Below are 72,089 nucleotides of genomic sequence, written 5' to 3' on the forward strand. Positions count from 1 at the left end.
GGGAGAAGTAAGGAACTGAAAAACTTGAATTATACTGAGTGGTGTAAAGGAACACTTGATAATACTGTCAGCACACTACAGTCTCTCCCATCGGCCTAGTTTTTATACCGTAAGCAGCATATGTTTCATGCAATGGGTGTTTTAGATTTTGGTAAATTAGCATTGGTGTTTTCTGTTTGGTCAGTATGAAGGAATTGGAAAGGCCAACCTTTGACATGCTATCTTTGACATATCATACATTTGCATTACATGTAAGAGACAACCAAAATGAGCTTTCTGAGACATGTATTTGTTCTATGCAGTGGATCTTCACTATATACTGAATCAGGGCAAATAAGAGCAGCAGCAAAAAATTCTACATATGGGCCTGAATTTGTCCAAGTCGCTATCTGTTGATAAAAAAGTAAGTTAACTGGATAGCCAGACTCTTTCTTTAATTTATCTAGCTATGTCTTTGCATAGTCCGAAGCATTTCAATCAAACCTATACCTAGTTAAGAATACTCATCTGTAATTTGTTTCAGATTGAGAAATAGAAAACTTTAGAAAGTTAATTAAGTTCCTTTTTTCTATCTCTATGGAGACAAATGAATAAGCTTGGACCAAATTAGATATGGAAATCTCTTTCAATCCTTAATGAGTCGGTCTCACATGTGTTGTAAAATAGAGGAACTGCCCCACCCATGACACAGCTCACAATGGCCTAGCATAATCTAGGGACTGATTTCCTGCAGGTAGCTGTCTGTGCTAGTGTTCCATGTTCCCCTCACTTTTAGTCTGCTGCTGAACTGGAGCTTGAAACCCTTTACTGAATTCAGACCTGCTAAAATAATTCTTGACAAATTCCACCCTTTTGTATGTTCCTTTATTTGCTGCATAAGTGAACTCTACATATAGGTTACAGTGTTAGTCAGACCTCGTAAAATGAACTCTTGCTTTCTCTTTTACAGATTCCATCTTATAGTAAATTTGTTTATACAACTGACTTCTGAAGCACTATTTCGGGTTGGCTTCTGAGTGTAAGTTTGTTAAATGCCTTCAAATTCAACACTACTTTTACCCTTTGCTGTTGTTATCTCTTTCTATTGGCTAAGTTAGTATTTCTGTTAAATTGGTTGATAATTTGTATGTGTCCCAAGATTTAGTTTTGCTCCATTAATTAGTCATTGTCTTGCACAGAGAAAACTGGAATAAGAGTAGCTGTAGAACTGAGGTGTTACTTAGTTGTTTTTCCATAAATCACTTTCACTTGAGCATTTACTTGTACTTGAGAAGTGGAACATTTGTTCCACAACAAGCTAGTCACATTTGTTCTAGAAATCTCTAATGGCGTAATGTTCCACTGCAGATTTCTCCTCTCAACTGATTTTTGAACCAATGTGTTATCAAGCACTTATACTTACTGCCTAGTTTTCATAGACCTGATTCCCTAAAAATAGGTAGCACTGTTCTGTTCTCACATGACTTGATATCAGCACATGTTTTTCTAATATTGTTGAGTGGCATTGATGACAAATGGGAATTGTATGATTTTTTTCCTTATGAATGAATAAATATTAAATGAAACAATAAGATTAGCATTTTTAAGACGTCTTCTGTAAGACTGTAATATTGCTTGATGATAAATTTTGTGAGGATTATTTAAAATTAGTGATTTGTTCTGAGTGTATGCTTTGATAGATCTATGGTATAACTACAAGTACACATTGGGATGGACAATTGGTGGTACATTTTTGTTTATGTATGGCTAATTGGCAGTACATATTGAAGGCAAATAATCTCTTTGCTTCCATCTAGAATGTGTTTACCTACTGGCTGTTGTTAGCATCTGTAAGATTACTACTACTACTTGTAGCAATCTAACTAATATTTCTCTTCATATATGTATAGGCCACTGGTTCTTCTAATGTTGGCTCGGAATCGACCAATGATGACAATGCCACATATGGCCAAGATGAAGACAATCTCAATGCCGCATACAGAGCTACATTGGAAACACTGAACCGAAACCATGCATAAAGGTGGGAGTCATCACAAACAGATAATGCCATTTTGTGTTTGTAGAAGCTGTTGGTAGTTGCGACTTCTAACCTTTAGATAGTAAAGGTGCAGCCAACAAGTTGATCCCAGTTTTTAGGAAAGACAATCAACTAGTTAATGTTTTTGTGAAATTATTATTTATGTAGCTGTGGATGCAAGACCTATGGACATCTTAATTATGTAGCTATGGATGCAAGACCTATGGCCATCTTAATTTGTGGCTGTTGATGCCAACCGTGGGCATCTAATCTATATGTATGGCATGTGGATGATGACAAGTTGATGCAATATATTTGTGTTCTAGTTGAAAACCTTATAGAATCAGATGTCATGTTTGTGCCTATACTGTTATCATGAATATCGTATGAAATTATAAATAAATGAGGTGCTTCTGTGGCCTAGTGACAGCAATTATTTCCTATTGGTATGTTATAATTATACTGTCGGGAGAGGAGGACAGGAAAACTGTAATTCTCCTGTCGTGGCTCCATCGACAGAAAAACCAATATTTTCTGTCGGTACAAGTTTATTTTTCTGGCGGTTCAACACCGATAGGAAATTTTATTCCCTGTCAGTACACATATTTTTCCTGTCGTCATTTACCGACAGAAGCAAAATTCTAGACTTGGCGACCCACAATTTTCCTGTCGACGTCCACCGACAAGAAAAATAGTAAACCGACAGTAATATAATATAACCGACAGAAAAAGTTATTTCCCTGTCGCTTTAGTTCTGTCGAAAAATAGTAAACCGACAGGAAAATAGTAAACCGACAGTAAAATAATATAACCGACACAAAATTATTTTTAATTTTCCTTGATGGTTTTTTGCTTTTTTCTGTCGTTTTTTTACCGACAGAAAATTTTTGGTTTCCAGTAGTGGGAGTGATCTTCTTCACGACTGTTGATTACGCATGAGTACTCCCCGGTGACTAGTGAATGACTACATCTCCACAATTAGTGTGAACGACTACTTTCTGGTGGCCGTTCGTAGAACTGCACTTTGAACATCATCTCGCATCAACTATGGTGCACTACTTCAAGTAGTTCACTATGTCAAATAGTGAGAACGGTAGCCGCATGTGTCTATGGCATTGGTCCCGCCTCAGGGTATAATATTGTTGTTGTTTTGTTCATATATCAATATGTTTATTGTCGGAACAACGAGTAGATACCATATGTATATTCTTGTTGTCACAAATCTTTTGTTAATTTTTGGATTAAATCATGCCTAAATTTACCAAATTATCTAATAATCTAAAATTTTGATAAGAGACACTTTTTGGTGTCTAGTTTTGCTGCTAGTCTTAAGCTAAATGTGTTTGATGTAATGAATTACAGGCAGTGGTGTGTTAAGGTGGTCCTATGGTTGACAATTATGAATAGTTATCACGTCGCACAGGGGAAGCCCCAATAATTTCTCCTTAGAAGAGGAGAAAATGTTTGACGCTGCCAATTACCTGTTTTGAGACGTCATAATTAGTTTGATTGGAGCCATACATGGGACAACCACCAGATTAGGATGGTGGTTAGGTTGAGTGAGCACCGGACTATGTTTAGGGGGTTTTAAATCCTAGATCCAATCTGAGCCATCTGATTTGATCCAGATTGATCCGATGGTGCTGGTTCGGTGGGCATCGAACCAATCTAGTGCTTACGCAAACAACCCACCAGGATATTTTCGCACGACTAGTTTTGGTGGAGATTATATTTGTCTTGGACAACTCTTGGTGAGAGCTCTTGGCATTCTAAGCATTCCAGCACTTGTGCGAGCCTCCAAGAACACCTCCCCACTCATCTTCTGACTTCTGGCTTGTGATTGATCCAAAGTGAGATTGAAAGAAATCTAGTGCATTTGCTTTGTTGATTTGCATCTAGTGGTACTAGTTCATTGATTGAGCCTTGAGTTTCTTGTTACTCTTTATGGTTGCCACCACCTAGACGGCTTAGTGATATCGAGATTGTTGAGGGGTTGTTGGTGACTGTTACCACCTCTGATCGAGATTGTGGCAAGGGGCTCTTGTGCTCATCCCCGTGGGTGATTGCGAAGAAAAAATCCAGTGGAATGCTTGTGGCTAGTTGGAGTGCTCCTTGTGCTTGATTCTTGCAGCACCCAAGTCATTAGTCTAGCTTGAGTGGCTAGTTAGCGATCAAATCATCACTTAGAGACTTGCCACAATGTGGACGTAGGTTGCTAGCAAGCAACCGAACCACGGGGATAAATCTTGTGTTCATCTCTTTCCCTTGGTGGTTTTCTACTACTACTAACACTTGTATTTACATTCATATCTTGCTTCTATGTGGTAGTTGTTTGAGTAGATCACTAGAGTAATGCTAGTTGTTTAGTTTAGTAGCTAGTTTTAGTTACTTTGATAGTTTATGTCTCTAGTGTAGCTAGTAGCTCTTGTGTAGTATTGTGATATAGATTAGAACCATTGCTACTAAGATTGTGTTGGGGGTTTGCTTGGGTGTACTAGAGCTAGAGCAATTAGTGTCTATTAGGATCATATTTTCACTGGTAGGGATGTGAACATACATGACGAACAACTTTTTGTCACGGTAGAAGTGCTATTCATCATAAAGATCCCTTTTGTGATGAATTAGTGATGAAATTCAGTTTGTAGAAAATGGAGCGTCATATTGGTCTCATAGGAGTGGCTTGATCTATGACGAAAAATGACTGTCATAGAACTATTTTTGTATGCCTAGTAGGCGGTGGCCACGCAAGCTGATGACGTGGCCGGTGCCATTGGAGATGGACTAACTATAGGATTGGCAGGTGACATGGTAAGTGTCGTGTTTTTATTGGCCCACGTGGCATGACTAGGATATTTCACGTGTCAATTTCTTATTTGAACACGCGTCACGATGTTGTATGCCAATTTGCTAGCTTTTTAGTGGACCACGTGTCACGTTCTAGACCACCCACATGTCATTTTTTAATTTGGCAACATGGCTTGCCATGTTTCTTCCACGTCTCGGATTTTTATTGGCCCCACATCCCACATGTTTTGTCCTGGCTCTTCCACATGTCATGCACTAGTTCGTCTATGTGTTAAATTTTTATTTGACCACGTGGCCTGTGCTGATTCTACCACATGCACAACAATTATTACATAAGAAAAATAATTCCAGATCATCACTCGTCGGTGTTTTGTAAACCGGACTAGTAAATTTATACGATTGCCGTGCTGCTCTAGGAAGACGTTGGTAGCATCCAAAAGACATGAGGATTTATATTGGTTCAGGTCGGAGCCCTACGTCCAATCTTAGAGACGATCGAGTGCGTGTTCCTCGCTTGAATGCTCTGAAGTTCTTATAATAGGGGGGTGCAAGAATGGTGGAAGAGGAAGAAGAGCTAGAGCTAGGAGATGGGCTGCCTGAAGAGAACCTTTAGGAGCCCTACTACAATGAAGAATGAATGAAATAGTAGAGGATGTGAATGTGTCTGGAGAGGGTGCTCTGGTTGCCCTTATATAGAGTTTGGGGCCAGGGCATATACAAAGCAGTAGGTTCTCCTGACCGAAGGGTCGTGAGCCTGAGGGAGGGCCTAGCTAACTTGGCTTGCAAGGTACACTGTCTTGAGGTACACATCCAGGCGTGGTTGTCATCATGGTCTTATGGCCATGTCGTGGCATGGTGTGTCGTGGTGCTACTGTGCTGGCCATGGTAGCACTATAGGCACTTTGGTGGTTCGCTAGTTGTCCTATGCGACGTGGTCTCCTCCGTGGTCTGCATCATCGTCTCCTAGTTTCTTGGGGCATTGTACCAGAGTTGGTAGTCACCCCATGGTCGTCGATTGTCTTGTTGGCTTGAGGAGCTATGGGCCATGATCCCAATTGTTGGGGTCGTGGCTCCCGTCGATCTGGATGGCCTCTGAGTCAAGGCTCTCATCATGGATCCTATCCCGTAGTGGGTGGGATCGTACCCACATCTTATCGGTCCATAGTTGAACGGTGGGTTCCGTACCGGTCGTCACTGCCATGTGCTGCTGTCTTGTCTGTGTAGTGTGGCATAGGGATGGTGTTTGACGAGGACGAGGTGACTGATGTCCCCTCGGTCCTTGCAGGATCAGTGCAACATGCCTGTTCTTATTAGAGCAGGCACGCTTGGCTTGGCTTGACCTCTCCCCGTTCCTTTTGGGGGTCATGATGGGGGAGAGGTCATGCTCCTTTCGAGCGTCATGCGGCTATGGCAGGAGGAAGGGGTCGTGGCTGACCCTGGCCTTAGCACCTAGCCTGGTTTGCTTGGCTTAGCTAGGCCTTGGTCATTTAGGCCTTCGCTAGCTGATATGTTGCGGGCCGCATGGCCTGCTTACTAATCGATGCCTTGAGACACCTCGGGGTTATGACCTCGACAGTAGCCCCCAAGCATTTTGACGATAATGAAGTGATCGTGACAGTAGCCCCCAAGCATTTTGACATAGGGATGAGTTGTGCATGGGTTTGTAGTCATGGCTTATTCGAGCTTCGTTGCTCGACCCATTGTGGGCTTGGTGCATTCAATGTGGTAGGTGGCCATTGTGTTTTGCCCCATCAGGACACCCTGATGATGTGGTACATGACCGTAGAGCTCTGCCGTGTCAGTGGGCTACGTATCGGGGTTCGTGACCTAGGCGGGCTGAGCAGTCTCGTCGATGTCATATTGGTCCTCCCTTTGTGAGAGTCTCAATTTTCCTGACCTCATGCGGGCATCTGACATTAGCTGTGACCTCCCATAGTTCACCGTGTGACGTGGGAGTCTCAGGCTATTCGGTCTACCCTTGGGCCTATAAATATGGGCCTTCCTTTCATTTGAACCACTCATGGCTGTAACATACATCCCTCCGAGGGTCGATTGGGGTGACAGGAGCCAGTGTCGCCCCTTCAACAACTAGTGCTAGAAGGGATTTTGCGAGCATGAGAGGATTGAGGCGATGTTCAGGCCAACCGCAAGCCCTCATGGTTTTGGCGCTTCCCCGAACCCGTAGGTTTCGGGTCGCTAAAACACGAGCACCAAGGGCTACCACCAACTGCTCCCAAAGCCTGCAGGCTACTCCTAGGAGTTGCCCATGGTTTGAGGGAGGCATTGCCATCCCTTGGTGTCCCTATCATGCTTTTCGAAGCATGATGGTGGTGGCCTACGGGCTTGATCCCGCTCTCGTCCTATCCTCCCCGTGCCTTTCTACGCCAGAGGTTATGGTGCTACAAGAAGGGGAGCAAAGCGATTTCTCGTCTTTTGCCTCCCGCACTTGTAGCAGGCATGTCTAGGTACCCCACCACCGCTGCCGCCTAGGCAATAGTGCAGTACTTTTCCAAGCGGCTCAACCGCTCTTGTACTTCCGGGGATTTGAACAAAAAGAATGCTCTTTTTTATGTACTTGGGTTTTCTTTTGTGCCAGTCATGAGCCCTCAAGGCATGGGGTCAGGATCATGGCTTTCAGCTTAGTGCGAGAAAATGTTTTCTCAACCTCTTCGTGCGCGTTCACGAGATTTTCTACAATCGTGAGTTGGCTCGTAGGTTTTGGACCTTTTTGCTTTTTCCACGCGACCAAGCTGTGATCATGTTTAGGGTTTCGCATCACTTCATATGGAAGTTATTGCTGCATTGCCTAGGTCATCTGCTTCATCGATCTCTCCCAGAGAGGTCATGGACCTCTGACGGTTTGTGAGTCTTCAAAGCTAGCCTTGGGTCTTTAGACCTGGAGGTGTCGGGAGGACTCTCGGTCTTGGTTTAGACCCTTTTATGGGGTCGCGGGTGTGGCAGAACCTCCTAAGGAATCGGGCCCACATGCACCTATCGTTGTCTCAACAGACCTCGGATAGCGTACATGAGTTCCCAACAACTCAACAGGTCTGTCGGGTGTCCTCGGGAAACCCGAATCATGCATGATTCTCTTTTCAAACAGGATCCCAATCACAGTCATTGCAGATTACAACAGTTTATTCAAAGATATACCAGAGTAAAAGATAGCGGAAGTCTTAAGATAACATAATTACAAACCAGTTGTTTTCAAACTTACAATACCATAAGTGTTATACAACCATAGTAGCGGGATAATATTACATTAACTTTATTTATCATACAAACTAGTGCCTTGTCCAAAGGCCATTCATCACTCCTCATCGTCATTGACTTCAAACACAGACATGCAGCAGGGACCAAAACAAGCCTGCGCATGCGACTCACCTGCAACAAGGGTTAACAAACCCTGAGTACAAAAGTACTCAACAAGACTAACCCGACGTAACGGGGTGTAAGACTTTAGAGATGCAGGGGTTTGGGGCAAGGTAAGGATGTAGCAAGTTTCAAAAGTTCTTTGCCAAAAGCTTACTATTCTTCATTCTATTTTCAAGTTTTACCACTAAGTCCTTTTTGTTCATTATCTCAACTAAATATACATTTCCCATATTCCATTCCTTCTCATTCCATTCTCTTCTCATATTTTAGTAATTCACCAGTCCTGCATTGCTTCTGTAATGAATCGAGTCTCCATATCCGTGGAGCACCGGCAATTCGAATTGATTCAAGTCCCAGCTGAGGATTCCTTATCACATGACATATGTAGAACTTAATCTTGCATATATCAACCTCGCTACCGGATCCTCCTATACTAAGCTGTCTCCACGCCACCCGAGAGCACAGCACACCTAAAATCCAGCCACATTCCAACCACGAGGGTACACGCTACTCCCGCCATCTCTCCACTCCCAGTGCATGGGCATTCGTCTTAGTATCGGATTAGCCAAAGTAGGCTTACCGGAGTATGTGACCAGTACTACAAAGTGTCTCGTTCAGAAGATCCACAATGAGTGGCCTTTAAGCGACATAGCCGGCAACATTACCCAACATTCAAGATAAGTTATCCGACTAGTCTCTAGTTCATTCTACATTCTTTCTTTCTTTGGCCTGTATGCCATCTTTGATTGTATCGAAACTTTTACTTTGAAAGCCTACCATAAAGCATACTAAGCATTCTACGCCTTTATAAATGAAAACATCTTCAAGGATGGTAAACAATTATCAAGGTAGATAATGCATCAAGTAGGTAACATTTGAATTAAACAACTTAATGCAATAAGTAACATAGGTGATAAACTTTTCAAAGTAAACAAGGTAATGGCTTAATGCATAAACCGGGGCTTGCCTTCGTTGACGATCTCAGGTTCCGGATCAGTACCACAATTATCGAATCCCGTGACAACCGGGGATTCTTCCAGAACTTGCTCAACAAGAATCGTTTCGTTCTCGGGTTCTACATGAAATGATAACATATGCTTTAACATGATGATAATGTAAACATGATGCTTTCACGGTACATGAAATGTAAAAACACCCGCAAATGACTTTATTTCACGGTACAGTTGCAAGCCAACAAAACCAACTTGCAATCCTACCATTAAGAACCATACATGTGACTTGACCAAATGGATCTTGAAACCCTACTAGTCACAAAACATGACCAAAATAAGATCCAACACTAATCAACACTTAGGGTTTCGACAAGTTAACTTGTTAATGACCTTTGTATCACATGAAATGTCATTAAGATTTACTAATTACAATTTAGGTATGAGTTCAAATACTAATTAAGGTACTAAGGATCATTATAAGTTAATGACCCAAGGTCAACAATCAATTCTAAAGTCAAACAAATCCTAATTGATTAAACATTAATTAAATGAATAATTAATTAAATAATTAAGTCTACATTAGGTATAAAATAAACTTTGTCCAATTAAGCTCAAATTTTTATGTAAGCTTCCTCATGACAAATTAGTGTACCAAAACAAATTTCATAATTTTTAGAGTTATATAGTGACTTACAAAAATCATGGAAATTGCATTTATTAATTAATGGACTGAATATTTGAACATTAAAAATTTATTCAAATTTCATGTTTCAAATTTTTAAACCATACTAGATCATGTACAGAAGCTACCCACAAATTTTTAGAATTTTTGGATGTGTAAATAAATTCCTACAAAATTGAAAAATTGCTGCACTATTCAAAAATCAGAAAATAACAATTTTCACTGTTCTTCTCCCTTCGCACTGACAGACTGACCCCACTCGTCAGCGACAGGGAACAAGGACACGGCGGCGTGGCTAGCTTCGGTCAGTAAAACACGCCAGTGGTGACTCTCCGGTGAGACGGACTGCACCTACATGATCTACACTATGTCGCGAATCTATCCCAATCCTCAGAACATCAAAGGGCACACCGGATGGAACTCTACGCCGGCCATGGCGGCTCGGACCCAATGGCGGTCGATGTAGCTAGGGCTACGGTGCAGTAGAGTCAAAAGAAGAGTGAGCATCACGCTCAGGAGCTCACCGTGATCACGATGAAGTACTTGGTGCAGGCGGAGACGTACTGAATCGCCCTGGCCACGGTGAGGTGGGTCGCGGCGGAGCTTCGGCCGGCTCCGAAGAAGACGACGTCGCGCGATGGTGCTGATCGGCTAGAAGCGAGGCGAGCAGGTCGGGAATGAGTGGCAAGGTGAGGCGGAGCTGCTGGCCAATGCAATTGGCCTGAGGTGGTCCGACGAGGATGAATTTGACGATCGCGGCAATGTCACCGGCGACGAACAGTCGATAGGAAACTGCGAAATGATGGCGGCTCGTTCCTATTTATAGAAAGAAGGAAGGTGTGCGGTGTCGACAGCACACAAGCGAGCTCGCCACGGAGATGGCAGCGTGTCACTACACGTGAAAGCGGCGAAATTTGATCGGCGGTGACCCCCGCGTGGCGCCGGCGGCAAGCAGTGAGGTGGAGTTGATTTTTTTTTGAAATAATTACAGAACTGCCACTGCTTCCATTTTTCAAATTACTCCCAAATTTTCTAAAGAAGTTGAAAATCTCCAAAAATGAAAGTTGTTCAATTTTTCAAACTCTACAACTTTGCTTCTAGGAACATTTTCAAATTCTGCCTCCATTTTGAAATTTGAATTTGGGGTGCATTTGAGCATTTGAATCATTTCAAAATTACTCCAAATTTTATATGTAAACTTGAAAAACTTTGAATACCAAAGTTGATCTACATAAAATAATCTCCAACTTTGCTTTTTGCCTCAGCCTCAAATTCCTCATGGATTTTGAATTAGTCAAAAGGGGCAAAAAGGACTTTTATAATTTGAAAATGAATTCAAATTTGATCTATCTTCCTTTTACTTAGATTTTGATTTTTGACCAGTAACATGGCCCATTAGGGTTATTTGAGTCAAATGACACATGGCCTCACATGATCACATGAAATTTGACCCTTATGGTCATGATCTTTATTTAGGGTTTTTGAAACACATCACATGAAATAACAACATTATGAAATAAAGCTTATATAGTGAATGCATTCAAAATTTTCTACTATATGAATGCTTTGCAATGCACATGATGACATGTCAAATTTTAGTATTAGGTCAAAACACCAGAGGTGTTACAACCCTTCCCCCTTAAAGAAATCTCATCCCGAGATTTAAAACTTAAGGCTAAGTAATAGAAAAGGAAATGTGTCAAGCTAACACATCATAACTTTATTCAAAAGGCTAGTGAGGGGGTTTTCCATTCTGTTAACAGCAAGACAAGTTACAATATAGACAAGGTATTGCAACTAGATAGAAGCGAAGAAGTCAGGAAAGTTCTCTTCTAAGTAATCCTCGGACTCCCAAGTAGCTTCATCTTTCGTGTGTTGATTCCATTATACTTTGTAGAACTTGATTGTACGTCTACGAGTGACTCGATCTTTCTGATCTAAGACTCTAATGGGGTACTCGGCATAAGTCAAATCAGGTTCTAGTTCTACATCACCAAAGTCGATTTCTTGGTTAGGTACTTGAAGACACTTCTTTAACTGAGACACATGAAAGATATCATGTACCGCTGACATGTGATCTGGTAGCTTGACGCGATAGGCGACTGGTCCACATTGTTGTTGGATCTGAAAAGGACCTACATAACGGGGTGCCAACTTTCCCCGAATCCCAAAACGATGAACTCCTTTCATTGGTGATACCTTGAGGTAGACAAAATCTCCCACTTTGAATTCTAGCGGTCGTCTCCTCTTATCAGCATAGCTTTTCTGTCGGGATTGAGCTATCTTCATATTAGCTCGTATGAGTTTAACTTTCTCTTCAGCTTCCTTGACCACATCCGGTCCAAACAACCAACGTTCTCTAGCTTCTAACCAATTTAAAGGTGTTTGGCACCTACGGCCATACAGTGCTTCGAATGGTGCCATTTTAATGCTCTCTTGATGGCTGTTGTTATATGAGAATTCAGCTAAGGGAAGGCATTCATCCCATTTAGAACCAAAGGAAAGAACACATGCTCTTAACATATCTTCAAGAATTTGATTTACCCTTTCAGTCTGTCCGTCTGTTTGCAGATGATAAGCAGAACTATGGATAAGTTTAGTTCCTAAAGACTCATGTAGACTTTTCCAAAACTTGGATATGAACAATGATCCTCTGTCAGAGACAATGGTCTTGGGTGCCCCATGCAGACTGAAGATTCTATCAAGATAAAGCTTTGCATACTGTTCCGCTCGATATTTATCTCTGACTGGTAAGAAATGAGCTATTTTGGTTAGACAATCAACAATAACCCATATTGAATTGTAGCCTACAGATGTCCTAGGCAATCCCACGATGAAGTCCATACAAATATCTTCCCACTTCCAAGATGGAACTGGCAATGAATGTAATGGACCTGCAGTCTTCATATGAACTGCTTTGACTCTCTGACAAATATCACACTTGGCTATATATTGAGCTATTTCTATTTTCATTTTGGTCCACCAATATCTCTTTCTCAGATCATGATACATTTTGTTGCTACCCGGATGAATGGAGTATCTTGTAGAATGAGCTTCATCAAGAATCTGCTTTCTTAGCTCTGGATTTTTAGGTACTACCAACCTATCCTTGAACCATACGACATCTGATTCATCGATCTTGAAACATGTTGATCTCCCAGATCTGACTTTATCCTTAATATGGGCTATGCCCTTACTTTTCTGTTGAGCAGCAATGATCTGATCTTTGATAGTGGACTCAACTACAATGTTGGACAGGGAACCTTGTTGTATGATTTGTAAATTCAGATGCTCCATCTCTTGACACAATGTTTGCTGCATCAATTCTACAATCAAGCAATGACAATGACTCTTGCGACTCAGGGCATTGGCAACCACATTAGCCTTGCCCGGATGATAGTGCACTTCTAAATCATAATCTTTGATCAATTCCAACCATCTTCTTTGCCTCATATTCAACTCTGACTGAGTGAAGATGTATTTCAAACTTTTGTGATCCGTTTAGATATGACATATATTGCCCAATAAATAATGTCGCCAAACCTTGAGTGAATGGACAACAACAGCTAATTCAAGATCATGGGTGGGATAATGTTCTTCGTGCTTCTTGAGTTGTCTAGAAGCATATGCTATGACTCTACCTTCTTGCATAAGAACACAGCCAATACCAATTCCAGATGCATCACAATAGATATCAAATGGCCTCTCGATATCAGGTTGTGCTAATACTGGTGCAGTTGTCAACAACTTCTTCAATGTTTGAAAGGCCTCTTCACATTCTATTGACCATACAAACTTAGTTTGATTTTTCAGCAATCCAGTAATTGGCTTCGCAATTCTGGAGAAGTCAGGGATAAACCGACGGTAATACCCTGCCAACCCTAGGAAACTACGAACTTGATGAACAGTTGTAGGTGCTCTCTAGTTAAGGACTTCTTCTACCTTGCTCGGATCAACAGCTATACCTTCAGCAGATAGTACATGACCCAAAAATTGTACTTCCTCTAACCAAAATGCACATTTGCTGAATTTGGCATATAGTTGGTGATCTCTTAACCTTTGTAGAACAATACGGAGATGTTCCGCGTGTTCCTCTTTGCTCTTAGAATAGATAAGAATGTCGTCTATGAACACCATGACAAACTTATCTAACTCAGGCATGAAAACTGAGTTCATCAGGTACATGAAATGAGCCAGGGCATTGGTTAGCCCAAAAGACTTGACTAGATACTCATATAAACCATATCGGGTAGTAAATGCTGTCTTCGGCACATCTTCACATCTGATCTTAATCTGGTGGTAGCCTGATCTTAAGTCTATCTTTGAGAATACCTTAGCTCCCGCAAGTTGATCAAAAAGTAAATCAATTCGGGGTAAGGGGTATTTGTTCTTGATGGTGTCTTCATCTAATGGCCTATAGTCAACACATAACCTTAAGGTTTGGTCTTTCTTCTTCACGAAAATAGCAGGACATCCCCAAGGTGATGAACTGGGTTGAATGAAACCCTTGTCTAACAACTCTTGTAGTTGCATTTTTAATTCTGCTAATTCTTTCGGTGGCATCCTATATGCTCTTCTAGACACTGGTGCTGTCCCTGGTTTTAGATCAATTCTGAACTCTACGTCTCGGTCTGGTGGCAGACCAGGCAGGTCATCAGGAAAGACATCCGTAAACTCACATACCACTGAAATTTCCTCGGCTCCTTCAACAATAGTTGCATAGACTGTCTCCACTGTACTCTTAGGAAAAGGAAGTTGGATGAGAAGTTGGGTTTTGCTATTAGGTGCATTTACCCTTATTGTTCTACGCAGGACATCTATGATAGCCCTGTGTTGAGTTAGCCAGTTCATACCAAGGATCACATCTATATCTTGATCCTTTAATATCAGCATATTGGTAGGGAACTCATATCCTCCCAAATCAATAGGTACATGCTGAACTACCTCCCTTGTACAGATTCGTCCCCCAGGCGACTGTATATGATAGGGTTCTTTTGTTTCCCCAATAGCTATCCCATGCTTCACAATAAATGTACGATTGATGAATGTATGGGATGCACCAGAATCAAATAAGGTAATTGCAGGATGCTTAGCAATGGGAAACATACCCATCATAACTGGTTCTCCTTCTGGAATAGATTCCACTTGCGTATAGAATACCCTTCCAGTTTTCTTCTCAGCCAGACCCTTTTGATGGTTCTGAGCATTGCCCTTGTACTGATTTTGAGCTTGATTAATAGGGGATTTGGTTGCATCAGGATTGTTCTTCCTAGGATACGGACATTCTTGGGAAAAATGCCCGGGTTTACCACAATTATAGCATGGAAAATTGTGATTCTGGGGAGTAGCATTGCAGTTTGCATTATTTGTATTGTTCTGCTGCTGCGGTGCTTGATGAGTATAAGGCGTATTAGTTGCAGGACGAATGAAGATTTGCTGCCTGCTTTGGCCTTGTTATGGGCGAAATGGCATACGGCCATGATTCTAAGGATGGTACACTATCTTCTGACGCTTGCCACTTGATGATTCGGAAGCAAATATTTTCTTCTTCTTCGCCTCCTTGTGTCGGTGGTAATTCTCTTCCGAAGCGATAGCAATGTTGATTGTCTCATGGTAAGTTGCATTACCACAGGCTGCCATCATGGTCTGAAGTTTAGTGTTCAAGCCTCTAAGAAAATGATTCTTTTTCTTCCTGTCAGTATTCACATACTCAATAGCATACTGCGACAGGTGGTTGAAACGCCCAACATAATGCATCACCAGGTGCTCCCCTTGCTTAAGAGCCAAGAACTCTTCCAACTTCATGGTCATCACACCGTCCGGAATATAATGTGCCCTGAAGGCATCCTTGAACTCCCTCCAGTTGATTTGGTGACCAGCGGGCTGTACTGCTACCAAATTTGCCCACCAGGCACCAGCAGCTCCTCGGAGTTGCTGTGCCGCAAACCTTGGTTTTTGAACCTCAGTACAGTGGATCAGCTCGAACTTTTGCTCTATTGTCCTAAGCCAATCATCAGCTTCTAAAGGTTTGTCTGTCTTAGAGAATACAGGCGGACGTGTGTCAGTAAAATCCACATAAGTTAACTCGTCATTTCCATTACGACGGCCACGATGAGGGTATGGTGCCTGCTGGTTCTGCGCCAACTCCCTTAACAACCTGACATTCTCTGCCGTTGCGTTGACGAGTGTGGCTATGGCATCTACCATAGTCGAGGGTATTGGTGGAGGATTTGGACACTCATCATCGTCATGTGAGCCACTAGCACTAGTTCGGGTGATAGGACAAGGCATCTGTTAGAAAAACACATTTACTTACATTATTCTTTATTGAAAGCTTTTAAAAGGTTGCATGCTACAAAGGGTTCTTATTTATATTACATGTCTTGTATCCCACAAGACAACCCTGGTTTTCTAGGAAAGCAGTAAAGGAACTACTACTACTCCAAGCTTTTAGTCTTCGGCATCCGTGCCCGTATCAGATGAAACCTCATCTTCATCTGAGAAGTATACTAACTCCTCAGGATCCTCCTCCTCTTCTTCATTAACGACATCTCCTGGATCTACAATCATTTCTTCATCGGTAACTTCACCATCCCCATGAGGAGGATGAAGTTAAGCATACAGCATATGGACATTCTCATGCAGAATGGCATTGTCCATCTCCAGGTCCTCTACGTAGAACTCCAACTCATGGACGCGTTCATTGGCTGCATCCTCTCATGTCCAGGCTTCATTCCGTAGCTCCATGGTCATGGTGATACCCCTTTGCATTTCCGCCAGCTCTTCTTGGTCTTTGGCATGAGCTCGACGAAGAGTGTTGAGCTCCTTGTTAAGGTTCTCGACGTTGGCGGGGTTGCTCGAAGATCCTTCCTCTCCTAGGTTCTTGGAACTTCCTTCACCAAGCTCGTGATTTCTTGGTGCCAATTGGTGACGCGGGACTCCATGAGGTCCGGTGGACTTGCGTGCGGTTTTCTTAGTCTTTGCCATAGCCTGTAGAATTCAAGGTAGGACTATAAGAATAGCTTGAGGATGATGGAGGTTAGCAAGAATGGGATTGACATTACTTACCCAACCACTATTAAGGGGATTTATTATGCAATGTGCTTAAGCATGATGCATGAATCGATCTTACAAATCTAAGTACAAAAGATTAATATAATCATAAGTACTAGATTTTTAATACATAGGACAAACCTAATCATATTATCCACCACAAACTTTTCAAATAAGTCAGGATCGAGTCTAGATCAAAGGTAAGAAGAAAGAAATTTAAACTTTAAAATATCAAGTTTACTTCCTTTGATCCAAATCATTTTGAAGGTTTTCCAAAGTAACCTACAATGATCTTAGATGGGAACTGCTCTGATACCAGCTGTGGCAGAACCTCCTAAGGAATCAGGCCCACATGCACCTATCGTTGTCTCAACAGACCTCGGATAGCGTACATGAGTTCCCAACAACTCAACAGGTCTGTCGGGTGTCCTCGGGAAACCCGAATCATCCACGATTCTCTTTTCAAACAGGATCCCAATCACAGTCATTGCAGATTACAACAGTTTATTCAAAGATATACCAGAGTAAAAGATAGCGGAAGTCTTAAGATAACATAATTACAAACCAGTTGTTTTCAAACTTACAATACCATAAGTGTTATACAACCATAGTAGCGGGATAATATTACATTAACTTTATTTATCATACAAACTAGTGCCTTGTCCAAAGGCCATTCATCACTCCTCATCGTCATTGACTTCAAACACAGACATGCAGCAGGGACCAAAACAAGCCTGCGCATGCGACTCACCTGCAACAAGGGTTAACAAACCCTGAGTACAAAAGTACTCAACAAGACTAACCCGACGTAACGGGGTGTAAGACTTTAGAGATGCAGGGGTTTGGGGCAAGGTAAGGATGTAGCAAGTTTCAAAAGTTCTTTGCCAAAAGCTTACTATTCTTCATTCTATTTTCAAGTTTTACCACTAAGTCCTTTTTGTTCATTATCTCAACTAAATATACATTTCCCATATTCCATTCCTTCTCATTCCATTCTCTTCTCATATTTTAGTAATTCACCAGTCCTGCATTGCTTCTGTAATGAATCGAGTCTCCATATCCGTGGAGCACCGGCAATTCGAATTGATTCAAGTCCCAGCTGAGGATTCCTTATCACATGACATATGTAGAACTTAATCTTGCATATATCAACCTCGCTACCGGATCCTCCTATACTAAGCCGTCTCCACGCCACCCGAGAGCACAGCACACCTCAAATCCGGCCACATTCCAACCATGAGGGTACACGCTACTCCCGCCATCTCTCCACTCCCAGTGCATGGGCATTCGTCTTAGTATCGGATTAGCCGAAGTAGGCTTACCGGAGTATGTGACCAGTACTACAAAGTGTCTCGTTCAGAAGATCCACAATGAGTGGCCTTTAAGCGACATAGCCGACAACATTACCCAACATTCAAGATAAGTTATCCGACTAGTCTCTAGTTCATTCTACATTCTTTCTTTCTTTGGCCAGTATGCCATCTTTGATTGTATCGAAACTTTTACTTTGAAAGCCTACCATAAAGCATACTAAGCATTCTACGCCTTTATAAATGAAAACATCTTCAAGGATGGTAAACAATTATCAAGGTAGATAATGCATCAAGTAGGTAACATTTGAATTAAACAACTTAATGCAATAAGTAACATAGGTGATAAACTTTTCAAAGTAAACAAGGTAATGGCTTAATGCATAAACCGGGGCTTGCCTTCGTTGACGATCTCAGGTTCTGGATCAGTACCACAATTATCGAATCCCATGACAACCGGGGATTCTTCCAGAACTTGCTCAACAAGAATCGTTTCGTTCTCGGGTTCTACACGAAATGATAACATATGCTTTAACATGATGATAATGTAAACATGATGCTTTCACGGTACACGAAATGTAAAAACACCCGCAAATGACTTTATTTCACGATACAGTTGCAAGCTAACAAAACCAACTTGCAATCCTACCATTAAGAACCATACATGTGACTTGACCAAATGGATCTTGAAACCCTACTAGTCACAAAACATGACCAAAATAAGATCCAACACTAATCAACACTTAGGGTTTCGACAAGTTAACTTGTTAATGACCTTTGTATCACATGAAATGTCATTAAGATTTACTAATTACAATTTAGGTATGAGTTCAAATACTAATTAAGGTACTAAGGATCATTATAAGTTAATGACCCAAGGTCAACAATCAATTCTAAAGTCAAACAAATCCTAATTGATTAAACATTAATTAAATGAATAATTAATTAAATAATTAAGTCTACATTAGGTATAAAATAAACTTTGTCCAATTAAGCTCAAATTTTTATGTAAGCTTCCTCATGACAAATTAGTGTACCAAAACAAATTTCATAATTTTTGGAGTTATATAGTGACTTACAAAAATCATGGAAATTGCATTTATTAATTAATGGACTGAATATTTGAACATTAAAAATTTATTCAAATTTCATGTTTCAAATTTTTAAACCATACTAGATCATGTACAGAAGCTACCCACAAATTTTTAGAATTTTTGGATGTGTAAATAAATTCCTACAAAATTGAAAAATTGCTGCACTATTCAAAAATCAGAAAATAACAATTTTCACTGTTCTTCTTCTCCCTTCTCACTGACAGACTGACCCCACTCGTCAGCGACAGGGAACAAGACACGGCGGCGTGGCCAGCTCTAGCCAGTAAAACGCACCGGTGGTGACTCTCCGGTGAGACGGACTGCACCTACATGATCTACACTATGTCGCGAATCTATCCCAATCCTCAGAACAGCAAGGGGCACACGAGATGGAACTCTACGCTGGCCATGGCGGCTCGAACCCGACGGCGGTCGATGTAGCTAGGGCTATAGTGCAGTAGAGTCAAAAGAAGAGTGAGCATCATGCTCAGGAGCTCACCGTGATCACGATGATGTACTTGGTGCAGGCGGAGACGTACTGAATCGCCCTGGCCACGGTGAGGTGGGTCGCGGCGGAGCTTCGGCCGGCTCTGAAGAAGACGACGTCGCGCAGTGGTGCTGATCGGCTAGAAGCGAGGCGAGCAGGTCGGGAATGAGCGGCAAGGTGAGGCGGAGCTGCTGGCCAACGCAATTGGCCTGAGGTGGTCCGACGAGGATGAATTTGACGATCGCGGCAATGTCACCGGCGGTGAACAGTCGACAGGAAACTGCGAAATGACGGCGGCTCGTTCCTATTTATAGAAAGAAGGAAGGTGTGCGGTGTCGACAGCACACAGGCGAGCTCGCCACAGAGATGGCAGCGTGTCACTATGCGTGAAAGCGGTGAAATTTGATCGGCGGTGACCCCCGCGTGGCGCCGGCGGCAAGCAGTGAGGTGGAGTTGATTTTTTTGAAATAATTACAGAACTGCCACTGCTTCCATTTTTCAAATTACTCCCAAATTTTCTAAAGAAGTTGAAAATCTCCAAAAATGAAAGTTGTTCAATTTTTCAAACTCTACAACTTTGCTTCTAGGAACATTTTCAAATTCTGCCTCCATTTTGAAATTTGAATTTGGGGTGCATTTGAGCATTTGAATCATTTCAAAATTACTCCAAATTTTGTATGTAAACTTGAAAAACTTTGAATACCAAAGTTGATCTACATAAAATAATCTCCAACTTTGCTTTTTGCCTCAACCCCAAATTCCTCATGGATTTTGAATTAGTCAAAAGGGGCAAAAAGGACTTTTATAATTTGAAAATGAATTCAAATTTGATCTGTCTTCCTTTTACTTAGATTTTGATTTTTGACCAGTAACATGGCCCATTAGGGTTATTTGAGTCAAATGACACATGGCCTCACATGATCACATGAAATTTGACCCTTGTGGTCATGATCTTTATTTAGGGTTTTTGAAACACATCACATGAAATAACAACATTATGAAATAAAGCTTATATAGTGAATGCATTCAAAATTTTCTACTATATGAATGCTTTGCAATGCACATGATGACATGTCAAATTTTAGTATTAGGTCAAAACACCAGAGGTGTTACAGTGGGGACCTGACTCCTATTTTTCCTAGCCTCCTACCAACCTTGAAAGGTCACAATGCCCTGTTACAGGTAGGTTTGGTTTCACCCCCATATAGGGAGAGGCATGTCCACCATAACCATGCGGTCAGAGCGGTGTGCCATGTCAGGGTTGATGGGTAATCCGAGCAGGACCTGATATCCTCCCCAATCGATGTGGAGTTTGGTTGTGCCTCATCGAGAGACGTCCCATTAATCATTGGCCATCAATCCTGTCGGTCCCCAACTACCAACGCAGCGGCTAGGGGGCAAGTTGCCTCCCCTAGAGGGGGTCAACCCAGGAGACTTCAAAGCAGATGACTTGAACACAGAGAGAGATGGTCATGTGGCTCCACACCACCGATTAGAGCCTTAGGGGCCCATCTCCTCCCTGCCCCTATCCCCTTTGTGGCCTCAAACCCTTCTAAGGATCGGCCCAAGAGTGGGTCTCTTAAGCACGACATGGGGTCATGGTCATGGTGGGTCGCTCTGTGCATGATCTTAGGGGGCGGTTGGCCTCCCTAGTTACATCATGGCATAATGGTGCCCACTCACAAGCAGTCATGTGCCACAGAATGTGGGCATGCAAATCGAAATGAGATGAAAAGAGTGGGTGGTGTGTGTGGCTTACTTGGTTCACACCACTGCGTGGGCAACCATCATTCCACCTTCCCTTCGATCGCTTCACATGCTCTATGGGTTCTCCAAGCGGTTAGTAAATGTGAATGAACACGCGTTTGCCTTAAGCGTCCTTAGCGGCTATAAATACTCTTGGAATGGTACGGTGGGGTGGCATTTGCTTCGAGTCGCCTACTCCACTACTTCCCTGTTCTCACTCTTGAGAGGCTAGAGCTCCTTCCTCACCGGCCAGGATGGACCATGGTAAACAACCATTAGAGGAGTCACCGGGTACCAGCAGGGCACCACCGCCTCTTCGTCCTTGCCTACGTGATCAGGGGTAAGTGCATTCAGATGATGTTCAAGTTTGAGGGTTCACCCTGTATAGAATGTGAGTGTTCGTAGGGCCGCCTCCCACGCTGTGTCCGAAGGGGCCGCTAGTGCTGCTCGCACCATGACCCCACCCACAGGGGGTCAAGCTCGTCGTCATCTGGATGATTGGCGTGTGTTCTGTGAGCTTGTCCATGAGGCAGACGAGGCCTGCCAGCACTATTCCAATGCCACCCGCAAGGTGAGCCGACTAGAGCATTGCCTTGACACTATCAGGGTGGCCCTTGAGGCCTCAGAGATGGAGACCGCTGTCGCGCCAGTGGCTGCCATCGACTCCTAGGCCCGCATCATGGGTAAGGGTGCTTCTTTGTCTTGTTGTCCCATCCATTGCTTGTCGCTCCTGACTTTCCTATCTTCTTGTTATTAGCATTGGAAGAGTAGCTAGCGGCCTCCCGCCATGAGACAAAGGAGGCTCACCTCCAGGAGGTTCTCCTAATGGAGGACCGCAAACGCGTGGTGGTGGCCAGGATCTGATAGCGAGCCAATGTCGCCCTCACCGCCCTATAGCTCCACATAGCCCAAGACTTCCATCAGGTGGTGCCTAGGTTCCCGAACCATGCCAGGTAGGCAGAGACGGTGGAACTAGTCGGTGGCTTTGTCGCTACCGCGGTCGCCATTGTGACCACCCTGAACATGGGGGACTTCCTCCACAGTGGTGGCCAGGGTCCTTAGGTTGTACCTAGGGTCTTTTGATGAATAAATTTTCTTAGTTTGTATCTTGTGCTTCTTTTTCTTTTGTGTGCTCATCGATGGTCAAAATGTTTGAATGTCGTAGTCGCGTGAACTTGCCTAGGGTCGACCTACGAAGCTTAGCTCAGTGCGACTCCATTTTGTGACTGAAGTGTTGTAAGACAAACTTGGTGGTGGCGTGCCTTTCATCATTCTCTTTCCTTTAGGTTGTGACAACCTTTCTTCTGGTGAGCGTCGGCACGTGTTGTGCCGCAGTGTAGCCCCCCGTGAGTGAACCGTGTTGACTGGCATGCACCGATCGACATGGGTCACTTGGGGTCGCATGTGTCGTCAGAGTGTCGCTTCATCATGTGCTCATGGAGGCGTTTTGCGATCTTTGGGCATAGGTAGGATTCATTGGTCATTATATACAAATCCTCAGTTGGCTAAGGATAGCTTTAATGCGAACGCTAAGTGTATGTGCCACTGGTCGTGGCTTTCATCATTCACATTGCTCGAGGCGCTGAGGCCTGGAGCGCGTGGCTCGTTGAATCAATGAATGCGCTGTGTCACGAGCCCTCTGGTGCTTGTTGATTGCATCATCCTCATGCCATGTCCTCGCCTTCCTCATTGCGTGCCATGGCCAAGGTCATAGAGCACGACCTCCACATGCTCCCCTACTACACAGGGAAGTTGTGTTCAGGTTCAACCCCTAGGGGTTGGCCTACAGCTATCATGATGTCGTAATTTTCCCGTTCACAAAGGTGGGCCTACTGGAGGTCACCTCCTATAGTGATGATTCCGTGAGGACTGGGCATCTTGAGCTTTAGGTAGGTGTAGTTGGGGATGACCATGAACTTAACGTAGCATGGTCGGCCTAGGATGGTGTGATAGGCGCCGGGGAAATTCACTATTTTGAAGGTGAGCGTTTTTGTGTGGAAATTGGCTCGACCTCTGAACATCATGGGTAAGTCGACCTGCCTGAAAGGAATAGCCTAAAGCCCGGGTATGACTCCATGAAATATAGCATCAAATTGTCGTATCGCCGCTCGCGATAGCCCTAAGGCATCATATGTTTTGGCATAGAGGAGGTTGAGGCCACTCCCGCCGTCCATGAGGACACGAGGTAGGTTGTTCTTGTCGATGATTGGGTTCACGATGAGGGGGAAGCACCCTGGTTGCGGAATGTGGTCTAGGGTGATCCTTTCTATCAAAAGTGATCATGGTTTCTGACCATTTTAGGAAAACTAGGCTGGCTTCGCCTAGGGCGGCCACATTGACCTTCCTAGCCGTGAGCTTCTATCGACATTTGGACTCATACACCATCGGTCCACAGAAGATCATGAGGCACCCTTTCGGGTCGAGATACACATCCCCTTCTCTTCATTGCCAGTGGGCCCGGATGGCGTGTCTGTGCCAGTTGCCTTGTAGTCGCCACTGAAGTAGCGCTTGATGAGGTCACACTCCTCAAGGCTATGCTTGACTGGATAGCCATGATTACGGCTGGCATCTTGACTATCTTATTGAAGCTGACGTGGTTGAGCTTGCCAGTCTTCTGCTTATGGACCTTGTCAACCGCTGTGACAAACTCATTGTCATGGCGCCTCTAGCTGTCCTTCTTGCCCTTCACCCATCGATTGCGGTCTTTAGCCTTGTTCGTGGGTTCGGCTTGAGCCTTGCCCTTGTATTTATAGAAGATTGAATGGATGGCCTCCTCATCGGAGGCGTGGCTTGTCACAAGGTCAAGCAATTACCGTGTCGTCCATGGTTTGCAGCGTCCAAGCTCATGGATGAGTGCTTTGTTGGTCGTGCTAGAGATGAAAGCTCCAATCATGTCCACATCCATGATATCGAGAAGCTCATTGCACTACTTGGAAGAGCGGTGGATGTACTCGCGTAGAGTCTCTCTCGCTTTTTGTTTGCAAGCCTTGAGATCCTAGGATTTTCTAGGGCGCACATACCTACCCTGAAAGTTCCCTATGAAGATGCTCTTGAAGTCTACCCATGAGTGGATATTGTTCATGGGGAGATGCTTGAGCCATGCTCGGGCGCTTTCTGCAATGTAGAGCGGCAAGTATTGGATGATGAAGAGATTGTTGTCTGCCCCGACTACTCGATAGGCAAGGCGGAAGTCTTCCAACCACATGGTAGGGTTGGTGTCTGTTGGCATTTCTTAACATCGCTACTGAGAACATGGTTTTGACTTTCAACTCTAGCAACAACACCAGAAATGCTTATTGGTATTTACTTGTGACTTGAAAGAAAATATATGAATGGAAAGAATTCGCAAGTGCACAGATAATATACCATTGTAACACTTCACCTAGGAGTATTCTAGGTATCGTTGTTTATATTTTTACCACAGGGAAGGATGGACAGTTAGAATATATTGATAACTTATACACATGATAGAGAAATAAACCATAACCCAACTTCTACTCACAACAGGGGTAAGTCAAGAGGTAAATGTATATGATAAGTAATGATAAATAATAAATGATCACTCAGAGTACTCCTAAGTAGAAATTAGAGGAATAATTCCTAAGTCATTCTTAATTACATGTCAAAGCATATGTTGATTAGTGCAAATATACTTAGTAGTCATGGTTAAGATCAACTTCATATCTACACATAAGGGATATTACTAAGGAAGATTAAGAACAGAGCTTGTCTTTCTTCGTAACTAGATCCTACTTGTCCTATATTTGGGGAGTGGACTACAAAGGATTCAATGGGAGTGTCACGTCCGCTATCTATCACATGGCCTAGAATATAGGGTGCATCCGTAGGTAAACAATGTATAAGCACCACGCTTACACAATGTCGACCACTCACCCCTGGTACCTTGGAGCAAGCGCTATATGAACTTATGCTTGAACATGATGATAATCTAATTATACTAAGCATATAATCAAAGTAGACGATGAACATGATAACTAGGAACATGATTAATATGAAGAACAATGTCATAAAAATTGTAGCAAACATATAAAAGTAAAGAGAGATACAAAAGAGAGGGGGTACAAAGGCTATACTAAGCCACGCTCTTGACATGATTAGGAATCCAAGTGAAGCTTGCCTCCCTCTAGATCTAGCCTAGCTAGCTATGCCCTAGAACATGGTGGAGCTCTGAGGATGATTAGGGTTTCTGTCTTCTCAAATGACTTAATCAGGGTTTGATATGTCAGGGGGTGGTAGGGGCTAGTATATATAGGCTAGAACATCAATCCTGAGCCCTCGGATCAAACCGACATGAATGGATGGCATGGATGCAACCTAGGAGGCGGTGGAGAACCGACATCATGAGGCGGAGCCTGACAGTGGCCCCCACAGATCGGCCGTCCTGTAGGTAGGACCATTGGTGGCCTCTCGCCCTCTGCCATGGTGTGGTGTCCTCTGGTGTCTTCTAGATCCTTCTAGTCTTATTTATGCCGTGGATAAGCATGATTAATTCTGACATATAGGTCCACCTTAACGATTTCCTAGATAAACCCTGCAGAAAATATAGATTCACCATAACTCATGGAATTTGTTAGTTTAAACCCCTAAGTCTATGTTGGTTATTACTTTAATGCCCTTACACATGTCATATTGATGATTTATAATGGTTGTTAACTACCATCAACAAACTCCCCCAAGCTTAACCTTTGCTCGTCCCTGAGCAATGCTAAACTCAGCAAATGGATCAAGAGTTGCATCGATGTTTTCACTCCTCAAAAGTACATATGCATTCAATCAAGAATTCTCCTCTAGATTAGAATAAATTGATCTGACTTTCAAACTTACCCATATTACCTTCAACCATGGGGTTTCTTAGCCTTCACTTGGGTCTTGAGGAATTGAAAGACAGAATGATCAAGTCAAGCACTATGTCTCAAGTTATTTGCTCAACCATTATTTCGGAGTTTTTAATACTTTTCAAAATAAAACTCAGAGTTTCCATTGCAATGCTAAACTCAGAGTTTTAATGGTGATGTTTATGCCTTTCTCTTCCTACAACTAAGGCTTATGTGGAGCTCATAGGAGTGGAGAAAGCATGAAAGAGCATACTTGCAATACATATATTGTAAAGTCAAACCTCGGATCCAAAGAGAGTTGAGTCATACAATCAAATCAAGATGTGCATGCGTGTGGATATATTTAGTGGCTAACATAATTCTACTATGCTCCTTGAAACATATCTCTCTTTTGAAACTGGAAAATATTTGCAAGAAAGCATTGGCGATCTTATTCATCTCTTTTGTCTTCTTTTTTTAGGCGGGCATCTGAGTACCTATTATTTTAAATATCTCAGACACTTGTCCATTTTTTGCAACTTTCTTCTTTTTAACTAACTTTTATATAGCCCCATGCTTCTTTTTTGCAACAAAACTTTTGAGAGATAGCAACAAGGGCTTGGAGCATTTATTTGGTGGATATCCTATCGAGCATATTTTTGGTGTTTACTCCCAGTGTAGGAATAGAACATTTTTTGGTGGATCTAGATGGAAAGCATGTTTTTATGCCTACCCCCAGTGTAGGAGTAGTGCATATGTGGGTGGTGTGTACGTGATCTTGATTTTAAGAGCATGACAAACCTCTCATAAGGGTCAACAAAGCTTGACTAAACTCAATGCAAAACAAGTAGCATATATGTGGAAGTTTTCCAAGTCTAAATATCATATATGGCTCTAGTAGGAATTCAAGCTTTGTCATACATCTACTCATCATGTAGCATTTTTATGTTTTTCAAAAGACAAATCTCTAGAACTTTAGTATCACTTGGAACAAGATAAATAACAGCTCAGACCTTTTCATATCATATCCGTTAATTATCTAGACTTATATCAAGCATATGCAACCCACAAGTTTCAAGTTCAGAGTAAATTCTTAAATCAAAGCAGTCTTATCTAAAACTCGAGAGAATTCAAGGCTAAAAACTAGGTACTTGAAAGGAATTACAACAGAGCAACTATTCATCATTTCCATTTCAAGAGATTATCTTCACTGTCCATTTATTTTATTCAGCTCTTAAGAATCAAACTTAAAACTAGACACACTTTTTATTTTGCTTTCATTTTTTTAGATCACACATTACTAATATATATTTAACACAAAGATAAATTTTTATTTTGTTTTTAGTTATGCATCTTTTTTTGGCATGAAGCAAACTCATAGTAGAAGGAAAGAAATACTTAGCTAGATACACCGGGGATGCTCTTCCCCCAAGCTAGATGTTATCGTGGTTCTTCTTAGATTAGCCTTACCAGTGGATGTCCTTCTTGTCCAAAGGTGGAGCAAGATGAAGTCGACCAGGTGAACTTGCTCTTGATCATGTATATCATGCTACAAAGTACTAACAAGAACACCAAAACTCGTGGAACGGATTAAGATAAAGGGTTAGTGGTTAGCCATCCAGAGATTAATTGTTCTTGGGATTTAGAAAGATTTTTGTATTGACAAGTCTTTAGTAGGATGTCTATCTAGTATTTTTGGATTTTTTGAATATAATGCATGCATGGTATTTTTATTTTTACGCCACCACAATAAATATTCTTGGGTGTTTTTACACACCATAGAAGTATTCACATGGGACTTAGGATTTTTATACTGCAATAATGAGATTTCTATTTTATTTTCTTTTCTAAATGCAATGCTGATGTAGAAAAGTAAATATACTAAAGTAAAATAATTCATGCAATGCGAAAAAGTAAATACGGATAACTACCGATTTACCTCTTGGCGAGGGTTTGGATTTTTAACTCCTCTAGACAGGACTTTTCTCCTATCTTGTTCATTCTTTGGGTGCATCTGTTGGTCCTAGAGATGGAGACCTTGATGGGAGCACCTCGAGTGATGGTGACTCTGATGGTGTCACCTTTTCCTTCCACACCCACTTGGTGTGTGGATTTAATTTGGGCAGAGTAAGTTTGTCTTTCACAACTTCCTCATCTCCCTCCCATCCATTCTTTAGGGATTAGTTCTTTTGGCGTCAGGATGATCGATGTCTCCTCTTGGAGCAGGACTTCTTGGGCTGCTCATAAGTAGTATAACTATTAAAATAGGAGTGTAGCTTTTCTCCTACAAATTAGAACTAGACTTGTCCAGATCCAATGTAAATGATCGCATTGGTGGTGTTAAGGAACGATCTTCCAAGGATGATGGGTACTTCTTTTTCTTCTTCTCCCATGTCTAGAACAATGAAGCCAACAGGGGCATAGTGATCATGTATTCTTACTATGACATCTTTCGCTATTCCCTCCAGAAATCAAATTGATTGGTCTGCCATCTGCAATTGCATATATGTAGAGAACAAAGGTTCATCACTGAATAAGTATTCATACATTACCTTTGACATTATGTTGACACCCAACCCAATGTCGTAGAAGGTGTTGTGGAATATTCTTTGTCCAATGGTACACTTGATCATCAGCACACCATGGTTGTCCTTGTTGGTAAGGTATGGTGAAGCAAGGAGGTGGTCGTACTCTGATCGGAGTGTGTTGACCATGTTAATTGATTCCTCTTATGGCTTCCTGGTCCTGTTCTTCCTTCTTCTTTAGTTGTTCTTCTTGCTTACTGTTGTCTCTTCGGGCAAGTACGACGTTTGTTGATGACTAGGAGATTGAAAGATAAGAATCTTGAAAGTAAACTTCTCCTTCTTGTCCTTGATTGTGAAATAGATCTTTGCACTGTCCGCATAGATGATGGCTTTTACGGTGCTTAGGAAGGGTCGGACTAGGATAATGGGTGCCCTTACATCTCCACCTATTTTCAAAACCACAAAATATGTGGGTACACATGATTGTCCCACTCGTACACATACGTCTTCAAGAATTCCCTTGGGGAAGCAGAGGGACTGATCTGCAAGCTGCAAACGCATATTTGTGTACAACAAAGTATCTCCATTAATTTTATTGTAGATTACCTTAAGCATGATGTTGACACTTGCTCCGAAGTCACAGACAACTTCTTAGAAAATGTGAGGTCTAATGGCTATGGGGAGGACAGGTCTTCTTGGATCACCTTTCTTTTCAGGCAAGGAATAATGTATCCATCCTCTAGCTGATGGTTGTATATTGTAGTATGTTGTATTGTGAATATCGACAAGATTTGTAGTTTTTAGATCTTCTGGTTGCCCCGAAATCTTACCTTTGTTGGTTGGAGGAACAATAGCCACCAACTAAGCTATTTGTGATTCTATCATCTTATAAAAGCTATGCTAGTTTTTGATGGCAGAGGAGAAGCTGTCTAGTTTATTATTTATGTTTTCTAAGATTCTATCATTGGAGGCTAGTTTTCTAGATAAGCCCTCCATTATTTTAGCATGGCCTGAAATTAACTCTCTCAAGGGTGGTTGGTTATTGAAATTATTATTACCTTGATAGTTACCTTGGTAATTAACTTAGTAGTTTGGCCTTTGTTGCTAATTCCATCCTTGATTCTGTTGAGGACGAAAGTAGTTGTTGTTGATGAAGTTCACATCCTCATGGGTTTTAGGATAGTTGCTCCCTGAATGCCCGGTGTTTCCACATTCTTCACATGTCATGCGGGAATCATGAATGTACATGGCTTCTTGCTTCTCATTAGCTTGGTCTTGTGGGTCTGAAGATAGCATGTCTACCTCCTTGAGTTGAAGCATACCTCCACCTCTATTGCGGGTCTAAAGACGTTCTTCATTCCAACCTTAATTGGAGGCCATCTTCTCCACGAGAGCTGTTGCACCTAGGATTGTGAGTGATAGAAATGCACCTCTAGCAGTAGCATCCATATTCTCATAGGTGCTATTGGTCAATCCATGGTAGAAAGTCTGCATGAGTAGCCAATTCTCCATCCCATAATGAGGACATTCTGATATATAATCTTGAAAGCGTTCCCATGCCTCAGGGATAGATTAATAATGTTGCTGTTGGAAGCTTGAAATTCTCCCATGCAGAGCATTGGTCTTGCCTGTGGGAAAGAACTTCGCTAGGAAGGCAGTGGAGCAGTTATCCCATGTAGTATTTCTATCTTTGTTGGCATAGAACCATTGCTTCGCCTTCCCCAAGAGTGAGAATGGGAAGAGGCGAACTAATATGGCATCCCTGGATACTCCTTTGTTGGTGAAAGTGTTATAGATCTCTAGGAAGTGTTGGAGATGAGCACTCGCATCTTCACGTGCCTTTCCGCAAAACTAGCTAGCTTGCACCATGTTGACAAGAGCTGGCTTGAGCTCAAACCTGTTGTCTCCCACATTGACTATTGGTCCCATATGGATGTTAACCATAGTTGGAGCAGAGAACTCATAGAGGGCCTTGTCAGCCATGGCTTTGAAAACTGGTGTTAAGCTACGCCTTATCTGGTTTTCTTCTGATTCTAAAGCTAAGACTTTTTTGAGTTTAGCTCTAGTTCTCCTAATTAATGCTTTTGGATCTTCAACGTAGTTTGTTGAAAGGTCAAAACTGGTCATACATTACCCTGCATAAGATATAAAAGTAGACAGAACAAGGGTAAGCCTGTTTGAGCAGAGGTCAATGGTTATCTCAATCACATCAATAAGTATAAAGTTATCAAAATTTCCTTTGCCTAGCTACCTTCCCTAGCAACGGCGCTAGAAATGCTTGTTGGCATTTCTTAATGTCGTGTTTGATATGTCAGGGGGTGGTAGGGGCTGGTATATATAGGCCTAAACATCAATCCTGAGCATTTGGATCAAACCAACTTGAATGGATGGCATGGATGCAATCTAGGAGGCGGTGGAGAACCGATGTCACAAGTCGGAGGCTGACAGTGGCCCCCACAGACCGATCGACCTGCAGGTGGGACCGTGGTGACCTCTCACCCTTCGTTGTGGTGTGGTGTCCTCTAGTGTCTTCTAGGTCCTTCTAGTGTTGTTTATGCCATGGATAAGCATGATTAATTCTGACATATAGGTCCACCTTGATGGTTTCCTGGATAAACCTTGCAGAAAACACAGATTCACCAAAACTCATGAAATTTGTTAGTTTAAACCCCTAAGTCTATGTTGGTGATTACTTTCATGCCCTTACACATGTTATATTAATGGTTTATAATGGTTGTTAACTACCATCAATAGTGTCCCCGGAGTACTTGACGATGTTCGGCATCGTGCTGAAGCATGCCGGGAATGGCGTTTGTCGGATCCGTTTTGTGAATGCCTGAAGGCCATAGGTGTTCGAGCTTGGGCTGCGTCGAGCATCTTGAACCCTAGGATGCTGGCGATGGTTGTTCGGATCACTGTCACTGTATTATAGTTGATCCTTGCTCGCCCAGTATGGCATAGGGTGCCTGGCATCTTGACCTAGATGGGCATTGTGTTTTCAGATGTAAGGGTTGTGCGTTGGGGAGGGTTCCTACTCATGTGCCGCGCCACCGCCGCTTGGCTGGGGCGTGCTTGGCATGTGGTGCTACCTCTCCACAGAGCTTTGAGCCTACTGCACCACCGTAGTTTCCTACAGGTCTCGCTACTCCTGATGGACGCGCTTTCCCTCATTGGTCGAGGGCTCAGGGGCTGTCCGCATGATCATGGCGGCTACTGTGACATTTTGGCTGGCTCAAGATAAGACGGCGTGCCTATGGCCATGTGCCTTCAACATTGAGGTGTTGCGGGCTCGAGCATCTGTTGTCGCGGCATCTGTCAGCCTAATTAGCTTCATGAGCCCTGGCTTGTTCTAGGCGCTCCTAGTCGTACTCAGCCTATTCCTAGGGGTGCGTCGGATTGGATAGGCGTCATCCTCTACATCCTCCACGGTGCTACGCCATCCTTTGAGAGGTGCAACATGTTGCATTCTCTTAGCAGATGGTAGCTCCCCTCAGAATCAGACTCGGAGTATGTATTCTTAGGGGTTGCCAGCAGGAGGTCATAGATGGACTTTGGATCCTACTCCATCATCCCCCACAAACCTAGAGGATTCCGGCATCATCGATCGATCGTCGTGCCTAGCTAGCTCTCGCTCAAAGAGTGCGATCGCGTCCCTCATTTTGGAGGGCAGTGTGGTGTTGGGGTTACAAAATTCGACCTCTGGTGGTAGGGGCCCGCTTCTAGAGAGTTAGGCAAAAGCGTTCGCCTACACATAGAAAACACGTCGGCTTAGCTTTTGTGGTAGAACCGCCCGAAATGGCATGCTTTCGGAGGCGCTCGTCTTTCATAAGACACTAAGCACCCCAAAAGCTAGCTACATCGGACAGTTTCATCGAGCACACCCTAAGGGAGAACTCGAACAATCCATGTTTCTCATCCAAGATCCAATAATGAGTACATGTTTACAATACTTAATCCATTTCATACAACAAGAGTTCTCAAAAATACATTATTACAATAGCAAGTTTAGAGTGTGGAATTTAAACAGCGGAATTGAAATAACATCTAATGATAAGATACAAGGATCCGTCTGTGCCCACTAGGAGAATCCTCCACATAATAGCCATTCCTCAAGCTGTACCAACAACAGGGGTAAATAAACCAAAGTACACAATGTACTCGCAAGACTTACCCGACTAGTGGGAATAATTTCCTAACTACAAAGGATATGATAAGCTTTATGGTTTGCTGGGTTTCCTTTTTGGGTAAAGCATTACTAATAGGGAATCCTTATGTATGTTTTTGTTAGCAGTCATGATTAGTTCATTAGCTAACCATTCTATGTAAGCACCTGTTCTACTTTCAAGCAAGAGTTGAGCAATCAGGTCCATTCATTCCCTTTCATCTTCTAGTTCTTACTACGGTGCTAGATTGTAGCTAAGCCGTACCATATCACATGGACATTCATGAATCAATGTAGCCCAGCTGGGTACCCTGAAACACACGACCCATTTGTACCCTAGGCATAAGCAGGCCAAACCCACCACTCTCCTATCAAGGGGTCCATGTCCCCGTCCAAATTGGACTCTAAGCCCCCACACTTGAGTCCCAGACTCAATGTGGTGCTTAGACCTCCACCATCCCCACCTCCAATCAGTCGGTCCAGAAAGTGCCAGAACCCATGACAAGAGAGCAACGAGCCTTCCTGCTCCCATAAGCAAGTATGTGCACAGGATAATAAGTCTGTGACCTCACTAGAATCCAATGCTATGACCGGTCCTTAACCAACACGGATAGGGAAAATAGTATAACCAAGCTATGCCCCATTGGCTACGGGACATAATCTCTTACACCCACCAATACCCGTACCATATCCCTGCCCGGTCTCCATTTCCTTTCACCATTTTATCATTAGAGTAATATTAATAATCACCTATTGCGAGTAACGGCAGATTACTCATGCTACCGAAAAACCTAAGCATAGCAGCTATGCGGCCTAAGCTAGTAGGACTCATAGGTAGGTATATCTATGCATGTAGTTTCAACAATAAGCCTATAACATAAATGCACATCACATATATATATCCAGTGATTACTCAAAATAAGGGTTATGCACTGGGGCTTGCCTTGGGCAGGCGAGGTGTCAGCTCAGTCAGTCAGTGGCGGCTCTAGGACCTCCTCCTACAAGAGAATCTCCTCCTCATACTCCTCAATGATTTCCTTGAACTCATGATCTTCGATGGTCATGATCTCCGCCAACTCGTTCTCTATATGCATGCGATGATGATGCAACACTTAGCATTTCGGTAAGCTACTAAGTTAGCTCTAATGGCTAAGATACTAAGCTAACTATCATCTTCATCAAGTAACATGTTGGGTTCAACTAACAAACACCTAGCTTTACAATTGAAGGATATATCTTTTTTTCTACTAATGATTTATTGTATATTTGAAACAAAGAGCATTTTACTACCCTTATGTTAAGTCTATTCTAAAGCTACAAAAATTACAGTGAGCACATAATAATACCACGAAGCTACTGTAAAATTTTTAAAGCTAAAGCTATCACCAATTTACCATAAAAATTCCTACAATATTTAACCTAATACTATTAAGCACTCTCAAATGATTTAATAGCTCCTTGTATCAACAAGCACATATATGAACTAAATACACTAACGGATAGAGCACAATTTTAGAAACTTAACAAAATTTGTTTCACAATTTTTGGATACCTACATGATTTTATATTAATTACCAAAGTTCAGCTCAGAATTAAAATGAAAAGCTATTTCTATTCTCCATGAAAAAGCTAAATTGATTTCGGCCCAACGTGGCCCACATGGGACGCGGCCCACGCGACACGGCGTGCATGCGTGCGCGAACGCACGGTGGCCCACTATGCGGCCCACGCGGTAACGGCCCACACACATGAGGCGGCCCACGATGAGGAAGCCTATGCGCGAGCTGGCATTCTTGCAAAAACGCCCTCGCGTGATCAGCCAATAGCACGAACGGTACACGTACTATTTCTATATACAATGACTTTGCAATGGAACCCTCAAAACTTTCTCCTCTTTACAACAACAAGGCCCCTAGCCTCCCTCACGCGCTCTGGTGCGGTGAGCGGTGGCACTAGCGCTTGCGCCAACCACACAGGACCCACACTGACCTATCTATGAGGTCGACGCTCACCTAGGGTTTGATGCGAAGCGATGGGTAGTGGTGGCACGAATGGCGGTGAAGTAGGGCGGGCTCTCCCCGGCGGTGGGCGACCTACAATGACAGCAACCATGTTTCAGTGAGCCATAGCGCTAACAGGATGGTAGAGATAGGGGATAAGCACCAGGGGCACACCTTGAACCAGGCCGAAGTGGTGGTTCGGCCGGCGACTACCTGAGCAGTGCAGGCCACGTGCGTGCGACGAGCACAGCTATGAGCCACAGTGGACATGGTAGCGGGGAGGCAGTAGCGCTCCCACTGGCATGCGCACGGTGGAGAGCGAGCCAAGGTGAGCTAGTGGTGCAGAGGAATTGGCGCGTTGTGAAGTGGTGGAGGCTGGGCAAGACACGATCGGCAACGGGCCTTAACAGCACGGTGGCGGGCAAAGCTCCAAAAATTGGAGCTCGGCCTGGCCATAATCAAGGCAGGGTGGGGTCAGTTGGAAAGGAGGCATGAATGCGAAGACATGAGCAAGAGGAATTGATGAGAGTTGCCCACTCTCTGGCTCATCGTGACGTGACACGATGATGACAGAAACTAAGGGAGAAAGAGGGAAAGAGAGAGACGGCACGGCAGATGGGCTTGGCTCGTCCATGCCTTGGTGGGATGTGAGCGGTAGGATTAGCAGGCTCACACACCAGCGCTAGTCAATAGGCGCGTGCGCTCAACCGGTGTGGCCCATGTAGTCGCAGCGCCTTAAATGACAAGGCGACGACGGCTCACCCACATGCGCATGGCAGAGGCAACACGCACTGGGCCGACAATAGCGCAAAGATGCCGTGGACCAACGTAGACTCGACGATGATGCAACGGCAGTGGCAGCGTCACGGTGCGAGGAGTGATAGCAGTGCAGACGCGATGGTAGCGCAGCGTGGCTGTGGCGGCACCCAAGACGGCAGCGTGAGGCAGAGCAGCGGGCGCGGGGCCAGCGGCTCACTGTGGCCGGCCTCGGCCAAGCCCAGGCGGCTCAAACGGCCAAGCACGGCGGCATGGTTGACTGCGTGGGACGTGGCCATGAGCGCAGCGTGGGAAGGCCACGTGGTGACCGCGCACCCGGCGCCAACCAATGCGAGAAAGTGACACGCACGAATTTTAAAGCGCTCAACACGACTAAACAGTTGCTCCAGGAGCCAAACCAACTTCACCATGCTTAAGATGGCTCATGAGACTACCAAATTGAGCTATAACACTATACCACTCCTTAACCCAATCTCTTACAATAAATTGCAAAACATAGCAATGTCTAACTCTTGACAGACTTGAAAATTTCCAAGTTTTTGAGTTGGATTTGTTTTCAAGTTCCATTTCTAGACTATTAGAAATACTAGCTAGTAACATTATTTTTCTACCGCAAGTATTTCACTATCATCTACAAAGTTTGCACTTCAAGCTTTATTAAGGTGACACATATATGTTATATAGGATTTTTGCTTAATAAAAATTAGTTTTCAACCTTAAGTGATATAACATGACTATTGAATCGACTTTCGTTTCGCATTTTTGTTGATATTTCCAAGTTATGAAAATTGATCTACACACTTTATTACATGCATTAACACATAAACATGATGCTCATGACATGTTTTAGTAAATGATTTATGGTGTAACATCGAGGGTGTTACAAATCTATGTAACAGAACCGTCCAATTTATAAGAGCAAAAGTACAATAGCAATCACCGAAGCGATCAAACCGTCATACTTGAACCCATATAAACCTGGTAGTCCAATGAAATCATGAAGGATCTCAAACAAACCAATGTACAAACCAAGATCGTACATGATTCAACACAACCAGTCACATGTTACAACAGGTTCACAAATGGTTCTCATACATCAGAGTTTCAACAAAGTTATTACAACTCAAATTTAGAAGTAGCGGAAGCAACATAGTTTTGAAACAACATCACGATAGTTCAAATACATAGCTAGTTTAGGATCATCTCCAACAAAAGCACGTAGAGGAGATGATATAGAATGACCATGCCCTTGGTCTTACTCTCCATCAACATCAGGAGTTATGCAATGCTTGCAATAACCATGGTACATCACGTCATCTGCAACAAATGGGAATAAACCCTAAGTACAAGAATGCACTCAACTAGACTTATCCATCATAAACCAAAATAATAAGACACCAAGGAGTATGCATGGCTTTAAGAGGTGGAGTTAGCTTGACAACATTTTGCATAAAAGCTTAAGTAATATAACTTGGAGATTTAGTACCTCTAGCATCCATTTGAATACCTATTCAATTAAGCATCTCTAGGTTAGCACCTGTACTAGAGCAATCACTTGATTAAGCTAACAAGCATTAGTAACCATATCCGGTATAAGAATAATTTGAACATCATCATAACCATCAAGTTTCCATTAGTGCTTCTACGTTGCCGCTACTCAGTCAAGTTCTTACTATCCGAGAGAGATGGTGATTCGAATCGATTCCTACCCAGCTAGGGAATTTATTTCTAACACAAACTGAGGCACACCTTGTGAAGGTAGCCTCAGGTCACCTTTGGTACAATTTAGGACTAACTCATGGGTCCAATCAGCGCCGCACACTCAGAGATTCTACCAATCTGCTAGGAAGATCGGGACCCTGTCCTACCCTTGGACTCATGCCATTGGCTCTCCACACATCCTTACTGCCTCCAGCATGTGCACTTTCACTTATCGAGGCCCATCCTGAATCGAGCTACTCAGCTTCACGGTCGTATCATCGGATCTGGCCAACTAAGTGCTAGGCATGCGTTCAACATGACATGAGGACGTACAACGGATCGGTCCTTAACCGACACAGATCGGGATAAATAGGCACCCAAGACCTCCATGCCTTGTTGTTTCTTTATCACGATCCCGCCCGGTCTCCTTTAATTCATCAACACATGGTTATATTCCACGCTAGCACATATAGCCAACCATGATTAGTTATCCACCTATATCATCCAGATGACAGGTAATCACTCGGCTTCTACCGACTAAGCATGGCTAAGCACATATTCGATCCTGAACCTACATAGGATTCAAGATATATATATATATATATATATATATATATATATATATATATATATATATATATATATATATATATATATATATGGACAAAGAAGATATATGCAGCAAGTGGTTCCAATCAACTCCTAGTACTTAATGCATCAACATAAAAGGACTCAAGTTGATAGTTCGAAAACATAGGAGGCTTAAAATGCTCCGGGGCTTGCCTTTCACAAAGGTGGCGGGCTGGTGATCTAGGCACTCTGGCAACTGTTCACCATCGATCTCGCCTTCTCCTAGGACCTCCTATTGCTGCACTTCCTGATGCTCTTCCTGGGGATCGGCTCCGTACTCCAACACGGTGATTTCTTCCGTCGCACCTATTGCTTGCATATGCAAAAAGTGAGAATCATGAATGCATAAGAAGAGTCATGGATGACATGTCATGATAATGTGCATGGTTAAATGATGATTATCATATTAGGTCATTAGGATGATAACAAGGTGAAATTCTTATTTACTGAGTAGGTGCATATCTCTTCTCAAGAAATTTCAAGGATCCACACCAAATCCATTTCTGGACCACAACACAATAGCTATAAGTTTAGATCATAACTGGAGTTCTACTCAACCAAATGCTATGATCCTAGACTTTCTGAAAAGCTTATAAAATTTTCTACAACTTTCATTTAATCACCAAAAGCTGGTTCAACTAATATCCTAGCCAAAATAGGTAAACTTCCTAGGTCTGTCCAGAAATTCCAGAGAGTAAGCATTTTGGAAGACCAAATTCTAACAGCTATAACTCTCAAACTACTTGGCCTATTGCCCTAAAATTTTGACACAAGCTAGATAAAAAAATTCCCTACAACTTTGTTATTAATCATTTTTACAGCAAACTCTATTTTACCTATGTAAAACACCTAGCAACAGAATCTGTCCAAAACAACTTCTATAATTGAATTTTAGAGCCATAATATTTTACTGCATACAAGAAATCAAAAATGGGCACAACCAAAGGTACCAACAGTTCATAGGCATCATACACACTCTAGAAAATATCATGGTCAAGCCCAAATAAATAATTTAAATGTCTTTATTAATTTATTTGGACACTAAGGTGAAATAATAAAAATATACCCAAATTGCACAATAAATTCTGAGAAAATTACAGTGATTCATATATGATCCCCATAGTCTACTATACAAATTTCATACCATTTGAATAAGTACAACACCCTCCACATAAATGACAAGTTATAAGGGCTAATTTTAGTGAAAATAGTTATCCCTATTGAAAAGTGTCATAAAATAGATTTCATATTTTTCTTAGCTTTCCTAGAGCCCACTAACACTGTGCAAAAATTTTCATAGCAATATGTTACTTATTTTTATCCATATGAATTTCCTCAGAAAACACCATTTATTAAAAGATAAATAGCAAGACCCTACTCCGATCAAGTTTACTGCAAGTTCAACATTTTTCCTAACTAGAGCAAGTCAACATAAGATCAGCAAAATTGGAATCACAATTTTATCACTTTCCTAATTCAAGTTATACATTTTACAAGATTGCAAACAATTTAAAAACACTTATCTAGCTCCATTTAATTATTCTAGAAAAAACATCCCCAACAGTAAGTTTCATATTTTTTATAAAATACTACACTTCATGATGAATCCAAAAAAATTTGGTTCACTCTAGTTGGGCACTCCTAGCTCTAGATAGAGGCGGTGTTTTGAAGTTGGTATTCAAATATGTGAAAAATAAGAAAAATCAAAACAAACATAGTGACTGACAGATGGGGCCCGCTGGTCAGCCGAACCCACACGTCAGCGACACTAGGATAGAGGCGGTGTTTGACCAGCGATCGCTCGCCAACGGTTGCACTCGCCCGCACCTAGTGGTGCCCTTCGTTGGCCCGATGGTGCACTGGAGCACCCTCGCCGGCGGCAATGGCGGATGGCGGAGGCGACGCGGCAGTACGCTGGCGTTCTCCAGCCACGGTGTGCTCAGACAAGGTGCGTCACAGCTTCACGGTAATCTAACGAAGCTATCTAGAGTGGTAGGGATTCCGGTGAGGCGGCGGTGAGCTCCGACCGCGTGCATGCCGCTGCGGCGGAGCACAGAGCACGGTGGTGCTCTCGCCGTGTGGGCTAAACGGCGACAAAAGCGGGTCTCCATCATGCCCACTGCTAGGTCAAGGTTTAATCAACCTAATGCGTGCAAAAAAGAAGGGAGGCAATAGACCAGCTCGGCAACAGTGAGCTCAAACGCCTCGGCGGCCATGGCGGCTGCGGTGAGAGCGGCAGCGTGTTCCCTCAAGACCAAGCAGTAGCGTCAAGCCAAGCTCCTACCTAAGCGTAAGGACCACAATGCAACTATAGATAAGAGAAAAGGAGGATAGGAGATGCGGTGGATTGGTATGGCCATGGTAAGCCAAGCGCGCGGCGGCGCTCCGACGAGATCATGGCGACGGCGATGCAAAATACGCCCTTACCAAGGCTCGGCAAGTGGGACTAGTGGGTCGGGGTGGAAGAGGTGATGATGGTGGAGCTGCTAGCGAACTGAATTAGACAGTGGTACAGCGATGATGACACTACGTGGTGGTGAAGCTGGCGGTGGCAATCGCGAGCACAACGCTCCGCTGGCGGGTGCGAGAGCGAGCGAGGGAGAGGAAGTGAGTGAGAGAGACGCAGACAGGCATGTTGTGGCGATAATGAAGCTCTCCCCGGCCAAACTGGTGGGGCCCGCATTGGCGTACAGTTGCTAGATGGTGAGCATGGCCTGATGATGGTCGGCCACCACCTGCCTGCCCAAACACGGCACGAGCTTGTTTCAAAGGACTAAAACCGTCCCCTTCCTCACTCTATATCTCTTAAGCTAGCACAATTCAGCAAAAACCGTAAGAATCAAAGTTGCAGAGCTACATGAGTACTCCAACTTTGCTTAAATGAGTTTGGTCTAGATCAGACTAGTTTATGAGCTACAGCATGACAAACATTGGTACATTGAAACAGTAAATCAATTCTGGACTTAGAAAAAATTTCAAGTGCTAGAACAGTATTTTGTTGCTACTTGTGAGCTATTTTTTAGCATGCTATGCACCGAATTAGGTCTTGACCCAAAAATAAAAGTTATTACTCTAGTCAAGTACTACAATTTTTCTTAAGGGTGCACTGCCATGCAAATACTCTATGCTATAGTTCAACTTAGGTCAAACATACAACTTGAAAATAGTAAGTTACACTATAACCATGACTTAGAGGCCAAATTGGTCCAAGTCATGAATATCAAAGTTGTTCCATATGTCATTATAAACATGTTTAGGGTACCCCTAAGGTCCCACAAGCATTTTATACATTGGTCACATGTAAACCCTAGCATATGTGAAGCATTTAGTGACAACACATGCGATATATGCAATCATAGAGATACAATTTGAGATGCTCATGCTCATGAATGATCAATGATGCTTGTGCTCATGCAATGCCAATGCCAAATGCATGCTTAACACTAGGGTGTTATAATCTACCCCCCTTAAACAAAATCTTGTCTCGAGATTTCATGTGCCTAGTGTGGGAAAAGATATAAGAAATAAATTCTGATTTAAACAATTACCTCGGTGAACTAGAAAGAAGGTGGGGATAATGCTTCAAGATATAGCTTTCTTGCTCCCACGTTGCTTCATCCTCCGAGTGATTTTTCCACTGAACTTTATAAAACTTCATCACATTGTTTCTAGTCAGTCTTTCTTTTTCATCCAAGATCTTGATAGGATGCTCAATATAAGACAAGACGGGTTGGAGAGTGAGTCCTTCAATTTCCACCGCTTCATTAGGGACCCGCAAACATTTCTTTAACTGGGAAACATGGAAGATGTTATGCACTGTTGACAAAATATCAGGGAGCTAGATATGGTAGGTAGTAGAACCACACCGGGCCAAAATCTTGTAGGGTCCAACATAGCGAGGGGCTAGCTTCCCACGGACACCAAATCGATGCACACCTCTCATGGGAGATACCTTCAAATACACATGGTCACCATCATCAAATTGCAAGGGCCTTCTTCGCTTGTCCGCATAAGTTTTCTTATGATTTTGAGCTGCCTTCAAATGGCTTTGAATAATGCTAACTTGCTCTCGAGCCTCTTTGATAAAATCAGGTCCAAAATAACCACGGTCACGCACTTCAACCCAGTCAAGAGGTGTTCTACATTTCTTGCCATACAAGGCCTCAAATGGTGCCATTTGAATGCTTTCTTGATAACTATTGTTATAAGAAAACTCAGCTAGAGTCAAGCACTCGTCCCACTTTTTAGGAAAAGAAATGGCACAAGCCCTCAACATATGCTCAAGTACCTGATTGACTCTTTTTGTCTGACCGTCAGTTTGCGGATGATAAGCTGAACTTCTAAGGAGACTAGTACCAAGACATTGCTGAAGTTGCTCCCAAAAACGAGAGATAAAGACTGACCCTCTATCAGAGACGATAGTAAGAGGAACTCCATGTAGGATCACAATCCAGTCAAAATACAACTTGGCATACTTCTTGGCTGGATACCTTGTATCCACCGCAAGGAAATGAGCGGACTTGGTAAGGCGATCCACAATGACCCAAATAGAGTCATACCCCTTTGTCGTGCGGGGCAAACCCATAACAAAGTCCATGGAGATATCTTCCCATTTCCAAACAGGGATAGACAAGGGCTGCAAAAATCCTGGTGTACGCATATGGTCTGCCTTAACCCTTCCACAAATGTCACATTCAGATATGTAATTGGTAATATCCTATTTCATATTTGGCCACCAATACAAGTGATGCAAATCATGATACATCTTGTTACTTCCTGGATGGATGGATAACTTGGAGTTGTGCGCTTCATCCAAAATCTTTCTCCTAAGCTCCTCACTTGATGGAACAACCAATCTATTCTTGAACTTCACTACACCTTGATCATCAATACTAAAATGTGGACCATGCCCTTTGGCAATTAACTCCTTGATATGCGTGATTTCCAAAATATCTTGCCTTTACTCTATAGTAATTTGCTCAAGTAGATTCGAGACTAGAGCAATATGGACTAGCACCACAGCATGGTTGAGAGACAAGTGTGCTTCTTCAACTTGATATGACTTATGGCTCAAAGCATCAGCTACCACATTAGCTTTTCTTGGATGGTAATGAACCTCCAAATTATAATCCTTGATTAGCTCCAACCATCTCCGTTGCCTCATGTTCAACTCAGACTGAGTGAAAGTATATTTGAGGCTCTTGTGATCCATATAAATATGCACTTTATTTCCCAACAAATAATTCCTCCAAATTTTTACGCACCACAGCAGCCAGCTCTAAATCATGGGTGGGATAATTCACCTCATGCTTTTTCAGCTGACGTGAAGCATAAGCTATCACACGTCCATCCTACATAAGCATGCATCCTAATCCCATCCTTGAGGCATCACAATACACATCAAATGGCCTGTCAATATCTGGTTGGGCGAGAACAAGAGCAGAGGTAAGTAACTTCTTCAGAGCTTGGAAAGCTTCTTCACAAGCCAGACTCCATACAAACGTGACATCTTTCTAGAGCAACTTGGTCATTGGTTAGGCTATTTTGGAGAAGTCAGGAATGAAGCACCGATAATAACCAGCAAGACCAAGGAACTGACAAATCTAATGCACTAACTTGGGAGATTTTCAATTTAGAACATCTTGGACCATGCTTGGATCTACCGAGATGCCTTCAAGTGTTAGAACATGTCCCAAAAACTGCACTCAATGTAACCAGAACTCACTTGCTGAATTTGGTATACAGCTTGTGTTCCTTTAATTGCGTCAGTACTATCCGAAGATGCTATGCATGCTCTTCATTGTTCTTGGAGTATATCAAAATATCATCAATGAACATGTGGGGGGTATGACCCCGGATACCCATGGTAGACCACATGGGCTACGCCCCCAGGGGTGGCCTAGCCCACAAGACGAAGCCTTGCGGGGCACGATTCTGCTCGGCGCCTCCCGCAAGACACCGAGAAGATATCCTGAAGATACTAGGAGATCTGTTAGGACACGTATGATCCCATAATTTCTATAATCTGTTATTACTTTCCAGTTATCTCTTAGATCTAACCGACTTGTAACCCTGCCCCCCAGACTATATAAGGCGGGCAGGGACCCCCTCCAAACACACGCAATATCATACGATAGCCAATACAAACCAATAGACCACAGGAGTAAGGTGTTACGTCATACTGATGGCCTAAACCTGTCTAACTCGTGTGTCTCTGTTGCCTTCTTGTTCTTGATCTCACGCTCCTCTGCCGATCAATCTACCTTCGTGGGATACCCCTTGGAGGACTGCCGACGATATTCTATCGACAGTTGGCGCGCTAGGTAGGGGCTTGTGTGGTGTTTCCTTATCGAACAAGATGGCTTTTTTAGTAGGCTCTTCATCCCTTCCACAGCCTGGCCAGATCTTTATGGTCGGATCCATCTCATGGGTCATCAACGCTGATGGAGTCAGAGAGCTCCTCGAGCCGGTGCAGATCAGTTTTGCGCCAACCACCCCCACACCTGCAACTATAGATCTAATCTTGGAACCACTTCCAAGGTTGCCTTCATCAATGACCCGCCGCCCATTTCCTCGCTATCGGAGGAAGCAGATCAACAATGACGATCTAATCGAATCCATCGATCGGGTCGGTCTAAAGCTCGTCGATTGCCTCTTTGTCACCGAGTTGGCTCTAGACACTTTCGTTCAGCGCCGACCACCCTCTGATCTGAATCTATCGGGGGCTGCTCGGCAAATTCCAGGGGATACGACCCTACCCTTTGGGCTCACCAACGCCGCCGCTAACTACCAAGATGCCCTGAGGGGCAAATTCGCTGACCAAGTGGGGGATATCCATCCTCTCACCGACCAGATCACCGACCAGCTCTCGCCGACGGTCAACATGTTGCACACCAGTCGACGCCACGGAGCATCCCTCCAGACCATCTAGGAGGAAAATCTAGACTCTGAGTCCCAGGGCTCTATGGAGACCCTCACCAAAACCTTCACCGAGCACTCCCCTCTCTAGCCTTTCCGGGGTGGCACGATGTTCAACGTCAGCATCAATAGCCCCCCTTGGAACGGCGAAACCGATGAGGAATGCGCCGCTCGTGAGAACCAGAACGTCAACCACGCACAGCGTCGTGCAAATGACCATGCCCTTGCAACGACCGAGACTGCTCGCAACAACCAGTTCGACTCTCAAGGAATACCGCTCCATCGCAACCTCGACGAAGAGTTCCTTTGCATTGACGGCCATGACGTCTTCAAGACCCCAAGTGCCAATCTAGTAGTAGCCGCCAACGAGCTCGCCTGCCTCCCATAGATGCCCAAGCTTGCCAAGGTCACCGCCATGCTTAAAGCGGCACACTGTCAAGTCAACGAGATCCGTGAGGATCAGAGACCTTCATGCTCCATGAGCATGATTCGCCGATCAGCTGTGCCAAGATCCAATCGCTGCCCGATTCAAAGCCATTTCGCCAACCAGTCATTGCCTCTCTAGGGGGAGCTAGGGGCCACCGCGCCGAACAACTTTGCCAACACGACCTGGTGGTCGAACAAGATGCTCGAGTGCACCTTAGCAACCTCTAGGATGCACGATGGCATATCGAGCAGTGTCGCTTCGGTCACCACGAAGATGAAGTATGCCGCCGCCAGGAGTACGAGCAGGAGTACGGAAACCCAGACTCAGCTCTCGAGCCGATCGACGCCGACAATGCTGTAGTCGACACCGACCACAACCCTAAAGGGCCCCCAACGTTTACGAGGGCGCTCCGAAAACTTCGGTGCCCCTGTGGTTTTAAAATCACTGGGGTCTAGCCCTACGAGGGAAGGATGAATCCAACATAGTGGCTATAGGCTTACGCCACTGCTGTTCATGCCACTAGAGGAGACACCAACGTCATGGCGAACTATCTTCCTGTCGTGCTCACACCAGCCGCCATGAGCTAGTTCACAAGCCTCGCCCTAGACTCCATCGGATCTTGGGAAGAGCTAAAGAAAGTCTTCATCGACAACTATATGGCTACGTGTACACAGCCTGGCACCAAACATGATCTCAACCGCATCACCTAGAAGCCATTCGAGCTCCTCCGCAGCTACATTAGACACTTCTCCAAGATGAGGAATTCTATTCCTAACATCACGGAAGCTGAGGTCATCACCGCCTTTGTCCGAGGACTTCATCACCACGAGCTTTGTTCCAAGTTCAATCGCAAGCCACCTACAGGCATCGGCGAGATGATCACGACCGCCAACCAGTACGCCAACACCGAGGAAGCTGAGGTACGCTTCAACAAAGATACGGGCACTCATCGCCCGCCTCGCCGCTATGATGACTGCGGCGATGACCAACGCCACAACGACCGCCGCTACGACGACCATAGTTTCCACTGAGACAGCAGCCGTGATCGGCCAGAAGGATCCAAGCCTGGTCAAAATCACCGTCGCCGGCCATACCACATCGTCGCTGTCGTCAATGAACCTCGCACCAAGTGCAACTATGATGAGCAGTACAAGAAGATCCTCGATGGTCTGTGCCCCCTCCACAAGAACGCCAAGCATAAAATGAAGGACTGCCTCGGCTTGGCCAAGGAGTTCTAGGACAAAAAGCTAGACGACGATGCCAACGGTGGGAACAGAGGTCGCTGACCACCTGGGGGCAATAACAATGCCTTCCAGGACCATGACAAGGTGGTCACCACCATCTTTGGAGGCCTCGATTCCACCGAGAGCTGGAGAGAACGGAAGCTTGCCGCCCAACGAGTGCTCGCCGTCACTTCAGAAGAAACCACCACCAACCCGAGCTATCACCCATGGTCTGAGGTTCCCATCACTTTTAGCAGGGCCGACCAGTGGGCGGACATACCCTACACAGAGCGTTTCCCCCTTGTCCTCAATGCAACCATCTAGAAGGTGCTTTTTAGAAAAGTGCTCATCGACGGTGGGAGCGCTTTGTATCTACTCTTCGCTGGAGCCCTAAAGGAGTTGGGCCTCGGGATAACAGATCTCACACCCTCAAACTCCAGCTTCTGGGGTGTGTGGTACCTGGTAGGGCATCCAAACCACTTGGAGAGATCACCCTACCAGTACAGTTTGGCAAAGCAAGCAACTATCGTGTCGAGCATATCAACTTCTACGTCGCTGACTTCGACACCGCCTACCACGCCATACTTGGTCGGCCAGCTCTAGCCAAGTTCATGGCCATACCACACTATGCCTATCTAGTGCTAAAGATGCTTTCGCCTACAGGAGTCTTGGCCCTACAGGCCAACCTCTCCACCGCCTACGCCTGTGAGACAGAAAGTCTTGCCCTCGCCGAAGCTACCGACCTCTCCATCTAGATGGCTAGCGTGGTCATCGAAGTCAAGACAGTGTCTACCAAAGATAGGGAGATTCTAGAGCTGGAGCCTTCTCGTGCCTCCGCCAAGTCCAAGGAAGTCAAGGAGGTCGGCCTCGGCCTCGACGATTGCTCCAAGACCGTGAAGATTGGGGCTCACCTTGACCCCAAATAGGAAAGTGTGCTCATCTCCTTCCTACGTGCCAATGCTGACGTGTTTGCTTGGAAACCTGTAGACATGCCGGGGGTACCACGGGAGAAGATCGAGCACTCCTTGAATGTCTCACCGATAGCCAAACTGATCAAGCAGAAACTCCGCCGATTCACGCCAGACAAGGAGGCTATTAGGGTAGAAATAAAACGGCTCTTAGCTGCCGGATTCATAAAAGAAGTGTATCATCTAGATTGGTCAGCAAACCCTATTCTCGTTTGAAAAAAGAATAAAGAATGGAGAATGTGTGTTGATTATACTGATCTTAACAAACACTGCCCTAAAGACCCCTTCAGCCTGCCTTGGATAAACAAGGTTGTAGACTCCACCGTTGGCTATGAACTACTCTCCTTCCTTGACTGTTACTCTGGCTATCACCAGATTTCCCTCAAGGAAGAAGACCAGATCAAGAAGTCATTCATCACACCTTTCAAAGCATACTGCTACACAACTATGTCCTTTAGACTCAAGAATGCTAGAGCAACCTATCAAAGGGCCATCCAGATGTGCCTCGACCAACAGATTAGCCGCAACGTCGAAGCCTACATTAATGATGTGGTCGTCAAGACCAAGGCCACCGACAATCTTATCGTCGACCTTGAGGAAACTTTCGCCAACCTGAACAAGTACCGATGGAAGCTGAACCCTTCAAAGTGCATCTTTGGAGTTCCATCCGGTATACTGCTGGGCTACATTGTTAGTGCTTGAGGCATCAAACCTAACCCTGACAAGGTCTCTGCCATCACCAACATGAAACGGCCGACATGCGTCAAGGATATATAGAAGCTTATAGGCTGCATGGCTGCCTTAAGCCGCTTCATATCACGCCTTGGCGAAAAAGGGCTACCTTTCTTCAAGCTCCTCAAGGCCTTCGAGCACTTCTCTTGGTCGGAGGAGGCAGACATAGCTTTCGAGCAGCCCAAGTTGTTCCTAACAAAGCCTCTGATCATGATGGCGCCATGACTAGATGAAACTCTGCTGATCTACATCGCCACCACTTCTCACATCATCAGCACATCTATTGTTGTCGAACGCGTGGAAGCCAGGCATGCCTACAAGGTGCAATGTCTGGTATACTTCATCAACGAGGTACTTAATGAGCCCAAAACTTGTTATCCTCAGGTACAAAAGCTGTTATATGCAATTCTGATTACGTCACATAAGCTCCGACACTACTTTGAGTACTACAAGATCGCCATGGTCACCGAGTTCCCTCTAGGGGACATTCTCTGCAACAAAGAGGCCAACGGCTGCATCATCAAGTGGGCTATTGAGCTCAGCACTTACACCATTGAATTCAGAAGTAGGCCTACCATCAAGTCACAGGCGCTCGCTGATTTCATCGCTGAGTGGACCAAGATCCAGGAGCCCATCGCTGCCACTTGCCCCGAGCACTGGGTGATGTACTTCGACGGTGCCCTTAACATTAACGGTGCTGGTGCGGGCATTCTATTCATTACGCCAACCAAGGATAAGCTCACGTATGTTCTCCGGATACACTTTCCGCCCTCCAACAACGCCGCTGAATACGAAGCATGTCTCCACGGTCTCCATATTGCCGTCGAGCTCAGCATCAAACACCTCATGGTGTATGGGGACTCCGTGCTGGTCATCAACCAGCTCAATAAAGACTTGTCCTATTCCAGTGAGAAGATGGACGCATACTGCGCTGAAATCAGGAAGCTTGAAGGGAAGTTCTACGGTATCTAGTACCACCACATGGTATGAGATCAAAATCAACTCGCTGACCAGCTGTCCAAGATAGGCCCTTCTCGTGCCACGGTTCCACCTGGGGTCTTCGTTCAAGATCTTTTGGCGTCATCCATTATGGAAGTGAAGGAAGTTGAAGAGACTCCCCCCACCGAGCAGTTACTGCTTACGATGCCTTCGCCGGTCGATGATTGGAGGGAGCAGTTCATCAAGTACCTCACCAGCACTGAAGTACCCGCCGACAAGATCAAAACCGAACAACTAATTTGCCGAAGCAAGCATTATGCGCTGGCAGGCGGCAACTTGATGAGGAAAAGTGTCAAGGAAGGAATACTGCAGAAATGCATCACCCAAGACGAAGGAGTGAAGCTACTTCTCGAAATTCACTCTGGTTCCTACGGCAACCACGCGGCCTCAAGAACACTAGTCGGCAAGGCTTTTTGAGCTGGTTTCTACTAGCCCACAGCCATCTCCAATGCAGAAGACCTCGTACGACGTTGTGAAGGATGCCAATTTTTTGCCAAGCAAATACACATGCCGGCACAAGAGCTGCAAACAATCCCAGCTTCCGGGCCCTTCGCATGCTGGGGACTAGATATGGTTGGGCCTTTCAAGCCAGTGCCAGGTGGCTTCCGGTACGTATACATTGCCATTGATAAGTTCTCCAAGTGGATCGAGTACAAACCGCTTGTGTCGGCTACTACAAAGAAAGCCGTTGAGCTCTTCGAAGACATCATCCATAGATTCGGTCTCCCGAACAGCATCATCACCGACCTCGGAACTACATTACTAGCCATCATTTTTGGGACTTCTACGAAGACCGGTGCATCTCTGTTAAATACGTCTTCGTTGCTCATCCTAGAGCCAACGACCAGGTCGAATGGGTGAACGGCATGATCCTTGATGCCCTCAAAAAGAGATTATATCAGAAAGAAGAAAAGCACCTGGGCAGATGGCTCAAGGAGCTACCATCTATAGTCTGGGGACTGCGTACTCAAGCTAGTCACAGCATCGGTGTTTCTCCATACTTCTTGGTCTATGGCTCAGAAGCCATACTAGTAGCGGATATTGCATTTCGAGCACCTAGGGTTAAAAATTATGAAGAAGAGCAAGCCACAGCTGTTCGGACAGAGGACGTCGACAGGGCCAAGGAAGAACGCCTAATCACCTATATCCGCACAGCCAAATATCTAGAAAGGCTTGTGGATGTACTACAACCGCAACGTCAAGGGTCGTTCATTTGCTGTCGGTGACCTCATCCTCCACAGAAAACAAAAAACCAAAGGGATGCACAAGCTCTCGTCCCCTTGCAAAGGGCCTTACGTGGTCAAAGAGGTCACCCGACCAGGGTCTTATCGCCTTTGTGACTTAGACGGAATCAATGTCCCAAACTCATGGCACATCGAGCACCTTATATGTTTCTATCCTTGAAACGCTCCAGATATGTACTCCCCACTTTATGTTGAATAAAGTTTTGTCTCCATAACTTGTCTCCACTTTTTCTCCATTCTGGTTTAATCCCCACATACGGTCGCCGAGCTCTGTGCTACTCCATAATGAACTCCAATACGAAATAGACATAACTGCGCCGACCACGTTTCTCCAAATCTCCAGCGTTATCGCCGAACGGTTTCTCCAAATTGCCAATGTATTTCGCCACGTGTTTTCTCCAAATCGCTGAACACATCTTCTCCAAATCACCAACGTATTTCGCCACACGTTTTCTCCAAATCACCGAACACTTTGCTCCAAATCTCCGAGATATTTCACCGATCAGCGAGCAACATACTTTCTTTTCTGTTCTCTTCGGAGAAGACCCAGTCTCTGATCTCTCCCTACACGTGCCACGGGCTCCGTGCTCTACGTTATGGGTGGTCGGCTGAGGTTCCTTGGTCACGCCTGTTCATCCTACACATCCATGGGCTCCGTGCTCGATGTTATGGACTATGGGCTAGCCAAGGCTAAGAGCTCAGCACAGAACTAATTGCTCGGATGCCGCTTATACTACCTATATCTCCAAGTTATTTCGATAACTACCGAGCAGAACATGTCCCGCTCTGTTCTCTATGGAGAAGACCCAGTCTTCGATCTCTCCCTACACGTGCTACGGGCTCCGCGCTCTGCGTTATGGGTGGTCGGCTATGGTTCCTTGGTCATGCATGTTCCTCCTACACATGCATGGGCTCTGCGCTCGACATCATGGACTATGGGCTAGCTGAGGCCATAGGGGTCAATAGCAAACTAATTGCTCGGACTCTACTTACACTATGTATAAATACTTTGTGGTTAAAACTATGAAGATTTTTTTGCTGAAATACAATTTAACCGCATACACATGCAACTTATAACATTTATCATATATATAAGTGTTTTTTACACTTTCGCGCGTTCTAACTACACTGTCCAGAAATTACAGATGATATCCGCCAAGCAGATGATTGTGCTCCGCCATTGCCGTCCATCTTGCCGAATAGGTCTATATCGCTTGCCAACTTTTTCGCTGCATCCTCCACCTCATCCTCCAGCTGCTAGGTCTCCGCCTCGCTTAGCCCTTCGGCAAACCTGCCCCCTATCGCTTGAAGGTCAGTGGCTGGATAGTGGGACCAAACCACAGCAAGGGCGTGGGTAGCGGCGAAAACAATGGCGTCGCAGTTGAAGCCCTTGAAACTCTCCCACACCATCTTGCATCTTTCGATGATGATGTCCGGGCACGGCGGCCTACCGTCGGGCTAAGGAGCCACTTCTGGTTCGACACAGTCGAGCACTGGTTTGATTCCAGCAACTACGGCATCAAACTTGTCCCTCTGGGTCTGGGCGTCCTGCTCAAGCACATCAAACTGTGCCTTGACCCTCCAACGATAGTCTGCAAGCATTACAAAGTTCCATCAAGCAAGAAAGTTACTTCAGCAATAACCCTGACCAGGGAATACTTACCGTTCAGCTCCTCATCCACCTTGTTCGCTCGCCCTGTCTCCTTCGCCTTCTCCTCTCAGAGTTGCTCGAGGGCCTGGCGTAGCTAGTCGAGCTCCACATCTTGTTCTACAAGTACAACAGTCACCACCAAAAATAAGCATATCCAACTATGCAAAGCACTTTCGCCAATCACACGAACCTTTCTTTTGCTCAGAGACTTTCTACAGCTGTTCCAACTGCTCAAAAGCATCCTTCAGTTGTGTGGAGGCAGTGGCTAGATGCTCAGACTTGCTCCGCAGCTATTCTTTTGTAGCCGCCAGCTGCTCTGACAGGACCCCCCCCTCTGGTGTTCCAGGTCCCGCGCGTTGGACTCAATGAGGTCTCGCTCGCGCCGGGCCCTCTGGGTGTTTCTCTCTGAGAGGTTCATCGCCTCCTTGAGTTTTTGGTTCTCCTAGGTGAGGGGCTCCATCCTCTTTATCAACTGGTGCCAGTGCTCGGCAGTCCAAGTTATCCCCTAAAAATTCACAATGACAATGATGGAATTCAATCTCCAACGTCGAAGATGAATACTCGGGATTCAGTACTAACCTCGATTTGTTTTATTACTCCGGCGAGGGAGGATTTCAGCAGCCTCATCTCCTTGGGGGTGTCCTCCTCCTCGACAACTACCACCTCATCACCGCGCTTGTGGAAGATTCAGACGGATTGGGTTCGAGGCTCAGCACGAACGATCCTCCACCACGTCCTCCTCTTCGCAGCAGCTGGAGGCACCATCGAGGGGCTCTGTGGCCAGACAGCGGGTCCGACCATGACCTATGATGCCTCAGGGGGTGCCATTAGCTCCTTGGGCACCACTGGTTCTATCGACCCAGACTCTGGTGCATTGCTAGCAACTCCAGTTTCAGCTCCCAAGGGCCTAGCAGTACACGTTGTTGCTTTGGGTATTGTCGCCGACCCGTCCTCCGCTGATGCCGACCTCTCGCCATCTACAAGTCCACCCACATCGGTGGTTGAATCTTCCGCCAGCTGCCGAGCACCCGGGGACCCCGACACGGGAGCCGCCGGCGTTACCTCTGCCCTGGGATCAGCCCGAGGTTGCTCGCCAGTCTAGGCGGATGGGTCCGGACCATCCGTATGCCTTGCACTGCATCAGATCATTTGGTCAAGAGGCAAAAAAGCTAAGATAAGACAGCAACGTAACTCCAACATGAGGATACTTACCGTTTGGTCTGCCGGTGTAATTTTTTGAATCGACGATGCCTGCCCGAGCACCCAGGCGCGGCTGTGGGATCGACTCCCGTGCTCTGGGGTGGAGGCCATGTCTCCTCCATAGCCGGCCTCCGCTTTGCCTACTGCTCCAGGGCTTCCTCTACCCGTCACTCCGGGTTTACCTCCGCTTTTTGCTCGAGGACTCCCGTCGCCTGCCTAGCGGGGACTTCTGTCATCTGCTGCTCGAGTAATTCCATCGCCTGCTGCTCGGGGACTTCTACGCTTCCCCTGGATTTCTCCTCCATGCATGTGCTGCATGGAGGTGCTTGCATGTTTAGAGGAGGAGCAACTGGATCTTTGTCGTCATCAGACCACTCGAGCACCGTGGCCCTTCACGTTCGAGTGGTCTGGTCGCCACCAAGCGAGATGTCGCCCGGTTTGGGGGGAGCAGCAGCTGCCATTTTTCTCTTCTTTTGGGCCGGCTCGTCTGCTACTGCCCTCTTTCCCTAGACTTTCTCCATCACCGAGGGCGAACTCTACGTCTAACCAGCGTCAGTGCCTCCGAATTCTGATGAGGCACTGGCCGCATCTTTCATAGGCCGACCCAGTGGTCGGGCATCTACTCCCCTCGGCCAATCACCCCTCGGCATGCCAGAGAAGTACACCGCTCTTTCCTATGAATGGATCTTTGCATAAGTGAATCAGTTCACTGTTCGGCAATGCTTTAGGATTAAAAGTATTGGGAATAAAAATCGAGATGATTACCTCGGGAGGCGGATTTGTGCAATTGAAGTCCCTCATTTGCTTTAGCTAGGTGAACGAAATGTTGGGAGCGAACAGCTCTGCTGCCTGCTCTACGACATTCTTCTTCGTCAGTGATTCTATCCTTTCCTGGGTCCTGTCGTCATCACCTCTATAGTCAAAGCTCGGATGGGCCCTCTCCTTGCATGGCTAGACGCGACACACTATGAAGCTTGCTGCCACCAGTTTGCCTCTAATTTCCATGACTTTAATCAGGTCAAGGAGCTCCATCACTTGTTCCATATCAGCACTGTTCGGTTTCTCCAACCAGCTCTTCTGGTTCTGCGGGATATGGTGGACATTGCAGCGGATTGCAGGGTGGCTCTGTTTCATGTAGAACCATTTGGAATTCCACCCTTTCAGAGAAGTGTTCAGCGGTACATTAATGTACTCGCTGGCCATTCCATCCCGAAGCTGCAGATATACGCCGCCGACCACATTGGAGCCACCGCCGCCTTTCTTCTTCAACCAAAATAGGTGTCTGAAGAGGTTGAAGTGCGGCAGAACCCCCTGAAACGTCTCATAGAAATGAACAAAGATCGAGATGTGCAATATGGTGTTGGGGTGGAGATTGCACAGACTAATCGACCAGAATTTCAGCAGATCTCGCAGGAAAGGATGAACAGGGAACCCCAACCCACACCAAAAATAATCCTCAAAGACTACAACTTCATCGATGTTAGGCATTGGGAAGGGCTCACCACTGGCTGGCCGCCATCCGGTAGTGATGTGGTCAGGAAGCACGCCCGCGGCCATCAATCTGTTAAGCTCCGCTTCCCCCGTGCGCGACGGCACCCACTCTTCGTCATGACTGGCTCCAACACCTGCCTTGTTTGGGCTCACCTTCTTCGGGTTCACAGCTCTCCTCTTCAGCGCCATCTCTCGGATTTGGATGGGGACTGGCACCGGCAGTGTGTGTGGGTGCAAATCTGGAAGTGTGATGGCTAAGGATGAAGATCAAATGGCGAAGTGGCAAAGGTGGGAGTGTGGGGGCAGCGGCACTGTTATAAAGCATTTTCCTCACCCTTTTGCATTAGAGGGTTTTTGGGAAACCATTCCCGCGATCTATGCTTCTCCGGATTCTCTGACGTGGCTAAATGGGCCGTAATGTGGGCTTTTGCGCAATCGCAGCCCATGTCACTCATTTATCGCTGCCGTTGGTTATTACTTGCCGATTAATCACCGACATCTCCACCATTTATTGAGGTTCAATGACAGTTATGGTACAACTATTACTCCAGTTTTTTCTCCACAATTTGATTTCTCCGATATCTCCGCTTTTTGCTCAAGGACTGGTTGCTTGCTCGGCTGGTATTTCACTATTTTTTTATTTCTGACCCTGGCACCATGTGACTGCATCACCTACTGTCAGGCTTGGGGACTAAGTGGGCACACTTCACCTTGTGGTGAATGTGTTTTCTCTCATTTTGGGGCTACGCCCGGGGACTGGCTGCCTGCTCGGCGTATTCCTACTATTTCTTCTACTTTGGACCCTGGCACCACATGACTACATCATCTACTGTCAGGCTCGGGGACTAAGTAGGCACACTTCACCTCATGTTGAATGTGCTTGCTTTTTTCTAGAAGACTCCGTGCCTCTTGAAGATGAAGAAGACTAACTCCTTTTTTCGTGGTCGGACTGTAAGTGGGCACACTTGGTCCACTGCGAATAAATTTTCAATTCTGGACTTGAGCTCCTTACACCCTTATGGCAAGCCATACTTGGGTTATGCTGCTCGTCCACGGTTCATGCAGCTCGGCAACTGCTCACACCTGCTCGACAACTGCTCATAACTGCTCGGTGACTCTTCACAGTGGTTGGACCAAGAGTCTAATTACTCGGCTTTGTTCGCACTTGCTCGGACAAGCTCAAGACAGTGTTGCACAATGGGTACAAGGTGCTTGAAGACTAGCTGTGGGGGGTACAACCCCGGATACCCACAGCAGACCACATGGGTTGCGCCCCTAGGGGCGGCCCAGTCCACAAGACGAAGCCTTGTAGGGCATGATTCTACTCGGTGCCTCCCGCAAGACACCAGGAAGATACTAGGAGATCTGTTAGGACACATATGATCTCATGATTTTTGTAATCTATTATTACTTTCCAGTTATCTCTTAGATCTAACCAACTTGTAACCCTGCCCCCGGACTATATAAGGCGGGTAGGGACCCCCTCCAAACACACGCAATATCATACGATAGCCAATACAAACCAACAGACCATAGGAGTAAGGTGTTACATCATACTAACGGCCTAAATCTGTCTAACTCGTGTGTCTCTATTGCCTTCTTGTTCTTGATCTCATGCTCCTCTGCCGATCAATCTACCTTCGTGGGATACCCCTCGAAGGACTGCCGATGATATTCTATCGACAGAACACCACTAAAAACTTATCCAACTCCGACATAAAGACTGAATTCATAAGAATGCAGGAGCATTGGTGAGACCAAAAGACATAACTAGGTATTCATACAACCCAAACCTAGTAGAGAAAGCTATCTTTGGTATATCTTGTGGTCGGATTTTAATTTGGTGATACCTAGAATGAAGATCTATCTTTGAAAGCACTTTTGCACCTACCAACTGATCGAACAAAGTATAAATACGAGGTAAAGTATACTTGTTCTTAATGGTTACTGCATTGAGAGGGCGGTAATCCACACACATCCACAGAGTACCGTCCTTCTTCTTCACAAAAATAGCTGGGCAATCCCATGGTGAAGAGCTAGGATGGATAAATCCCTTCTCCAATAATTCCTCTAACTGCTTCTTCATTTCTACTAGTTCTTTAGGAGCCATGCAGTAGGGATGTCGTGAGATAGGAGCAGTGTTAGGTTCCAACTCAATAGTAAATTCCACATTCGTATCTGGTGGTAACCCAGGTTGATCTTCAGGAAAGACATCTGGAAACTCACAGACCACAGGAATAGAGGCAAGATCAGGATAAGCTTCAACATGAGCAATAATTGTAAGGCTGGATCTAAGAACATAAAGATCGACATCCTATCCTCGGAAGAAGGAAGCCATAACTCAACAACTCTCTGCTTAAGGTTCAAGAGTACCCCATAAACTCACAACCAGTTCATGCCCAGAATTGCATCTATGCCTTGCCCAGGCAGCACCATGAACTGGAGGCGGTAAGTGTGTGGCTAGCACTAATCTGACTATGTCCGTCTGAGTATTAACGCACAACTATGCACCTGGGGTACTGATTCTATAAGCAATATGAATAGCCATAAGAGATATATTGTGCCTCTGTGCAAAGCCCATGCTCATGAATGAATGTGATGCACAGGAATCAAACAACACATATGCTGGGTGGGAATCAATGGTAAACATACCAGCCATCATAGGTTCATTCTACAAAATCTCCTTAGCCTCAGTGAAGTTGATTTGTCCAGAGCGGCTTACGGGCACCTTCTTCTTGATAATAATCCTATTGACCAGATAGAAGTTGGTTGAAGGCTAGGAAGACTACGTAGGCTAGTTCTATGGGCACTCCCAAGCATAGTGGCCCTCCTTGCCACACTTGAAACAAAGCACCTGGCTTGTTCTCCTATCCCAGATGAGGAGGAACTTGTTGTCCCTAAGGCAACTGCACCTGTTGAGTAGGTGCATGGCACTGAGAGGGAGGTGCCTGGTAGGCCTACTGAGACTAATGGGGTGGCTGTCCACTCGAAGAGTGATAGGACATCTTCCTGATAACCTATACCTTCTAAGCCTAGGGGTGACTAGAAGACCCAGTAATCACCCGCTTGCACTTCCACTCAGCCTGAGAGTCATGCTGAAGTCCCTGCATGGTAATGGCTGCATTCATCAAAGCACCAAAAGTCTGGTAGTTCCCTATGTACAGCTCCTTCTACAGACTGCAACAGAGGCCGCAATAGAAATGGTCCCTCTTCTTCTCATCAGTATCGATGTGGATCCCAGCATACTGTGCTAGATGGTTGAACTTGTTCACATAATCCATCACAAACATGCACCCTTGCTTCAGGTCCATGAACTCCGTCAACTTCCTGTTCAACACACCAGCATGAACGTAGTATTCTCTGAAAGCTGCGGTAAACTCCTGCCAAGTCACACGGTGGTCCACTAGCTGCATGGCAATGAACGTGTCCCACCATGCACTAGCAGAACCCAATAGCTGATGTGTGGTAAAGCGCACCTTCTGCTCTTCAGTCACGGAGAGCAGCTAGAACTTCTACTCCAAAATATGAAGCCAATGCTCTGCATCTAGAGGCTCAGCAGTCGACATGAACATGGGTGGGTGCGTCGTCAAGAAATCCTGGTAAGAACAGGGCCCCACGGGTGAAGCCACTAATCATCAGGGCTAGCATCCCCAAGGCACGGGCTGACTCGCACCGAGCAGCTAGCATCTATGCCATCATCTCCGCATGGGTCATCGGAGGTGGTGGTGGCGGAGGAGGAGGAGCCACAAGTGGGGCCTCGTGGCTGTCCCCATTGGTGTGGCAATTGTCCTCACCACGACCGTTATCACCCTGGTCTACCCAAGCACTGGTACTCCCCTGACCAGACCTCATGTTCATCTATAAACAGATAAGAACCAACCATTAGGGACAACCCTCAAGATTAGGAACAAGAGACTTAGAGAAATAATAAGACTTTTATTAAAGCATTCTTCTAGGTTATCCTATCAATTAACTAATCCAAATTATACGTGTGGGGGAAGTTTAGTTTAAACAAGATTCTCTTTTCATGATGCATGCATCAGCCTACCCATTTACTCAAGCCGGAATATAGCGGCATTCGCAAAAAAATTTGGCACATTCGACACTCACTTTTCGCTTGCTAAATGATTCTTACGCAGCGTAAGTTAGTGTACCTGTAGAAAATTGATTAGATAAAACCAGTGCCACTATCCTAGATAGACCATATTGCTAGGGCTTATACCTATTTACATAATTTTATCGTATCCTACTTTTCACAAAACTTTTGTTGGTCAAATTTTAGGTTTTGAAAGGAGTGATGAAACTCGTAGACTCATTATTGGCTCTGATACCACCTGTGGCAGAACCGCCCAAAATGGCACACTTTTGGAGGCGCTTGTCTTCCACCAGACACTAAGCACCCCGAAAGCTAGCTACATCGGACAGTTCCGTCGAGCACACCCCAAGTGAGAACTCGAACAATCCATGTTTTTCATCCAAGATCCAATAATGAGTACGGGTTCACAATACTTAGTCCATTTCATACAACAAGAGTTCTCGAAAATATATTATTACAATACCAAGTTTAGAGTGCGGAATTTAAACAGCGGAATTGAAATAACATCTAACGATAAGATACAAGGATCCATTTGTGCCCACCAGAAGAATCCTCCACACAACAGCCATTCCTCAAGATGTACCTACAACAGGGGTAAATAAACCTTAAGTACACAATGTACTCGCAAGACTTACTCGACTAGCGGGAATAATTTCCCAACTCCAAAGGCTATGATAAGCTTTATGGTATGTTGGGTTTCCTCTTTGCATAAAGCAATACTAATAGTGAATCCTTATGTATGTTTTTGTTAGCAGTCATGATTGGTTCATTAGCTAACCATTCTATGTAAGCACCTATTCTACTTTCAAGCAAGAGTTGAGCAATCAAGTCCATTCATTCCCTTTCATCTTCTAGTTCTTACTACGGTGCTAGATCGTAGCCAAGCCATACCATATCACACGACGATTCGTGAATTAATGTAGCCCAGCTGGGTACCCCAAAATGCATGCCTCTCTTGTACCCTAGTAACAAGCAGGACCAACCCACCACTCTCCTATCAAGGGGTCTAGGTCCCCATCCAAACTTGGACTCCAAGCCCCCACACATGAGTCTTGGACTCAGTGTGGTGCTTAGACCTCCACCATCCCCGCCTCCAATTAGTTGGTTCGAAAAGAGCCAGAACCCATGACAAGAGAGCAACGAGCCTTCCTGGTCCCATAAGCAAGTATGTGCTCAGAATAATAAGTCTATGACCAGACTAGAATCCATTGCAACGGCCGGTCATTAACCAACATGGATAGGGAAAACAGTGTAACCAATCTATGCCCTGTTGGCCGCGGGACATAACCTCTTACACCCGTACCATATCCCTGCCCAGTCTCCATTTCCTTTCACCATTTTATCATGAGAGTAATATTAATAATCACCTATTGCGAGAAATGGCAGGTTACTCACGCTATCGAGAAACCTAAGCATAGCAGCTATGCGGCCTAAGCTAGTAGGACTCATAGGTAGGTATATCAATGCATGTAGTTTCAATAATAAGCATGTAACGTAAATGCACATAACATATATATATCTAGTGATTATTCAAAATAAGGGTTATGCACCGGGGCTTGACTTCATCAAGTAAAGTGTTGGGTTCAACTAACAAACACCTAGCTATACACTTGAAGGATATATCTTTATTTCTACCAATGATTTAATGTATATTTGAAACAAAGAGCATTTAACTACCCTTATGTTAAGTCTATTCTAAAACTACAGAAATTACAGTGAGCACATAATAATACCACGAAGCTACTGTAAAATTTTCAAAGCTAAAGCTATCACCAATTTACCACAAATATTCCTACAATATTTAACCTAATACTATTAAGCACTCACAAATGATTTAATAGCTCCTGGTGTCAACAAGCACATATATGAACTAAATACACTAACAGATAGAGCACAATTTTATGAACTTAAATAAATTTATTTCACAATTTTTAGATACCTACATGATTTTATATTAACTACCAAAGCTTAGCTTAGAATTAAAATTAAAAGCTATTTCTATTCTCCACGAAAAAGCTAAACTGATTTTGGCCCAATGCGTCCCATGCGGGATGCGACCTACGCGACACGGCGCGTGCGCGCGTGAGGGCACGGCGTTCCGCAGTGTGGCCCATGCGGCAACGGCCCACGCCCGCGAGGCGGCCCACGGCGAGAAAGCCTCCGTGCGCTGGCATTCTTGCAAAAATGCCCTCGCATTATCAGCTAATAGCGCGAACACTACATGTACTATTTCTATAGACAACGACTTTGCAACGGAACCCTCAGTACTTTCTCCTCTTTACAATGGCAAGGCCCCCGGCCTTTCCCATGCGCTCTGGCGCGGCGAGCGGTGGCACTGGCGCTTGCGCCTGCCACACGGGACCCATGCTGACCTATCTATGAGGTCGACGCTCACCTAGGGTTTGACGCGAAGTGATGGGCGGTGGTGGCACGAATGGGGGTGAAGCAGGGCGGGCTCTCCCCAGCGGTGGGTGACCTGCAACGGCGAAAACCGCATTCCGGTGAGCCATAGCGCTAACGGGATGGTAGAGATAGGGGATAAGCACCAGGGGCACACCGCAAACTAGGCCAAAGTGGTGGTTTGGCTGGTGACTACCTGAGCAGTGCTAGCCATGTGTGCACGACGAGCACGATGACGAGCCACAGCGGACATGGCCGCATCAGCAGCAGTGGGGAGGCGGTAGCGCTCCCACTGGCGTGCGCATGGTGGAGATAGAGCCAAGGCAAGCTAGTGGTGCAGAGGAATTGGCACGGAGTGAAGTGGTGGAGGCTGGCCCATGACGCGGGCAGCGACGGGCTTTAACAGCATGGTGGCGGGAAAAGCTCCAAAAATTGGAGCTAGGCCTGGTCATAATCAAGGCGATGTGGGGTCAGCTAGAGAAGGGACGTGAAGGCGGAGACGCGAGCATGAGGAATTGATGAGAGTTGCCCACTCTCTGGCTCACCATGACATGACACGATGGCGGCGGAAATAGACAGAGAAAGAGGGAAAGAGAGAGACACGGCATGGCAGGTGGGCTCGGCTCATCCATGCCTTGGCAGGATGCGAGCGATAGGATCAGGAGGCTCACACGCCGACGCTAGCTGATAGGCGCATGCGCCCGACCGATGTGGCCCACGTGGCCGCAGCACCATAAATGATAAGGCGATGGTGGCTCGCCCACGTGCGCATCGCAGAGGCGACACACACAGGGCCGGCAACAGCGCAGAGATGCAGCGGACCAGTGCGGACGCAACGATGATGCGACGGTAGCGGCAGAGTCGCGATGCGAGGAGTGACGGTAGTACGGACATGACAGCAGCGCAGCGGGGCCGTGGCAGCAACCAAGACGCATCATGAGGCAGAGCAGTGGGCGTGGGGCCAGCGGCTCGCTACGGCCAACCTCGGCCAAGCCCAGGCAGCTCGACCGGCCAAGCGTGGTGCCATGGTTGACCGTGCAGGACATGGACATGCGCGCGGCGTGGGAAGGCTTCATGGTGACCGCGCACCCGGCGCCAACCAACGCGAGACAGTGACATGCACAAATTTTAAAGCACTCAACCCGACCAAACGGTTGCTCCAGGAGCCAAACCAACTTCACCATGCTCAAGATGGAACATGAGACTACCAAATCGAGCTATAACACTACACCACTCTTTAACCCAATCTCTCACAATAAATTGCTAAACATAGCAATGTCTAACTGTTGACAGACTTGAAAATTCCCAAGTTTTTTAGCTTGGTTTGTTTTCAAGTTCCGTTTCTAGACCATTAGAAATACTAGCTAGTACATTATTTTTCTACTGCAAGTATTTCACTATCATCTACAAAGTTTGCACTTCAAGCTTTATTAAGGTGACACATATATGTTATGTAGCATTTTTGCTTAATAAAAATTGGTTTTCAGCCTTAAGTGATATAACATGACTATTGAATCAACTTTCGTTTCGTATTTTTGTTGATCGTTTCGAGTTACGGAAATTGATCTACACACTTTATTACATGCATTAACACATAAACATGATGCTCATGACATGTTTTAGTAAATGATTTATGGTGTAACACCGAGGTTGTTATAGCTTTGGCTCGGGATTTGCCTCGAGATAGGCATCGATTCTGCATGCTAGCGCACCAGAATCGATGATCACGGGACCGGCTCGGGACGGTCTATGATTAGGCATTGAGAAGTGCGGTGGAGCCACACTGTCTTTGCTCAGCCACAGCTGACCTAAGCGGTCGGCAATGAAGTCTAGGTCGCTGAACTATAGGGCTTGTTTGGGGAGAAGACCATTGACGTGAGCTGGCCCATCGATGTCGGCGAACTCGAGGCTTCCGAAGTAGATGTGGCCACTGGGGGCTGCGCCAAGAGCAAGTCCGACGTAAGTGTAGGGAGCCATCGCTTCCTTCTCAACAACGAGAGTGCACGACTATCCCCTACCTGGTGTGCCGACTGTCGGTGTTTTGTAAACCAAACTAGTAAATATATACGATTGCTGTGCTACTCTAGGAAGATGATGGTAGCATCCAAAAGACACGAGGATTTATAATGGTTTAGGCCAGAGCCCTATGTCCAATCTCAGAGATGATGAGTGAGTGTTCCTAACTTGAATGCTCTGAAATTCTTACAATGGAGGGTGCAAGAATTGTGGAAGAGGAAGAAGAGCTAGAGCTAGGAGATGGGCTGCCTGAAGAGAATCTCCAAGAGCCCTACTATGATGGAGAATGAATAAAATGGTAGAGCATGTGAATGTTTCTGGAGAGGCTGTCCTGGCTGCCCTTATATAGAGTTCGGGGCCAGGACATATACAAAGCAGTTGGTTCTCTCGATCGAAGGGTCGTGAGCCTGAGGGAGGGCCTAGCTAACTTGGCTTGCAAGCTATGTTGTCTTGAGGTACACGTTTGGGTGTGATTGTCGTCATGATCTTGTGGCCACGTTGTGGCATGGTGTGGCATGATGCTACTGTGCTGGTTGTGGCAACACTGTAGGCACGCTGGTGGTTCACTAGCCATCCTATGCGACGTGGTCTCTGCCATGGTCTTCGTCATCGTCTCCTAGTTTCTTGGGGTGTTGTACTAGAGTTGGTAGCTGCCCTAAGGTCGTTGATTATCATGTTGGCTTGAGGAGCTGAGGGCGACGATCCCAATCATTGGGGTCATGGCTCCCACCGATCTAGATGGCCTCTAGTCAAGGCTCTTGTCGTGGATCCTATCTCATAGTGGGTGGGATTATACCCATGTCTTGTCGGTCTGTAGTTGGACGGTGGGCTCCGTATCGGTCGTCACAGCTATGCGGTGTTATCTTGTCTATGTAGCGTGGCATAGGGATGGCATCTGACCAGGCCGAGGTGACTATTGTCCCCTTGGTTCTTGGGGGTCAGTGCGGTGTGCCTGTTCTTATCAGAGCAGGCAGGCTTGGCTAGGCTCAACCTCTCCCCGTTCCTTTTAGGGGTCATGACAGGGGAGAGGTCGTGCTCCTTTCGAGCATCGTGTGGCTATGGCAGGAGGAAGGGGTCGTGGCTGACCCTGGCCTTAGTGTCCAGCCTGGTTTGCTTGGCTTAGCTGGGCCTCAGTTGTTCGTGCCTTCGCTAGCTGATATGTTGTGGGCCGCGTGGCCTGCTAACTAATCGATGTCTTGAGACACCCCGGGGTTATGACCCCAACATCACTGCTGCATAGAATGACTACATAATTATTGAGCCTGACATAGTTCACACATCTCTAGCAAACCACTACTAAAGTTCACATATCAAGCCATCATAAGAGTTCACTACATCAAACCAGCACACCAGTTCACACATCAAACCACACATGTTCATTACATTAAGCCCATAGGAGCTCAAGACTTAAGTTACCAGCACTGAAGAGCATGATACACTCAAGGAGTTTAATATTATTCTCCTGTTGCTCTTTCTTAAACTTCTCAAACTCCCTTTCAGTCTTTTTTGTCTTCCTCTTTAGTTGATCCACTTGTTCGACGAGGACATGCAACTAAACTTTTCTGTTCAGGGATTGTTGGGATACCAGCATTCTTAGAAAAGAGGTGTCATTATTACCCTAGGAGAGGACCTTCGAAACAACACCCACCACTAGGCATTGGTTCCTGCCCATCAGCAATAGGTTATACTCTATTTACTCTAGTCTTGTAATCTTTGTACAAATTTTTATAGGTTATTCACCCTCTCTCTAGCCATCTAGATCCTTTTAGCCACTCGATACCTATCGTGTTACGATGGTCCCACTAGGCTTCCTTGTGGTCGCTGACCCTAACAGTTTCTGGTCCCGCCTTCTAACATGCAACCTGTCCTCGCTCACCGACGGGGAGCTCACCCCCGGATCCACTATCCAAGAAGACACTCTTCATGCGCCCTCTACCAAATCTGTCCTCCACGACTATATATGGCCATCGGGCCAGCCCGAGCTCGGGCCAGACCTGGCCCGCTGGGGTTCGGGCCGTGCCGCATCGTGCACCATGCCTGCTCTATAGCCCAGGCATGGCCCTATGGGCTGGTAGTTGGGCCGTGACAGCCTGTTGAGCTTGGCCAATTCTGTGGGCTGTGCCAGCCCACAACTCGGTCCCCTTAAATCACCTCAAAAAATTCATCTCATACATCACTTAGCAAATATGACATTCTCAATCAGATCACAAACACATATTATAAGTTCTAAGTTCACATATTACAACTTCTAAGTTCACATTCACAATCACTCAATCAGATCACTTACAAAATTTTACATTCACAAATCAAAACTGAACTCAACTCCAAATGACCAAATCCAACAAAACAAAAGACACAAGAGAGACAATTAAGATAACTGAGCTGTCTGTGCAATGATGTCTCATTAAAAACCTTTCTAGGTAAAAATCACCCTTGTGAGAAACCCTAGAAAGGGAAAAAGAGTGCAGCATAGCTCTTAATTATGTCCTAAACATGTTCAAAGGTCTCAAGTCTCACAGAAAACAAATACAAATTACAGTTATAGATCACACTATCAACAAGTGACCAGTGCCAGCACTAGATCTAGCAGATAAAGTACTCTTACACATTTTATAGGTAGCTTTAGTGCAAATCTTAACTCCATTCACAATCTCATAGATCTCATCAAAATCAGCCCATATAGTAGATTTACGCTTACCAACAGAGGTACCAGTACCAGCAACAGATAGAGTAGAGTTGGTGGAGCCGACTATGGTCCCAGTCACCGTCGCCCCTTCACCACCGCCGCCATCCAGATCGATCGGAGCATAGCCGTCTCTGAGATCGATACCGAACAACACAACAGCGTCGTCACGGGTGTCGTCGTCGTTCTCGCCCTCGAGGCCAGGCCTGGCGAAAGGACGCCATCGTCTTTAGCCATGGCCTCTCCAGCCCTGTTCCTCAACGGTGCGAGTGGCCGCCTTGCTCGCTCTATGCCACAGCTAGAGGATGAAGCATCGGCTACCGACCTGCGCAAAGAGATGAAGGAGGAAGAGGAACAGACAGAATCAGAAACAGTCAGACATATCAAGATAGAAGAAGAGGGTTAGGGTTAGGGTTTACCTACGCAACCGGAGGCCGATGCCAGAGAAGGCAACGGCCCCCAAGAGAAGATGACACACCATTAGCAAGAACAGCGAGCGGCGGCGGAGGGAAGACAGTAACAAGAACTCACATAATCACCAAGATCTAGAGGGGTCGAGGGGAGAGGGAGACGGGAGAGAGGGAGGGTATCAGGGAGGAGGAGAAGGGAGCGGCTCGCCGGTGGCAGGCGGATCGAATCGAGGTCATCGGAGTCGGGGGAGGTCACCAGAGACGGTGAGGCAAGAGCGAGAGCGACTCGAGAGGGCGGAGCAGCGCGGGTGGGTGCCTGGGTGGGGAATGAGATGACCGGGTGATTTAGGGTTTATGAGGGAGGGGAGAGGGAGCCGGCGCCGCTTATATATGAAGGGGGAGGTGGAGAGCAGCTGGGCCGTCGCCTTGGGCCGTGGGGGAGAGGGGGAGGCGGAGAGCAGCTAGGCCGTCGCCTTGGGCCGTGGGGGAGAGGGGGTGGCGGGCCGCTGTCGGGCCAACCCTAAAAAGCCGGACCGTGCCATGCCAGCCCACGGGCCTAGGGTATGGCCGAGGCACGGCCTGCTGTACCAAGCTCAGGCCCACACGTCACCGAGCTGGGCCGTGCTTGTGTCGGGCTAAAAAAAGGGGCTTCGTACTGTGCTATCGTGTCTCGTACTGCATGGACATTTATATCCACGACCTCATGGTACGGCTCCGTGGAGGTTCTTTTCTCGATACATCAACTGATGACAGCCTGTCCAGTAGAGGTCTAGATCCTTGTGCAAGCCAGTTCTGGCTGGGCAACTAACCAATCACGCCCTTACAATAGTGGACAAAGCAATTCTTTTTGTGGCCTTGGAACTGAAGCATTTTTACATAGCTCGATCCTAAGTTAGGGGTGTTTGGTTCTTTAGTCGCTCCTAAAATTTATGTCACATCAAATGTTTAGATACTAATAAGGAGCATTAAATATAGATTAATTATAAAACCAATTACATAGATGGAGGCTAATTTGCGAGACGATTTTTTAAGCCTAATTAATCTATCATTAGCATATATTTACTGTAGCACCACGTTGTCAAATCATAGACTAATTAGGCTTAAAAGATTCGTCTCGCAAATTAGTCGTAAGTTGTGCAATTAGTTTCGTAATTAGTCTATATTTAATACTTTATACATGTGTTCAAACATTTGATGTGACAGAAATTTTAGGAGGCACTGCAGGAACCAAACATAGCCTTATAGTTGCTTTGGTGCTCTCGTTTCAAGTGCTCAAATTTTAAGAAAGGAAACGTATAGTATTCTAATGGCATCTAGCTTAGCTATGGTGCATAACAGCAAGGTCATCTTACAGTATGTTTCCTCGTACTCAAACATCTTTTGCAGTACCTTTTGTGGTTTGCCATGATTTGCAGCTGGGAATCATCAACACATCGTAGTGACATTCGAGGGTTACTAAGTCCGAAGCTTCTCAGTTTCGATGTTCTCTTCTTGTGCAAACAATTTACTCACCAGCTAGTGGTGCAAGGGAGGCGCTGCATCCTAGTATTCATTTGTCTTGACCCTTTGTACTGATCTTGTATATTCTATCCCTTTTGCTGATGGTACAACTCTTTTATTAATGAAAATTCTGCTAGAACTACCCTTCCACCGTCAAAGTAAATTTGTTTTTACCGCATTGTAACAATATTGATTATGGAAGTTAACAAATTACAGTGTAATCCTGCATTCAGATCGGTTTGTCAGTACACTGTCATTTTATTGGCAAGGGGTGTCCTCGGTGTTCCTTCTTATCAGAAGGACGAGTAGCTCTTTGTTTATTTCTCCGACGTGCCTATATTTTCTACTAGGCTTTGGAACTTGAGGCACATGATGTTCTTGAGTTACACTACTGCTATACATGTGTCGCAGGTTTGGTCTCACTTCTGCTTTTGTTAGGACAAGGTTTCGACTAACATTTACTACCCCCAGTTCAAAACAAATGCAGCTCAATTGCACTTATTTTTGGATGGAGTTAGAACTCAATAATTATGACAAATATGTGATACATAATCCTATATACACATAAGCGGTAACACTCAGATACAAATCTAACAGCATCAAGTTTGTTCAAAAGTTATATACTACTCCCTCATGGGTCCCAAATTATAGTTAACTTTAGGTTTGTCCTAATATAAGTCAAACTTTTATAACTTTAACAGGTTTATAGAAATGAAATATACTTTTTTTTTCTAAAACTTAATTGAAGTTAAAGAAGTTTAACTTGGGACAAAGCTAGTGCACCTAAATTTTTTGGAGTGCACACTAGAGCAATTGAAGATGATGGGATCACTTTAGAATGACAAAATTTTGTAATTTAGTTGAATATTTATAGTTGTGTAATACCCTGGCCTAGTAGTAGAATGGTTGACCCATATAGCCCATGAATGGTTGTGGAGTGGTGGTTTACTACCATCTTGGAAGTTGAGTAGGTGAAGGTAATTTAGAAACTTTGTCGTTCCAAATCTAGCACATCCAGGTAACCATTTATATGACACATGGATGTGTAGGAAAGGTGCTATGTGATGTGACGACTTCTCTGTGTGACAGCTAGGGTACAAATATATGTTGGATATGGGGCGTTAAAGATGGTATTCATATCATGAAGCCTCCATGGATGTGCCTGTGTTCGGTTTGAAGTTGTTTATGGCACTCTTAGATTTCTAATGAAGGAGCAAAAGATGTCCGTAGATGGTTCTAGGTGTGTTGCATATGTAGTGAGCTACCGGGGCATGACACCTTAAGGTGGTGAATGTAATACCGGATCTATTCGTAGGATGTATAGGTAGCCAATGTGCATAAAATGGCAAAAGGGCCTGTGGTCTAGTGGTAGGGCTATCCAGTGGGACGTTATCGACCAGGGTTCGAACCTTGGTTTCGCACCTTTGTTCTGGAACTTTTCAGAAAAAATTAGGGTACACGTGTGTGTACTGTGCGGCGCATCGGAGGACGTGCACGTGTTGTATGTGTACGGACACATACGTGTGTGTTATACGAGTGTGGAATGTGTGGGTTGTGTGCGTTCAAATTGTATCCGATAAAAAAGATGTGCAGCAAGATTAATAGTGGGTACGTTGTGTGTGTAATTTGATTACATCTACTTGATTGCTCTGTTCTTTTCGCCCCATTCGCTGGTCTGAAACTTGGCTGAAAATGACTGAAAACACTGTTCCGGCTGAATTGTTGTGAGAGAAAAACACTGTTCCGGCTGAAAAAAGAAGCCGAACAAGCCGAATATAGGGTAAGCCGAACATGGCCTTTGTCTCTGTGAAGAACAGTGGAGTCGTGATCTTCCTAAGGATCGCAAGGAGGAGGTATCTATGCCAGTACTAAAACTAATGAAGGATCGGATCTCCCGAGTCGTCCCTCCCGTGTGCTTGCGCGCATGGAGAAGGTAACTATGCCAGATTAATGTAGCTATTTGTTCAGGTAGAGCTCGCGTCACTATAAAGACTTCCTGTCTTATTGTTCGTGTCCTTGACATCGGGAAGAGCCTTTTAAGGATCCTGTCAAAATAAGAATTAGACCAAGTAATCTTAAGGTAGCTCGAAAGGCTATCATCAAGATTTGCCAGGTTGGACAAATATGTTGAGATACGTGCCACGTGACCTGCAGATGGTTGTCTAGTGACTGAGATACAAATCTTCAGTCACAGATAATCTGGATGTTTAGTTATGTGACAACATGGGCACTTGGTATCTGTGATAATCAATGGAAAATTAGCTATAAAGTATTCTGAATTGCTTGTCCTTTTAGATCGTGCATGTAGAGACAAGGCGCCCTGTTCGCTAGGCTTATAAGCCGTATTTTTTCAGACAACGAACAATATTTTTCTCTCATAAATCACAACAAATCAGTCAACAGTACTTTCAGTTATAACTTATAAGCCGAGCAAACAGGTCGCAAAGATTGATGCCTCTTTCTGACTTGTAAAGTTTGTCCGTTGATACTACTGCCACGCACCTATCACCATTATGATCAACAAGCAACGAACTACGGTATTTATATAAGTGAAACTGTTGCATAAAGGTGTAGTTGAAACTGAAGGGAGTATATTGATTTCTTATTTTGAGCTAGGTTATGAGGTGTTTGGATTCATGGACTAAAGTTTAGGGATGTCATATAGAGGTGTCGCATAAGGTGTTTGGATACTAATAAAAAATAAATTACAAAATCCGTCGGTAATCCGCGAGATGAATTTATTAAGTCTAATTTACCCGTTATTAGCACATGATTACTGTAGCACCACATTGTCAAATCATGGACTAATTAGGCCTAAAAAATCCGTCTTGCAAAATAGTCTCAATCTGTGCATTTAGTTTCATAAATAGTCTATATTTAATACTCCATGCATGTGTCCAAACATCTGATGGGACAACGACTAAAGTTTACGAGGTGGAACCAAACACACCCTGTATACATGATTTGCAATTGAGATAGGTGCAACCAAACTAACTAAGGAAAAATCTTGTATCCACTTCATTAAATGCAATTCATCTGTTAGGTGCCGCCAAGAAACGAGATCCTCTGTAGTGGCTGGTCGACTTTCCTCTGCAGTCGGCTGATCTGTGCCGTCAGCAGCGATCCAACGACGAGGAGCTGTCACCAGTCTCCCACAGGCACAACACACGGCCCATCAAAGCCCAAGATGGCTTTGCCTTCGTCTTCCTCGTTTGGAGCCGGCTCTATGCGTCGCGATGCCCCGCCGCCAGAGGTAGCGAGAGTGGTGGCTGACACGGGGCTGCAACGAATCGCACAGGAGGCATCCGACGCTCGGAGCGAGAGAGTGGCCGGCATGGGGCTGCTACGAATCTCACGGGCGGCGTCACGACTGCACGTGCGGATGTTACATGGAGCCGTGCCCCTCTTCTTCATGATTGTGGCTCTGAGCCAAACACATATGTCTTGAGTGACGGCAGCGGCAGGAGCTCACCGTGGCTACGAAGCAAGATGCGGCCATGGCGGTGGCTGCGTGCCTTGCCAGAGGCGGTGCCACAAAGCGCGCCAATGGCCGTGCAATCGAGCAGGTAGTCCTCTACTATATTTGCTCGGAGATCAAGGGGTTGGTACTAGTATAAATGAAGCTGGATGCGCCCCGCTTGTGCAGGATGCCAACAACGACCATGCAATCGAGCAGGCACTTCTCTATTGGATTACCTCCGGGAGCAACCAAGTGCGACTGGAAGAAATAAACCGGCGCTCGACGGCACAGGGCGGCGGCTGCCTGCACACGATGATCTGGAAGGCGAGCAGCCGAGCAGTTGCCGGCGCTCGACGGAGCAGGGCTGTAGCCGCCTACATGCGCCGAGCTGGAGGGCCGCGCGACCATCGGCACTCGATGGAGCAGGGCCACGCCGTCGCGGTGGAGTACTGTACTACTGTGGCAGCGAGTCTCTGGCCATGACGGTGAGCTCGGCCTTGCAGCCTTACAGGAGAGATA

General features: G+C 45.2%; 1 non-coding gene across 1 annotated transcript; it reads left to right on the plus strand.

Annotated features, from left to right (window-relative positions):
* Nucleotides 1-30,392: 30,392 nt before the first annotated feature.
* Nucleotides 30,393-30,501, plus strand: LOC136484456 (small nucleolar RNA R71). The gene has a single exon (XR_010765975.1). It is a non-coding gene; the product is annotated as a small nucleolar RNA R71 (small nucleolar RNA).
* Nucleotides 30,502-72,089: the final 41,588 nt, after the last annotated feature.

Source organism: Miscanthus floridulus, chromosome 9 (genome assembly GCF_019320115.1).
Source record: "Miscanthus floridulus cultivar M001 chromosome 9, ASM1932011v1, whole genome shotgun sequence".
Taxonomy (NCBI): Eukaryota; Viridiplantae; Streptophyta; class Magnoliopsida; order Poales; family Poaceae; genus Miscanthus; species Miscanthus floridulus.